Here is a 72,089-nt window from a genome sequence, read left to right as displayed (position 1 = left end):
CTCAGGGATAACAATAAAGAACATATAACAATACATAGGAATCACATTGCACCATATTATCCTAAAGAAAAACATATAAAACTATAGTTCCAGAATTATCTCCTCACGGACGAGATGCCAACACTGAAACAACCAAAAACATCTGATAAACGAAAACAAGAAATACAGACACAAGAAAACTCCAATAACAAAACAAGAGCCAACGAAAGATACAATCTCAGTAAACGGAAGATAACAATGTTCTAAATAAAACTACAAAACAACAAATTAATGTTTATCTATCTACTAATATATTATTACTATTATACAATTGGATTAAAATATAATTAACTATGATCACGATAAAACATCGTTATACTAATAAAACTACACCTGTTAAGTTAAAACTAGTGAACTATTTAGTTAGATGTTTAGTTAATTAACAAAACAACTTGTTTAGTTTAAAGTACGTCACATAATATTATTATAATTTGTATTCTTGGGATAACATGACTCAATAATGACAGCTCATTTTCAGACTCTATCAAACATCAGCTTCAGACACCACTTATTGGTACATCCAGTATTCTACATATTAATACATTCCACTTATTGGTACATCCTTTATTCTACATATTAGTACATTCCACTTATTGTTATATCCAGTATTCTACCTATTAGTACAATTTACTTACTAGTACATCCAGTGTACGACTACTCTATTATATCTAACTATTCCAAAAACCTACTGTGTTTTATTTAGCTATTCTAGTAACTACTACATTCACAAATAATTCCAGCTATACTATTCTTCTATTCATTCTACTATACCGGACTTGGACTACACATACCGGACTACACATTATTATAATTATAACTTTCCTGAATAATTATAACCACCAAATATACCCTAACCCGAAACAAACCACACTACCCCCCCCCCCCTTGACTATTGAAACAGTATGAAAAAACAAATATATTATAAGCAAACATCAATAATATAAAGCAGTGAAAAAAAAACACGAATAAACTAAACAGGGTTAACAATAAAACTAACTACTAACCTTTAAGGAATACACATAATTTAAGAAAAAACAACTCTTTGAAACCTATGCAATAAACCACAATTACAAACATAAACCCAATAACACACCTATTCCTGACACTCTCTTTAATGCACAATTGCATAGCTAATGCAAGACTAGTGTATAACCGTTGATTTATAACTACGACTACTTATAAAACATTCAAACAACTAACCATATTAACACTTTTTAGTACAAACAATAAACAGTACATAACACCAATAAAAAATAGAGCATTGCAAATGTATCACAAACGGTGATCGTATTCATTCATTACACTCTTCTCACCCATTTCATACGCCATCAACAGAATCGTCCCATCAAATTTCTCCTACTCCTGCCTCTTCCCATCCTCGAATTCCTCGTTCTCCATCCCCTCCTCCATCTCCTCCTCTACCATCCTCCTTCTCCATCTCCTCTCCTCATTCACTCATGTCTTCTCTTCCGTCTTCAATCCTCTCTCCAATCTGACGCACAGACGAGTAAAACAAAGCTCAGAACAAATAAAAAACAAGTAACAAGGAATTCAAATAACAAAGGAACGATGAGAGTCGGTACAAGAATAATAACGATAACCCTCACTAGTACTGATACTAGCCCATGAAACATCTCACAATAGAATGTCAAAAAGGGTCGGTCTCATTTACACAAATGATCAAATAACAATGAAAACAAATAAAACAAAAAACCCCAATGGGTATTCAATCAATACACAAAATATTCAAAATGCAAAATTCAACGAATAACGTTCAGAGGATTAAAGGAATGGAATAGACGTTATGAAGTTGTTGAAAATAAAAAACAATAAACAATAAAAACAAAACACAAATCTGACTCGATGTTCAGAAGAATAAATCTTGAATAGACATCATGGAATTTTTGACATTATAGGCACTAATACCACAAATATAAATAAAAAAACAATGTGAGCAAAATAAAACTAATAACCAAATAACGAATAGAAGAAGCAAATAACAAAACGACAAATATGGAATAATTAAACAAACAGTAAACGAAATAACAGAAATGAAATTTCCTGCCAAAACACAACCTGTACGAATACGTACTCTACGGATTCCCATCATACTGTTTTATAACGACCTGGAATAACGTCCATGGATAACTGTAGTACAACACAATAACAAATGTCATTAACGAGTAATAACGAGTAATACATACCAATAAATTACACGTCCGAATAAATTGTACAAATAAAATACATCATTCTGAACGAATAGTCCTGTACAACCAAATCCTGTCACATCCTGTCACAGTAAGATAACATCACGTACGAATATATACACATAACAATGTTGAATACACGTCTAATGTTGACTACACGTTGTACATTAATAAGTCCTCAGTAACAAGTCCCAGTAACACTTTCATTATCGAAAACAAAGATAGAATAATTACGATAACACATTTAGTTGGAATTAACACTTTAACGCGTGTACGTATACATAGATAACCAGATAACCATTTTCTCTATTCATCCTCATCTATAACCATAAATCCATGGTTTTAAATCTATAACCATAAATCTACTATTCATCTAATCTTCTAGTCATCTTTTCAAACACAATCATCTATTCATTATCTATTTACAGTGATCAAAAGAATTTTGGCCAAAAAACCTCTGTGACCAAACAACCTTTAAATATATATTCGGCCAAACAACCTTCGGTCATTTGGACATATGTAATTACAATAAAGCGTCACAACATACGTCACCACCTGAATAAGTCATAAAAACGGATGTTAAAAAAGAGGACGTTTTAAACAAACGTCATAAGCTTCATTGAAGTCAAAAGCCTCACTAACCGTTTTAACTTCCTAAAACAGAGATGTTATAACCCTCATTAGTTGTCACAAATTAACAACGTCATGAAACAACAACTTCATAACTCTCGTTAGTGAAACACACCAATGATGAAAACACTTTTGATAAGACGGGTACAAAGGACCCCATTAGTAGAGAATGACAAAAGACTTAACATTCTCTTCATAACATCATTAGTAGACTTTACCAGAATAATTCAATTACCATAGCCAAAACCGTAAACAAGCTAGAAGTTAATATAAGAGATCTGGCGTGATAGATCTAATAGAATCAATTAGCAGTTGAAGTTACCACTGTGATTGCAGAAATCTATTTGAAAAACCAAGACTCAATAGTACCAATTAACATTTACACGAATTAACTAGGTACACCTTTAACATTTACACCAAATGACTTGGTACCCAATTAACATTTACACCAAAGAACTTGGTAACAAGGGAAGTTGGTCTCACCAAACCAACTACTAAATTGACTCAAATTGAAAAGTAACAAAGACTTACTTGAAACCAATACTTCAAAGGCCCACCGGCACCTTTTTAAGACTGATTATTACCGACGTCATACCAGGAATGACAGAAGTACATTATCATACCAATAATGATATCTAGGTATACCAAACGGGAATACCAATTACAGAGAACATAAAAACAATTACCACCAAGAAAGCTTTGCAATACAAGAGAAAACTAATACTACAAAGGATAAAAAACCAATAATGATCCCAAAAAATTAGCAAAAATGGTCAAAACCAATCAAATGACTAGAAAAATTGGAAGTTATCGAAAATACTACCTAACTCAAGAATATTGACGACAGAACCAAAACTCAACTAGAAATCACAATTCTGAATTTGTCGCTTGCAATTCAACAACCTGAAAAATTTGAAAAATATTCTAAAATTTCTGACTCTAAAAAATTTCTAACTTTGCTCAACATAACTTGAAAATCAAATCTTCTTTTCTGACTTTAACAGAAACTATAACTTCATCCTATTTTTCAGTTCTGAAAATTTTGGAAATAATTTTCAGTCACATAATAAAATCACATTTCAGTTTCTCATTTCTTGAATCTGATTTCAAATTCTCATTTCTATCTGATCAAATCTGATAATCAATCTCAGATCACATGTGTAAACAATACAGTCATAACTCATTCTCATAAAAGTTTTGTTGATAAAATTTTTAAATTTTTGAACACACGACCGTGTCATTTTATCAACCTGACAACAAAACAATTCACCACACAATTACCAGCAGCATCAGGTAAACTGAATTATTCCAATTTTTTCTCAAACTTGTAGAATCAGCACTATAGCCAACACTGCTATGAACCGCTACCTATGCCATCTGTTATCGAATTTATGAAATCGCTAAATAGGAATCAATTTGTTTTTAAAATAATAGTTCAAACAGACAATTTTTAAAAATCAAAATTACCCAGATACCTGTCATATACATTTTGACGACAAAAGTCTAAAAATAACGGATTGTAAAATATCAGCAAAAGATTACTTATTCATAATTGATGGAAAAAGGGATTCTGGACAAAAAATAAAACTTTTTTGGGGAGAACAACATTTTGAATTATTAAAAAACACAGAACCGTGTGAAAAAACCATAAGAGTATTTGAAAAATTGAAACAGAAAATAGACGGTGAAAAGTGTATTAATCTAAACGATTTACAAACAGTTTTTATTGTAGTAGCTAAGAAAACAGCGATTCAACTAACAGAAGACTGAAATGGTTCCATCAATAGTTATAATACTCTAAAAATTCAAACTTTTTTAGCGCGAAAAGTATAGCAAGTGCAGCACAATTAAGTGACAGTTAGACAAGTAGATAACTGTCGTTTTTCAGTGAAGCATTTTAAACTATTACTTTTCAGTAGTACATTGAGTGTATTACATTTCTTGCAGTACATTTATAGTAATAATATATCTTCATTTCCAGTCATTCTCAGTAAGACTTTTTCAACATCTATAACCACTCAGAACTAGTCTTCACTTGCTTTCACTAGCCTTCAGTCGCTAACCTCCATACAACGCATTACACGGATCTATCACTGCCATCTCACTGTTAATTGCACTACCACTTCAATTCACTTTTAAACTGTTGCACTGCATTTAACTTCCACACTTTTACACTACTACTTCGTTTCACTTTCATACTTTCACACCACCACTTCATTTCACTTTCACACTGTTACGATTTCACCTTACGGTTGAGAATAACAGCAAGTTAAAAACACGCACAACAAAGTTAATACTGGAAGTAAGTGACGGAACACCAGTTTCAAAGATTAATATTTCCGGCATACTAATTGCAACTTATATAATACTATCAGATATCATCTTTTATCTAATTAAATTCTTAGTACCCTGTATTGTAGTAATTTCAACATATTTAGCAATAGTAACGATGAAAGAAGCACTTATACATCGTAGAGTATACTACGTAAGCCCACCCTTACAAAAAAAATGATGAACGAAATACGCCCAGACATTTACCATTTTTGCAAAAGTAATATAGATATAATAGAATTGGAAATATTCAAATTTGTTAAAATAACTCTTCTGATATACTTTTTCCTCCGTATGTGTTTACATTTAATTGAATACTTCATTAATCCTTAAATACACATTTATCAATCCATAAATACGACACTATTTACAATAATGAACACAAAACTCAGACATACAATTTGTGAATACAATACTCATAATCTATAACACTAAGTATTCACAATTGATCCAAATCCGGCTATATAGAGCAAACTCTCTATTATACACTCCATTCTCAAAAGTTTTACTTACATATAGTTTTTCAGGAAAACACAAATTATACGGAAACGTAACAATATTTCAATTAAGTTTACGATTAACAAGTAACTAAATTTGGCTATCAAATATAGGCACACAAACACAAGAACCTGAACAAGCATTAACACCGTTAATCATTATCGCACCACCATTTGAACAACTTCCGATACACGGACATAGCTCAGGAGCCTAATAAAAAATCAGAAAAATTGCGTCATCAAATTATAATTCCAACCAGGAACGACCGCATCGTAACAAAGTAACAGATTTAACCATTATACCAACATCACCAGAAGTTGATGATAGTATAAATCAAGGCAACGAAAACCCGTACACCGTACGGCGAGATAACTCTCAAAGGAGAGACTCATTAAGAGCAAGACGTAGATCATTTCTCACCTTCCCAACACAAAGCTCGACATTACTATCATACGGATCAACAGACATAGAATCAAACGTGATAAAACCTATAGAAGCGGGTCATTCCGAACCTCCAAGCAGAACAGAAACACCAACATTACAACAAATTAGTATTAGCTCACCGAGTGACATATCAGTCAACAGTACCATATATACACCAACCTCCTCAGAATTGAGAGGAAACCCATTCCTACCACCAACTTTTCAACAAAGATAAGACTTTAATTTCGTACAAGAACATTTTAGAGTACAACCGTAACAATCACCTAATAGTTCTCTTTGTTCAGCGACATCACCAAATTCAGCTTTAAGCAGCAACGTTACTACACCCCAAAGATCAAACATTACATCAGGGGAATCATCTATTAACACATCACAAAATCAATCAAACGTATCAAAATCTTTAACGCTACCAAGAAATACTGTACTATCACCGACGTTTTTCATCCCAGAAATAAGTTTACAATCCGGTCATCCAGGTAGAATAAGAGCAACACCAGTATACAATCGTAATCCCCCAACTAGAAGTCGAATATCAAAACACACATATATCTTCGCATTAGATCATAAAACGTGGAACCCTCCACCGCCGTTATACGGACCTACTAGTATAGGAGACACAATTAAGAATTGATCACGAAGTTGTTTAGTAATTACATTGAAATTAGCCTCTAGACAACGCAATACAGCACTCAATGTTCTAGCTACACCAAGCTTAGAACTAAATCTCAATGATACAATAAAGTACGATACCATTTTCAACAAATTTTTTCACGCAACAACACCTTCTATAATTACCACAACCACACCAGCACCATTCATTTGTACCAAAATCATTTACAAATTTGACAGATACACTAAACAAACACTAGGCTTTGCATCATTTTATAATCCACGCACCGGATTATCGTACACATGTCGTTCCAATTAAAAGCTATATTATTAATACTAAAATTATTGCTGATACATATTTACGTAAAATAGAAACAAAGGCAAGATTGGAAAATAGACTACATAAAAATGTTAGACAACCTATTAAAGACCGTATAGATGAAAGATTGACCAAACGTATAAAGCATCATCGTAGAAACAAAAACCTTACTACACACCATATGTGGAACGATAATAAAATTACAAATAAACGACCACACATTTATTATGGACCAAAAATAAATGAAATTGAAGAATTCACTAATAGTACAGATCACAAAACAATGTGGAAAAGAACCATAGATAAATGGACACGTAATTCAAATTTTCATAGAGAAATGTTGACCGACAGCCTCTTATCAAATTCAACACAAGGCAAAAAAACAAAAACGATAAACAAATTTAGAATTAAAAGAATTAACAAGTCAAAACGCAAACGGTTCAGCAACAGGACCACAGGATATTTTCATAGAATATTACGACTGTGATGTTGAAGAGATAAGCAACGTCAAATATTACGAATTAACCAAAATCAGCACATGTAAATATAAACCACTAGACGTAGAAATGACAAAAACAGAAGTACAACTATTATCTAAAGCTCGAGCCGCTTACGCCGTAACAGGAACAATAAAAGAAAAAGTTGAATGGTTCACAACACACCGATTACATTAGAGCTAATAAACTCAGCTATTATTATTTTGATGCAAGAAGAACAAAAATACTAGACGCAGATGAATTACGAAATGAACTTTTTAAAAAATACACCATACAAACCAACAAATTTTAGCATTTCATTTAATTACTTAGATAATCCACAACTACAGAAAAGACTAGAAGAAAACCAAGGAAAAATACAATTCAACATAAACAAACCTATGGTACCACCATATCGAAGAATGGTATATGACTATACCAACCCAATGTGGATACCTAACGCAGCCATAAATCCACAGTCACAATGTCCTATAGGACGTAAAAAACAAAGCCAAGTAGACATCATTGACTGCGCTCTCGAAATCAAAGAAGTATCACTTATATTGAACCTAGAAACAGAAGAAATATCATTACAAGGAACAAAACTACCATGTGATCTACAAAAAGAGGAGTGTCAACCAACACCCTTCACGAAAGCAACAATTGTTTCGAATAGTTAAACCAATCATCCTTTACACTTATTCATAGATCTTATTACAGCCGTAATACTTACAGTAATATCTAACAACCAGGAAATAATTTCCAGATGGTTACACATTTATATGCTTTAGCAATTGCTACCAACATGGAATATGAAGCCGACTCACCTCTGAGCTATGACGTGGAAGAAGGCGAGTTGGGCTCCGGACGTTCCAACCCCGGAACGATTCGTGAAAATGCATCCGACTGCAGCACGCAGACGGATGATAACACTGAACCAATGACAACCATGAGAGTGGAAGTAGACAATTCCACCTCGTCACAACAGAGCAAATCAATATCTAAACAACCAACACCACTAGAGATTGCTCGCATCATGGCTGAACGCTCTGTGAGACCAAGAAATTCAGACGTAAGAAAAAACTTATATTCATTCCGTACCAGGAAAAGTAACCAATTGATTCAGACAACTGAATTACAGGATAAAGCTACACCTAGCTACCAAAACGGTAGACCTGTAAAACATAAATCGCATAAAAATGTAACAAATGCGTCACCACCGATGTCTATTCACCCAACTCCAGTTCGACCACCACCACCAATTGAAGATTTCACATATGACCATCATAGAATACAACAACGCGTACAGCAACGCTGGTTTGAGAGAAATTCGGCCGACATAAGACCGAACAAACTCAGGTTTCCCTACGCGGTAACACAACGTAGCAACAATAGGAAATCGTTTTTTCATCAGTCAACACATGAGCAATCGCCAACACAAACGATAAGCGAAACAATTTGGTTCGCTGAATTAGACCCACGTACACTGACCAATCCACACAATAGCGAGTATAACCCACTTTTATCCTACAGGAAATGGGCAGAAATGCAACTTGAATCGAAAATGTACAACTTTGTCATCGCACCAATACACAACCTGAAAGACAGAGTTTCAGAGTTTTTTCCACCCCTCTCATCTGAAAATACTAGTACAGTACATGGGAAGAGATAAATTCCACCAAGCCTCTTACCCGATATTAAAACAGTTCTATAGTTTAACGGAACGTTTCTTGTATGACTACGACAACCAAAATTAAAATCCCGATAGTTTGTAAATTTGATCATCTGATGGCGAAGGCGTCGCAGGATATGTCCGCTTATAGTGTATATGAGCATGAAATAATTTTACTGAGTTTTAACTTTCTGCATCCAACACTGGAGGATGTACAGAACAACAACTACAGAGTACATGAAACAAAGTTAATACACAATCTCATATACTACACCTTCTTCAGAGAAAAAAGTCATTACGCCCAAGAAAGCTATATACACATTATTGAACAGTTAATATCACCTTATTTCCTCAATTATGGACACACACACTCAAACCTGAACTTATGATAGGAACGTTACGCAATTTCGACCCAATTAAAAACTATTGCATATTTCAACCGAAATATGCCCCAGAGAGACCTTTAATAGTACCACTCGAAGCACTCCAACCGTGTGAAGAGTATCACACATTCCACTAAAACGGGAGTTTTACTAACAAAGCAGTACTCAACAGAGAAAAATTCCACGCTTCACGACCGACAACTGATCTCGAAAAGGAAATCCGTAAAACTGCCAGAGCATCGATAACAGAAATCAGTATCGACTGATATGCTAGCTGATTTATTATCAAAAGATGACCATTTCGTAGAAGAGTACAACCATGATAAAAAACGGTCCGAACCATCCAGACCGAGATACTATGAGATAAAACATTTGTTATGCTAATATACACACCCTATAATTTTAACTATATTAATGCTATAAATCATGTTACTTTAGTGACTCCTGTGTACTTTATTATACACAACTAGCTCTGATACCCATTGAGATCAATTTCTTGTGCTATATATTCTTTGTGATAACTATTTCTTATGTTATACATCATCCCATTTCATATTCATCAACTCACATCATATTCATCAAGTCTCTTATGCTAAGCATTATCAAATATAACTGCCATTAATTCAGCTATAATTTCCTAATCATTGACTAATCATACATCCCGTAGTAATTAATGATTAACAAAAACTTTCCTCTTTTCTTAAACCTTATCCTCTAACTGTACATGTATATATGCAAGGATTTTACTTACTAAGATACATGTAATAATTAACATGTAATTTCGTAAATAAAAATTGAAATTAAAAAAAATACCTGATAGTCTTTAGTACATACAACAGGAATCACCGTATGTGATAAAAATTATAAATTAGTAAGTCGACATATGCACTGAACAGTGTAAGACAATGCAAAATACACACTATACTGTGTATAACTTGTACGCCAAGTGTATAACAACTGTATAACAGATGTTCAGCACGTTACCACCGTCACATGCACAGAACAATTTGCATACCACGTACTCACGTAATAAACGAGTCATAACATGACAAAACTACCAAAATTAAGTTAGGATATATCCGTTCTAACAACGTTAGTTGAAAATCAAGACACATAATCGTGTTTAAAAAGTATTTTACAACATAATCTATTCAAAATACAAACGAATAGTAATATAAGATAGCATTCTGTGATATTGATAATAACATCAATTCGAAATTTTCACTTTCGAAATTCAGTTTTAATAACATCTCGTTTCGAATTCACAAGTTAAAGAAACAGAGTAGTTGTTATAACATCACATTGTTATAACATCCCATTGGTTTAACTATCACATAACAGTACATACGTTTACAGTACACACGGTTACGCCATTGCCAGTTCAGGACATAAACCGTCCATAAATGACAACAACAAATACTATTTCTTGATAAGGTAGATTAGTAGATTACTTGGGAGAACATCCCATGACAACTAAACTCATTCATACATATACTACCACAAACGTACAACACCTAAGAACACATGTAAAAATTGTGCTTCTTCTTAGACACGTGACAACTTTTAACAGTAACAACTAAAAATTTCAAACGACGTGAATAACGTCTGGGAAAAAATTTTTTGGAAGATGATAAAGCAGTATGTCGTGTTAAGCGTACCATTTAAAAAAGTTAACGCGTTGGACAGCTCTCTTACAAAATTTACAGATACGCAGCTATCTGAAAAAACTCTATAATTACCGCTAGAACAACTAACAGAATCTACATGTAAACAATATGAAATAACCGTCAATGGGAAACAGGCAATTGCGAACAATATGACTGTAAATGCCTGACTCACGGAAAGAAAGACGTTAACTAAAACATGTTCAGCTTAAATAACAAAATTAACATGGTCAAAGAATCCATGCCACTTAACCTTGATTATTTCATCGAGTAACATAAATTTTTTTCTTTCCAACCGGAAGGGATACTATGTATACGTAACATAAACCTAAGAACAACTAACAACTAACATATTCCAATCAGGTAGGTCAGGTAAGTCACCGTACATCAGGAGCGCCTTCAACATCAACACCAGGACTAACCCGAAAGAATCTTTGGCCACTGGAAGTGGTAATGGAATAGATACTTTAGTGGTTGTTGATGTTCAATCCTTGCTTTGTGGACAAACTGTGTCTGGGAATTGACCTACCGACAAACCGACAAGTCGACAAGCACAACACATTCTACAAAAAGAAAAGAAAATATTTCAGAGAGAATAAAGAGAAATTGACTGACTATATTCATCAGACTCTTTTCAAGATGGAGTCAATATTGGTTGACATCCAAAACTGAGAAAGAATTTATTTATGAAAATAAATAAAGTCCTAAATATTCAATTCTGATTGGTTGAAAAGGAATAAATACTTTCCCTTAATTGTTTAATTATTTCACCTCACTCTTTTAGTTACTTCCCATTAGAGAGTCAGATCTGGTATAATAATAAAGTATGTTTTTCTCTCTCTACTCCACTCTTGTTTAGTATTGGGATATATGTTAGACTTCAGCATTGGAGTCCGTGCATCGTCTACCAAAGCTCAGATAGAAAAGTAACGGACTAGAGATATAGAACTTTAGTTAGTCAGGTATACTTTAAGATTATACTATTTCTTGAGACACCGTAAGACCTCAGTGGAGTAACCTTGTAAAGTAACCCTACTTCGAGACACGTCTTACTGGTTGCGTTTTTGAAATAGGGGATCTAGGCATCTGGGAAATATTGCAATTATTTGTCTTTTCCGAGTATCCCAATAGGAAAATTTACTCTGATTTTGTTTCTCAATTTCTAATGGGATAGTTATTTTGCAATTTAAAAATTTATTTTTTCCTACTGGAAAACTAGCTTCGAACAACATAAAGTTTTAGCAGGCAAATAACCAGTTTCTGCTCAGGATTAGCTAAAACCTAGCAAACAGAAATCTGCAAAACATTTACCTGGACTTTTTGTCGGAATTAAATAACACAACTGGCTTGAAAGACATGTATATTCAATTGAATATTTCGTTTTTTTTCTTCTAACTTCTAGCCTACCTAGATGAGCAAAAAAAATTTTTGGTTGTAGAATTCGCCGGGAAATATTCCCGACAAAAAATAAGGAGCGGTACGACAAGTGCATTGGCTGAAATTTTGATATTTTCACTTTGAGCATAAGAATTCACAATTTCATCCAGGTTCAGGTGTGCGTTACTGATCTTACCAATCCAGACTGTAATCAGCCTTGATTTGAAGCGTCCAGGCGGTAATCAGCCCTAATCAGACTTTAGCTCGTTTTCCATACGTGCAAATTTTTTCCTCATTTTTGTTGTTTCTATGATAACACCCATCCAGGCGATAATCTGCCATGAGCAGATATTAGCTCATCGCAATTTTCTTCTCATTTAATCATTTTTGTTGATCCACCCAGAAGATAAACAGCCAAGATCAGATTTTAACTAGATTTTTATACCTGCTCGTTTTCGCTTCGTTCAAGCTAAAAAAAGACTACCTCATATTAAAAAGTTCAAGATCCAGACTTTGTCTTCGTCGCGTTTTCGAAACAGGAGATTCAGACATCTAGGAAATATTGCAATTACTTGTCTTTCACGAGTATCCCGATAGGAAATTTTTCATTTAATTTTTTTATCAATTTCTGATGGGATAGCTATTTTGTAATTTAGGGCTCGCTTTTTCCTACCGGAAAACTAGCTTCGAACAACATAAAATTTTAGCAGGCGAACATCCAGTTTCTGCTCAAGAATAGCTAAAACTTGGCAAACAGCAATCTGCAAAACACTCAACTGGACTTTTTGTCTGAATTGAATAACACAACTGGCTTGAAAGACATGTATATACAACTGAAAATTTTCGTTTTTTTTCTTATAACTTCTAGCCTACCTAGATGAGCAAAAAAACTTTTGGTTGCAGAATTCGCCGGGAAATATTCCCGACAAAAAATAAGGAGCGGTACGACAAGTGCATTGGTTGAATCTTTGACCTTTTCACTTGGAGCATAAGAATTCACAATTTCACCGAGGTTCAGGTGTGCGTTACTGATCTTGCCTATCCAGACTATAATCAGCCTTGATTTGACGCATTCAGGTGATTATCAGCCATGGTCAGACTTTAGATCGTTTCTAATACGTGCTCATTTTTACCTGGTTTTTGTTATTTCTGTGATCAGACTCATCCAGATCACAATCTGCCATCAGCAGATATTAACTCATTGTTTATGAGTTGTTTATTAGCTCATTGTTTAGCTCATAAGTTTTATTGTTTCATTAGTTTTTGTTGTTGCTATGATCAGATCCATCCAAAAGATAAACAGCCTTGATCAGATTTTAGCTAGTTTTATTATACCTGCTGGTTTTTCGCCATTCAAGCTATAAAAAGACTCCCTCATTTAAAAACTTCAAGAGCCAGACTTTGCCTTGTTTGCGTTTATGAAATAGGAGATCTAGGTATCGAGGAGACCTCGCAATTACTTTTCTTTCCCAAGTTTTCGGATAGGAAATTTTGCTTTAAAAAAGTCTCATTTTCTATTGCTAGTGGGATACTTTTTTGCAAATTAGGGCTCCGTTTTTCCTAGTGGGAAGGTAGCTTCGACCCACATAAAAACACGTAGCAGGTGAAAAACTCGTTTCTGCTCAAGATTTGCTAAAACGTAGCGAATAGCAACCTGCAAACAAAAGCATCTCTGGATGCTTGGAAAACGCGTATATTCCAATGAGTTTTATTATTTTTTGAAGCTCCCTTTGATTACATGCAAAACTCCCACAGAGGTCGAGCGAGTAATGCTTACTTCAGCAACTTTCGGCAGATTTGAAGCTGAAATTTTAAAGTTTAAGGCATAACTCCAGCTATCCAATTTAAATCAAAAAGGCGTCAAACTAACTTCAAAACCTTCAAATCTGCTGGAACTGGCTGATTACATCTTTAGAAAACGATTTAATCTTTGTCCGTAGCGAATAGCAACCTGCAAACAAAAGCATCTCTGGATGCTTGGAAAACGCGTATATTCCAATGAGTTTTATTATTTTTTGAAGCTCGCTTTGATTGCATGCAAAACTCCCACAGAGGTCGAGCGAGTAATGCTTACTTCAGCAACTTTCGGCAGATTTGAAGCTGAAGTTTTAAAGTTTAAGGCATAACTCCAGCTATCCAGTTTAAATCAAAAAGGCGTCAAAACTAACTTCAAAATCTTCAAATCTGCTGGAACTGGCTGATTACATCTTTGGAAAACGATTTAATCTTTGTCCGTAGCGAATAGCAACCTGCAAACAAAAGCATCTCTGGATGCTTGGAAAACGCGTATATTCCAATGAGTTTTATTATTTTTTGAAGCTCCCTTTGATTACATGCAAAACTCCCACAGAGGTCGAGCGAGTAATGCTTACTTCAGCAACTTTCGGCAGATTTGAAGCTGAAATTTTAAAGTTTAAGGCATAACTCCAGCTATCCAGTTTAAATCAAAAAGGCGTCAAAACTAACTTCAAAATCTTCAAATCTGCTGGAACTGGCTGATTACATCTTTGGAAAACGATTTAATCTTTGTCCGTAGCGAATAGCAACCTGCAAACAAAAGCATCTCTGGATGCTTGGAAAACGCGTATATTCCAATGAGTTTTATTATTTTTTGAAGCTCCCTTTGATTGCATGCAAAACTCCCACAGAGGTCGAGCGAGTAATGCTTACTTCAGCAACTTTCGGCAGATTTGAAGCTGAAATTTTAAAGTTTAAGGCATAACTCCAGCTATCCAGTTTAAATCAAAAAGGCGTCAAAACTAACTTCAAAATCTTCAAATCTGCTGGAACTGGCTGATTACATCTTTAGAAAACGATTTAATCTTTGTCCGCTATTTTTTCGAAAAAAAATTTAATTTACAGAAATAATTGTCAAAGAATCTTTGGATCAAAGGCACTTAAGTATTGCCCAAGTGCTGCGAACCACGACGTTTTCAATGATGGCTACCTCACTTTTTTCGCTCTAACGTTACCCTCAGTAATTTTCGTTTCGATTCTCTACTTCAAGATATTTCGAAAGTTACGCTCTACAAGAAGGCAAGAATCGCGAAACACTTCACTGACTATTTGTTTCTTCATTATCTGTGTGTTATGGTTCTTCAGCAATGTTCCAAACATGATTTTTTCAATAGTTGGGGATATTTTCCCTGATTATATAGCCCGCATAGACCGAAATCCGAGAACGAGAAGACAGCTCGGTTTATTGCTTGAATACGGTCAACTAATAGCTCATACGTACCCCTTTGTCAATTCAATAATTCTCATTGTGTGCGTACGGCAATTTTCAGACCCCCTGAAATCACTGATGAGGAAAATTGGGAAGTTGATGGGAAAATAAACTAACAAATACTTGAGATAACAGTCTCACGCTCGATCATCTTTTTCCTTATTTTTCCTTATGTTTCCCGTTAAACTCAAATCTATAAAGTTAACCAAAAAAATAATGATCTTTTCGGAGTTTCTTTTGCATCATTATTGCACACCGATTTGCAATTAATGTTAAACACAGAGCAAAACTTCGGCAGACAGACAAAACGACTGGTGTAAAAAAAAACTAATAAGAAATGAAAGTAGCAGGGGCTAAGCGAAGGTACTAAGGCAGACTGAAGTTGGCTCTTTTCACGGCCTTAAGGGAGGTAGAGTTAGGGCTACCTATTTCTGCGCGCGAAGTAGGCTTACCTAGTTCTCTCTGACTAACCGACTCTATAAAACACCAAAGATGAACTTCTATTATGACGGTGGCAATAATATACAACACAGGAGTCAATGGTATACACATAGTGCGACTATCTATTAGACTGACTAGAGTCAGACGTGCCAGCGCAATGCAAAAGAGAATAGAGTCTTCTCAGTCTCTGATTGGTGGAGAACACACCTTCTGTATTTTCCATCTGCTGCAAAACAACGTAATGAGATTTTAATTTCACAAAACTGGCAGTCACGAGAGTCCGCCATTATATTTTCATACTCAGGGCGAAACTGAAAACATTAAAAGAAGAATTGAAAGAACGTTACGTAAGGTTTTATTTTGTTCTTTTTCCGGAAAACTTGCTATTGAAGTCTCCCGCGCCATAAAACAAGTCTAAATCAGTACGAATCAAATCTATATGCAATTCTATTATGGTTTTCAGAAAAGAGCGAGCCTGGCAAATATAGACCCAGACGTGGTTAACGTCTGCAAAATGAATCCCAAATGAAAACCAACCTTTCAAAAATATCGAGTAAAAATCTGAGTAGGGAAAGTTTTTTTAATGTGCCAAGTTTTTGGTATTAACTTTTAGACACTTTCCCTGGCTGTCTGTAAATCAACTTAAAATTTTAAGTCGTTGCCAGGACTTGATTTTAGACCTTCAAGTACTGGCCCGCACGTGCACAAGACCGATTAGTGTAAAAAGTGACATGCTTATAGTTCTGAATCGGTACTGAAAAAAAACTTGCAATGAGACTCGCCCAGTATTGACATGGCATTAGGTCAAGGCTTACAATCAAACCTATTAATAGGAACGTTATTAAACATCAAAACTACAAAATATATTATTACAAAATTCGGAAGAGAAATAAGTGGAAAAAACAAAGAATAAAGAATATACTTTTAATAAAGAATATAATTGATGACCTCATAATATTAAACCATATATAAATCATAGAACATTCAAAAGTAGTTATAGAATATATGTATATGATAATAGATAACAAAATGATCATAAAGGTCCACAACCAATACAACCCCATTATAAATTTATTGCTGCAGTTGCAGATGTTATATGTCATGCATTAGTATTAATTAGAAAGTTTATTAGTGTTAATAGTGATGGTAATAATATGGCTGATATAGTCTCGTAGAGACTATTGACCGAAAATCTATTATATCTTAGTTATAGTTATCGTCAAAGTTATAGTCAATGTTATGGTCAATGTTATGATATAAACAATGTTATGATATAGTCGATGTTATGTTTTCGTCAATGTTATAGACAATGTCTTAGTCAACGTTATAGACAATACTCTAGTCACTACTCTAGTCAATATCTTAGTCATTATCTTAATCAAACTATTTCCTACTAGTCTTAACAAGAGCTTTAGCATAAATAGTATCTAGTTTCTTTTTATTCTCTAGAGACGAAGGGGCTTCGCCCTTGGTACCCCAACCTCTAGCTTCAAGTTTAGTCTTGGGTTTTGGCTTAGTCTTAGCCTTAGGTAATGGCTTAACAACAAAGGGATTCTACTTTTTAATTTCCATTATTTTCTATATATAAATAATAGTAGCTTTAATAAGTTTAAAACTAACTCTTATTGTGTTGTTGTTAGGCATTATAGTGATACTAATAATATAAGACGGGTTGTCTTAGCCAAAGGAACTAAGATGTTAAAAGGTAATTGTACTAAATGTGAAAGGAATAAATCAATGACAGTATCTGATGCAACAATAGAAGCAGAATGATTGAATGCTTTCTTTAAGAGTGTAGGTAAAGCAACAGTTAACTTTGGAAAAAAGTTGCTAATAACCCAGTAAGGGCTTTAGAGATTGCAAGTAAAATAGGGAGCGCAGCTGCAACTAGAAACCCTAAAGCAGTTCTAGCAGCCACAACTGATTTATTTAAGTTTGCAACTACTGGTGAAGGTATAAAAGTAGTACAGAAAAGTAGAGGGTTATATTTAGGTAGTAAGAAGATGAAGTAATTATACTAGAGTTTAAATATAACTATAACTATAACTATGGGTAATTTTATCTATATATATATATATATATATATATATATATATTAATACTAATATTATTATTACTAAATACATTATTATAACTAAACACTATTAACTTAAGTTTAAAAAAAAACACTCAATTTTTTTTGTTATTCTTTTTTTGTTCCTCATATACCTTAACTAATTCATTCTATTCGTCATTATCTATTTTATTATCATTCACTGATTTAGTAGATAGTTTATTAAACTTATCACTAAACTGTTTACTTAAAATAAACAATTGTGATTACTTTATAATTTTCTTTCTTATTTCAGTATTAATTGTTTTTGATAATGAACCACAAACAGTTGGCGTAGCAAAAGCTGTTGGTATAGAATAAGGTAATCCTATACCTGTTATTGCAACTGATGATGTAGTTGCAGTTGTTGCTATTGATGATAATATTACTTCTGACACCTCAGCTACGTTAATATAATTCTTATATCTACTTAACTTCTTATTATATTTTTTAGTTTCAGTTTCATAATAATTTCTAATATCTTTTATAATGTTAATGTTGCTATTAAAATTTTTATTAGCTTAAATCTTCATTTATCAATCTTTCTGATACAGATGATAGATCTGGATATAATAATCTCTCACTCGGTGCTGTTAGTTGACTCATTTTCAGTAGTAAGATAACTCTCAATATCTTTCATTTTATCATCTTGATCAAAATCATAATGCATCTCTAGTCTTGCTTGTTCTATGTTGTCAAGAAGTTTACTTTCAAGTAATATAGCAATTATATATTTTATAACTAACTTCATCATTAATATATGGTTTTCTCTTAAACCTCTCCATCTATCAACACATGCATCACCCAATTGAATATTAGTAATTGACTGATTCAACTTATTGTTATCAAACTCCACTTTTAATTCATATTTAGAAAAGGTATCAGCGGAAACTTTGTTGCCAAACTGAACAATATTAGTTTTAATTTCAGTCAACTTATTGGCTAATGTGGATATATTAGATGAGTTAAGAGAAACTAGTTCAACTGTATAACTTTCAATCCATACAGTATCTCCATTGGTTGTAGATGATGGCAAACCAATAATGTTTGCATTTAGTTGGCCAATTGTAACTTCTTCAAACTTACCTTTTCTTAGTTAAGTTATGTTTTTACTTAATATATCTATTATATTATTAGGAGATAATAGGTTATTGTCACAATACTCTTTATTAACAACATCTTTTTGATCTATGGGAGGGTGTACATTTGTAATTTTATAGGTGTCTTTCATGTCAATATTATCATTATCTTCTAGCAATATACCATGAGCCTTACTCAGTGTTAAGTTGTTAATTGATGTTGATGTTGATGTTGATTGTTGTTTAGCCTGATTGAATCTATTTCTTGTCATCTTTCTTTTTGTTTACAGTAAGAAACTACACTATCTGCGGAGCAGGTTCCCTGAACTACTTTTTAGCTGACCGGAGGTCGATATTTAATGATTCCAAAACCTTATTATTAGATTCAAAATCAAACTCGGATTTTAATATTTCGTGTTCATAATATTTACCTTCTCTTATCTCTCCATTAATATCTTCTATTTTACATGTTGGTGGTTGGGTTTTTAGAACCTCTATCACTTTAAACAGTTCTCTATTCCAATTAGAAGTGTATCCTTTAGAGAAAATGTTACGTTTGTCAGCATTCCTGACATAATCACCGACTTTAAATTTGGGTTTAATATTCTTACAACTAAAAGTGTAGTTAACCTTATCAGGATTATTAGAAACATCAACGGGTGTCATATTGATTGTTGATTGAATGTCATTGCTATATGTTACAAGAGCATCATTTAATATATTTACCCAATTACCATCACCATTGACGAACATTGGTTTTTGAATAATGTGTAATAATGTTCTATTAAATCTCTCTATAAATACAGCTTTTAAATCACTGTATGTAGAATATAGTTCTGTCTCATATTCTTTAAGTAAAGATTTAAATGATTTATTGTAAACTCACTACCTCTATCTACCCATAAATTTTCTGGTTTTCTATCTTTGAAGCCACACTTTAGATGTTCACCTAATACTATTTTAAAGCCATTAGTTATAGATAAACCAGATTTATTCTTCAATGGAATAGCCCATGCATATTTTGTGAATATATCTATAACTGTTAAATTAAACTTATAATTATTCTGGTATTTACTTAGAGATGACTTTTCAACTAAATCAGCTGACCATGTTTCATCTTTATATAATGGTATTATTCTTTCTCCTCTAAACTTTGTTCTTTGAGGACTGATTACTTCTTCAGCTAGTATTTGTTGTTTAGTTTTAATTGTGTCTTGTTGTTTTTCAAACATTATTTTTTTACCATAATTAAAAACAAAGATATCTAGTTGTTCTTGATTAATAATATTCATTGATAATAGTTGTTTAGATATTTTTAACAATTCTTCATATAATCAATCATGACCAGCTTTTGTTTCTAGTATAAGCAATTCTAATCTCTTTACTAAATTATTTGGGTTGATCGGGGAACCCGCTTGGGGAACCAGAGGCGGAGCCCCTTCGCGGATGTCAATCAGGGAACCTGCATGGCAGATGCTATTTGAACCCCTACCGAATACACCATCTTTTCCCAATAGTAAACTTTTTGTTGTTCTATATATATACTACTTTTCTTATCACATTTTCCTACATCATATCTAATATCAATTAAAAAACTTTTAATTTTGTTTTCATCTTCCTCGATATTATCACCATATGTTACATTTGGGTTAGTAAGAAAGTTTATAAACCCATGTGAAAATTCATATATATTACCTTTAACTATAAATGCACCCTGCTCTAGAGTTATATTAACACCATTCATTTTATATCTCCTGGAAGGTAAATCTACGAGATAATTGAGGATTAGCTTGAGCCCCCATGTCATGAAGAAGTTTGGCTGTTTTTGTATCAACAAAAACTGGTGCTATATCTTGAGTTTCTTTTATGGTTTCATTGGACAAATCGGGCTTCATTAATGCCTGGTTTCTAGTTTGCTCTATCATCTTAGTTTGTTTATCTAACTCTTGATTTTGCCAATCAATTGCTCTTAATGTTTGTTCACCTAATGCTAGATTCCGTTCAGTGTTTACATTTAGTGTTTTAGTCAAAGGATCAAATAACTCTTCTATGTCTCCATAATTTTCTTGTTGTTTTAATTCATCTTCTAATCTATTCTTTCTGTTTTCTTTTTCTATTTTATTTAATTCTATGAGTTATCTAATTTAGTAATTTTTTATATATTGAAAAGTTATAGTAATGGAAAAAATGGATAACGAAAATTATCTTGATGAAAATTACTCTGAGTTAAAAAAAATATTTAGCTTGTGGAAAACAATATCGGGCTATGAAAAATATTATCAAGCATGCTACGGATCCTTGGCAAGATGAATTAATAATTTCAAGTTATTCTAAATATATGGCTGAAAAGGAAACCAGTAAAATAATAAAATTTATAGAATATATCAAAAACAAATTAACTAGTGGAAATAGTGATTCGAAAATATCTTGTGGGAAGTTGATGATCTATGATGTACTAACTACTAAACCAAGGTAAGCAATTGATCATTTTATTTATAGGTGGTTATTGAATATTATTAACCAGATTTTTTTATTAAGATTATATATCATTATATAATCTAATAGCAGCTTCAATTAACTTTCTATCATCATTAATGGTTAGTCCTAGAGTATTATCTATCAGCGAAGCTGTTTGACAGATTAATGATTCTTAACTTGCATCTAACCCTAATTTCATCAATAGCTTCATTGAAGTAGCATTAATCTATTTTATTAAATCTCTTTTGATTAGATATAGATTCTCATCATGAGGATAGCTTTTAATATTATTTACATAGACTCTTTTATCATCAAGTGTGTTCAGACTAATCTTGCTTGTTTTTGTTGTCATGTTATCACCAACTTTTTGTATTCTATATTCATCTACAGTACTCTGTGTGTTATACATTAATGCATTATATACTCTTCATGTTTAGCATTGTTACAATTCTTTATTCTTTTCTCTTTAGTTTTATTTGGGTAATCTTTAAAGCTAAATGTCTTTGGTGACAGGGCTATAAACAATTCTTCTATTCTACTTCCCAATTCATTTTTGAAATTACCTGCAACTTTATTATTAGTTTTCATTGGTTTTTCGAGATTGGACAGATCGATATGTTCTTTGTCAACATTTCCTCGCTAAAGCTTAATTCAAAACCATCAGTATACATATAATGGAGTTGTATATCTTTGAGATATGATTGAAGAATATTATAGAATACATCATACAAGTGTAATTTACTTAATTCTAATATTGTGACACCTACATATACTGGAGAATCATATTCGATTTTTTTCTTTATATATTCAATTTGGCTATAATCATTACATCTAGTTATATTCTTAAACGCGGGTTTACTTATACTTTTCATGATCTTTTCTTCATCATATAAGAACTTACTTTGAAGGAAGTGTAGAGGATTCATGCACATTCTTCCATATAGTGAGTTGTTCTTTAATTTCCTTACGTCCTTTTCCGCTTCAGTTATAGTTGTTGCCCTTTTGTTAGTATTATTTTGAATATAGTCTCTACATATGTAATCTTGACTAAATTTAATCACTCTATGAATTTTAGTTACTGTTACACCCGTCTTTACATAGAACTTTAACATCCTATAATGAACCATATATTTTGTTTTGTTGTTTTGATCTAAGATTAATTTCTCTGATCTTGCCTTGCCTCCAACTCTTATTCTATAGCCTAATTCATTATCTTTCTTTTATTAGGCATTAGTGCAAGCTGCCCTGTTCTTTCTTTACAACTATTAGTATAATTAACATCACAAACTATATAGTAACCATTATCACTATCATCTGGAGTATTTAGTATAACATCTATAGATGTGTCAGATTACTTGAAATCCTTATAAGGTAAATTTTGCATCATTGCATAGCCGTATAGGTTGTTTGCGTCTATGTTGCAGTAGTCTAACATTTCCACATCATTCTGTAAATACACTATACTTAGATCGTTACCAGTTTTATGACTGTTGTCTTTATTAAAGTTATCGACTTCCTTTTGTGTTGGTAATTTATTAGATAGAGAGGACTTGAAGTCTTCTATATTTAGATTACCTATAAGATTATTATACGGTTCTATGCCAAAGTATTCATACGGAAATAATGCTTTAGTTTTACACCCGTATATCTTTGCCATTTGATCTAGAGGCATAGCTAAGAAGTTATAGAAGCTATATTCCATTATGGAATATTACGGGAATGAAGTTTTGTTGTTTGTATCTTAGATTACACATTCTACATGCTTTATATATTTACCAGTTTCAGGATAGTGATCTCTTACTTTATTAATACAAGGTTTATTACAAATATGACAAGTGTTATTGGTTTCATGATAAAATTTATCTTCTTCTGTAGATACCATCTTTTCATTATGCTTGAAATTGTTCTCTGTTTCTGTTTCTAATAGATCTCTAGCAAATCTTTTGATGCAGTCTAGACCAAAGTAGTATTTGAATTTACCTTGCCCGATGTAGCCAACACTTATTGGTATTTGTTCAGCTATTACATATTTATAGCCATTAGATGCGACTTCAACAATGCAACATTCTATATCAGCAGCTATAGTTCTTTTATATTCTGGCGCTTATGTTCATTTATAAAAGTAATATGGTTCTTCTTGGGACAAACAATCTCTGGTTTGAAAAAGTGGCTACATATATGATTGTCTTATTCAATTTGAGAGTTAAACCAATACGAATTTGAGAGTTAAACCAATATTAAACCAATACCATTGTTTGAAGTCTCCATTTTCATATATTGCGTTATTAATAATATAGTCAGTGTTGAAATTTATTTTAGTAGTTTTAACTTCTTCTTTGGTTCTCTTCTTGTACTCACACTCGGCTGTGATCTTACATTTAATACTCTTAACTTTACGAAACTGGTAACAGTTTTTAATTTCATCTAAAGTGTTATTAATAGCTTCATCTATATCTTCAATGTAATTTCCAGCTTTAGCAGTAATATAAAACTCTTTCTTGTTCGGGCTAGAGTTTATATCAAAGTATTCTGTGTTTTCTAGATACTTACGATTATGACTATATGAGTGAGTAGTTAGGGCTATTTTATTTTTAAATTCTGCATGACATTTCTTACATTCATACCTAATTCTGCTGTAGATAATATCTTCAGTTTTCGGTTTAGGTTTAGTGATGGGTTTAGTTTTAATAATATCTTTGATGTTATTTTTAGGTATACTCTCATTTTTAAGCTTACTTTCAGTTTTAGACTTACTCTCAGTTTTGGACTTACTCTCAGTTTTAGGCTTACTCTCAGTTTGGGGCTTAGGTCTGAGGAAGTAATATTCTTCTTCTGGGTCATACAATCTCTCCATGTTTTCAGGTAAGGGTTGGGGTGATGGGGGTATAACATTTTCAGCTTTAGGCCTAGATTTGAAGTCTTCTCTCTTTAGATTACCTATAAGATTATTATATGACTCTAAACCAAAGTATTCATATGGATATAATGTTTTAGTTTTACACACGTATATCTTTGCCATTTGATCTAGAGGCATAGTTAAGAAGTTATAGCTATCTAAGAATTTAAGACAACCAATGCTAAACATCTGAGACTTACCAGTAGCTAGTGGTATGTTATCTACTTTCCTTTTATCATTATTCTGTTTAAAGAGTTCACTATATAGTAGTTCGAAATCATAACCAGAGCCATTATGGAATATTACGGGAAGAAAGTTTTGTTGTTTGTATCTTAGATTGCACATTCTACATGCTGGTCCTCTATATTTACCAGTTTCATGACAGTGATCTCTTACTTTAATAATACATGGTTTATTACAAATATGACAAGTGTTATTGGTTTCATGATAAAATTTATCTTCTTCTGTAGATACCATCTTTTCATTATGCTTGAAATTATTCTCTGTTTCTATTTCTAATAGATCTCTAGCAAACCTTTTGATGCAGTCTAGACCAAAGTAGTATTTGAATTTACCTTGCCAGATGTAGCCAACACTTATTGGTATGTGTTCAGCTATTACATATTTATAGTCATTAGATGCGACTTCAACAATGCAACATACTATATCAGCAGCTATAGTTCTTTTATATTCTGGCGCTTATGTTCATTTATAAAAGTAATATGTTTTTTCTTGGGACAAACAATCTCTGGTTTGAAAGAGTGGCTACATTTATGATTGTAATTTTTAATTTGATTATTAAACCAATATGTACATCTATCGCAAAAAAAATATTTAATGTTATTTTTTTCGACGATCTAACAGGGTTTCTGTGTTTTTAATTAGAGCACAGTGTTCCACTCCGGCTTTGTCCCAAACTAATATTCTAACATCTTTTCTATCTTTATCAAAGTCATCCGCTGGTTTAAGTAATTCTACTTTACCATCACCACAAGGCGTGTTTATCCAAACAATAATATTGTACAATTTTTGTATTCTTAATACATAGCCGACGTCATCTTCATGTTGTTGTCTTGGTGTTATTGTTTATTCTGGTATTTACTTTCACGTGTTGCATGTTGCATGGCAAGATGCAGCCAAGCAGTAGTAGTTAGTTGCAAGTAATTGTATTTGGAATTGCGTATATTTAATATTGATTTAGAGTTTTTGATAATCGGGAGGTAAATCTATATACCTGACAATAGATGTTTTAGTTGGTTCAATTTTTAACTGGATAATTCTTAATCCGAGACACTCAAAGTTGTAGCCATGGCCTTCATATATTTCCTTTTCGAGGTTCAGCCATTGTTTGAAGTCTCCATTTTCATATATTGCGTTATTAATAATATAGTCACTGTTGAAAATTATTTTAGTAGTTTTAACTTCTTCTTTGGTTCTCCTCTTGTAACCGCACTCGGCTGTGATCTTATTTTTAAAACTCTTAACTTTACGAAACTGGTAACAGTTTTTAATTTCCTCTAAAGAGTTATTAATAGCTTCATCTATATCTTCAATGTAATTTCCAGCTTTATCAGTAATATAAAACTCTTTCATGTTCTGGCTAGAGTTTATATCAAAGTATTCTGTGTTTTCTAGATACTGACGATTATGACTACACGAGTGAGTAGTTAGGGCTATTTTATTTTTAAATTCTGCATGACATTTTTTACATTCATACCTAATTCATTCTGCTGTAGATACTATCTTCAGTTTTAGGTTTAGGTTTAGTGATGGGTTTAGTTTTAATATCTTTAATGTTATTTTTAGGTATACTCTCATTTTTAAGCTTACTCTCAGTTTTAGACTTACTCTCAGTTTTGGACTTACTCTCAGTTTTAGGCTTACTCTCAGTTTGGGGCTTAGGTCTGAGGAAGTAATATTCTTCTGGGTCATACAATCTCTCCATGTTTTCAGGTAAGGGTTGGGGTGATGGGGGTATAAAATTTTCAGCATTAGGCCTAGATTTGAAGTCTTCTCTCTTTAGATTACCTATAATATTATTATACGACTCTAAACCAAAGTATTCATATGGATATAATGTTTTAGTTTTACACCCGTATATCTTTGCCATTTGATCTAGAGGCATAGTTAAGAAGTTATAGCTATCTAAGAATTTAAGACAACCAATGCTAAACATCTGAGACTTACCAGTAGCTAGTGGTATGTTATCTACTTTTCTTTTATCATTATTCTGTTTAAAGAGTTCACTATAAAGTAGTTTGAAATCATAACCAGAGCCATTATGGAATATTACGGGAAAAAAGTTTTGTTGTTTGTATCTTAGATTACACATTCTACATGCTGGTCCTCTATATTTACCAGTTTCATGACAGTGATCTCTTATTTTATTAATACATGGTTTATTACAAATATGACAAGTGTTATTGGTTTCATGATAAAATTTATCTTCTTCTGTAGATACCATCTTTTCATTATGCTTGAAATTATTCTCTGTTTCTATTTCTAATAGATCTCTAGCAAACCTTTTGATGCAGTCTAGACCAAAGTAGTATTTGAATTTACCTTGCCAGATGTAGCCAACACTTATTGGTATGTGTTCAGCTATTACATATTTATAGTCATTAGATGCGACTTCAACAATGCAACATACTATATCAGCAGCTATAATTCTTTTATATTCTGGCGCTTATGTTCATTTATAAAAGTAATATGTTTTTTCTTGGGACAAACAATCTCTGGTTTGAAAGAGTGGCTACATTTATGATTCAATTTTTAATTTGATTATTAAACCAATATGTACATCTATCGCAAAAAAAATATTTAATGTTTTTTTTTGGACGATCTAACAGGGTTTCTGTGTTTTTAATTAGAGCACAGTGTTCCACTCCGGCTTTGTCCCAAACTAATATTCTAACATCTTTTCTATCTTTATCAAAGTCATCCGCTGGTTTAAGTAATTCTACTTTTCCATCACCACAAGGCGTGTTTATCCAAACAATAATATTGTACAATTTTTGTATTCTTAATTGTTTGTTGTTGTCTTGGTGTTATTGTTTATTCTGGTATTTACTTTCACGTGTTGCATGTTGCATGGCAAGATGCAGCCAAGCAGTAGTAGTTAGTTGCAAGTAATTGTATTTGGAATTGCGTATATTTAATATTGATTTAGAGTTTTTGATAATCGGGAGGTAAATCTATATAACTGACAATAGATGCTTTAGTTGGTTCAATTTTTAACTGGATAATTCTTAATCCGAGACACTCAAAGTTTTAGCCATGGCCTTCATATATTTCCTTTTCGAGGTTCAGCCATTGTTTGAAGTCTCCATTTTCATATATTGCGTTATTAATAATATAGTCACTGTTGAAAACTATTTTAGTAGTTTTAACTTCTTCTTTGGTTCTCCTCTTGTAATCACACTCGGCTGTGATCTTATTTTTAAAACTCTTAACTTTACGAAACTGGTAACAGTTTTTAATTTCCTCTAAAGAGTTATTAATAGCTTCATCTATATCTTCAATGTAATTTCCAGCTTTATCAGTAATATAAAACTCTTTCATGTTCTGGCTAGACTTTATATCAAAGTATTCTGTGTTTTCTAGATACTGACGATTATGACTACACGGGTGAGTAGTTAGGGCTATTTTATTTTTAAATTCTGCATGACATTCTTTACATTCATACCTAATTCATTCTGCTGTAGATACTATCTTCAGTTTTAGGTTTAGGTTTAGTGATGGGTTTAGTTTTAATAATATCTTTGATGTTATCTTTAGGTATACTCTCATTTTTAAGCTTACTCTCAGTTTTAGACTTAATCTCAGTTTTGGACTTACTCTCAGCTTTATGTTTACTCTCAGTTTGGGGCTTAGATCTGAGGAAGTAATATTCTTCTTCTGGGTCATACAATCTCTCCATGTTTTCAGGTAAGGGTTGGGTTGATGGGGGTATAACCTTTTCAGCTTTATGCTTAGCATTAAAAGGGGCTTCATAATCAGAGCCAAACATTTTCTCTAACGATTCTTTATGTTTAGAACCATATGATTGATGTCTGTATAAACCTTTCTTTGCTCCACAGACGTCGCAGAAATTTACATTGCTGTTAGTTGAGTGAGACATGGTGTATTTTATTAGGGAAAATTTTGGAAAAAATAATTTTTCGAAAGAGAAAAATGAAGTGTGATAAGTGTAAAAATAAGCACTGGAAAGAATGTTGTAATGATTGCAAAGAGTTAGAATATTGTTGTTATACATGCAAAGATATAGTTGAAGTAAAGAAAATTAAATTAAACATTTGGGGGACCATGATGTCAATCCAAATCAATATCTAGAGTGTAATATGTGTAAAGTTTATAAGCATATTTCTTTCTTTAGGTTTAGAAATGGAAGATGCAGATTGTGCATCTACCTTAATAGATATAGATTCACCCATACTAGAAAACAGTTCAGAGAGCATGTTTATAAGTATAATATCAGCGAGGCAGGTTCAACCTGATAGGTCTTCGACCATGTTTCACCATCTGCGAAGCCATTTGGCATGCCACGGAGTCCGTTCACGGATCAGATTTATTTGTTATTTAACTTTCGGTGTTTCACTGGGTATACATTTGTTCATCATAAAATTATGCTTGCTTTTGTAGAAAAGTGAAAGCCAAGATGAATAGTCGAAAAGTGCCGTGGAAAAGAAAGGTCCACTACTGGAGAATTATTTTTCTAGAATTTTTCTAGAATTTTATGACATGATTTTTAACTTAAAATTAGTTATCATTTCCCAAGTAATTACCTGTTTAAAACTAAAATAATAATTAAATCCTTCTATTAAATTGAATGCATTGTATAATCTATTAAAAATTGAATAAAAATTATAATAAATACTCAACTTGCAAGCTAATATTTAAATATGTCTTATTTTCAAAATTTTCACTCGTTTGATATCATTCTGCTAATGGCGATGGTCATTTCTGTTAATGGAGGCGGCCTTTTTAGCACGACGCGCACTTTTCCTTTCCATCAATTATTGCACTGTTTTTAGACTAAGCAAAGTGAGCGCGTTTTGTGCTTGTAGCGGCAGCTATCTTTGTTAAAGATTTTTATTAAGAGTTAAGTCAGCTTAATAGTTGAAATTAAAAGTGTTCGAGCATTCTGTAGTTGCACCCTCCCCCAAAGTTGCCATTAAGAAAGGTCGAGCAGTACTGCCGTAGCGTGGTAAAGGCGAGTCAACCTTTTAACAAGACCTCTCAAGACTCGGTTCAAAAAATGTACTCTGGTACATAGAATCACTCAGTTAAACATCATAGATCTATCGTCTCCAAGGGTAAAGTCAAAATTTTAAAGAAACTTGTTTCTTTTTATCCAATTCTAAGCAAATTTGAGTGATTCTCAGTTCATCCATTTCTATTGAAAAAACTTTGCGGGCCCGTTTAGCCTGATTTGTTTCAGTATAGTTTGATATATTAGATATGAAATTAGGCTTTGAATTAACTTTGAAGACTTTTGGATATTTGCGTATGAATTTCATAAATTATACGGGCTATATGCTTTTTTTGTACACAAAATTGAACGAGTAATTGTGTATATAGTGGTTGATGTAGTACTGGGTAAAACAGGGATTCTAGTTACCAGTACAGTTTGGTCCATTTCTATTTTTTATTTTTAGTTTGTGCTTATAGTAGTGGATAAAACAAGGCTACCAGTTAGCAGACGGCTTGGTCCATATCCCGAGTTTTTACGAGGGAAAATGGACCAAGTTGGCTGGTGGCTGTTAGCCTCGTTTTATCCACTACTCTGGTGAAGCTGCAATTTTTAGGGGAGGACTTTGCAAAACGGTAAAAGCAGGCTTCTTGGGTAATTGAACTTGCACCGCGCAAGCTACTTTCAAACAATTCGACGAAATCCCTCGTTTAATGTTTAAACCGCTGGTCATCTTATTGCTTGCTTGTGAACTCGCTGATGTGAGATTGATTTTCTCTTCGGCGAATTTCTCTAATTTGAAGGCCGCGTCCTTCTGCGTAGTATTTCAATTTGAATTTTTAGTCATCGCCAGTTCCAATTTTTGCAATATAGCTAGATCGGATCGTAAAAACCAACCAGCCTGGTTCTTGAAACTGGGATTTTTGCGTGGATCGCGTTTTTAAATCTTTGAACCAGGGACCAAATTTTTGTACATTTCTTCGAGAATTTTCTGCGAATTTGTTTCCTTGTATTCTTAAGGCAAGTTTTAGAAAATGGAGGGTTTCCAGGAAGGGTAATTGGGCATTGAACGTTTTTCGAGATCAGATATTAAGATCAGATTTTGAGATGGAATGTTAAAATTGGAAACATTTGTTTGGAGTACTTTGCAGAACAATGTCAATGATTTTTCTCTAAATGAGATTGAATGTTAAAGTGGAGTGGATGTTACCGCCAGTGCCCTTGCATTCCTGAGGTTCACCGTTGGTGCTCTTGCAGTCTTTTCAATTCGCATTCCGAGTGGCCCTGGCCATATCTTTTTGGTCCTAAAAATGAAAATGAGATGGAATGTTAGTGGAGTGGAGGTTACCGTTGGCGGTCTTTCACTCTTGAGGTTCGCCTCTAATCGCATCGCGAGCGACCCTGATCTTTCTTTTTTTTGACCAAAAAGTGAAAAAAAAGATTAACTTCACTACAGATTAGACATCGAGCTTGTTCAAGTAGAATTCAACCTTGAACTCTATTATAAAGAATAAATGTGTCTAGAAAAATGGTTACAATAGAACCAATCGTCTTATCAAATGTTTCTGGGGTTGAATATTTGAAAAGTCGGTCTATTGCAACAACCAATATTGTTTCATGTCGTGGTTTTAATCAAAAGTTGGGCCCAAAAAGTCTACTTGGATTTCATGACTTGGTTCATTACATGCTTTATGTGCTGAGAATTGCATGGCGGGTTTAACTGGTTTAAGGTGCCTACCGATAGCGCTGCACGCGAGTGATGGGACAATCAGATCATGGTTCATGTATGGCCACCATCAAACGCGGCCAAACATAGCCTACCCACCTGTCCCTCCTGGTAGTAAGTGTTCAGATCGAAGTACAGGTAACCTGAACAAACGAGGTTTTTTCGGTTTTAGCGGAGGTACGGGATAATGACTTCTAAACGAACCTCGTTTTCGTTTAATACAAAATCGCGCACCTTCTTAGTACGGCGTATTTACACATATGTGACACAATCTAGGATTTGCATTTTTGCCGATGATGTTGTCGCAAGCAGTTACGTGGACCGTCTGTAAGGCTACTGCTTTTGAGTCAGTGGTGCTTCTGGCGAATCAGGGATAAGAATAGATGGTTGTTGTGGAACAGAGGTTGGAGCATTTTCAAATAAGACGCAGTTTGCTGGTTGATTAAAGGTTGTTTCTAAAGAGAGCATGGTAAATTTGTTCAATCAGTTAAAACTGTGATGATTGAGATAGAGTGACTGCTAACAAAAATGAATTCGGGCATCAAGCACTGATTTCATCATCTTTTAGTGATTTTTGGAATGATGATCTGAATAGGATGCGGTTAGCTTGAAATGAAAAAATTTTTGCGAGTACTTTGGGGAGCGATTTCAATGGGTTTTCTCGAGATTGAATGCAAAAGGAAAGCAGAATTAGTAATTGCTACGCAGTTGAGTTGAGTTGAGTGGAGTGGAGTTACTGGTGACTGCGACGGAAAACTTACACGTTTTAAATTTTGTGAAAAGGTGTGGTATTTTAAGATGTTGTTGCTTAGAATACGGTTGAATGCGTTGAATCTGTTGTGCACAGTAAATGCAAACACGCAAACACGATGAGACCAATGCATTGGATTTTGTGCTTTACAGTTAGGCTTTTTTCAAATTTTACAATAGCCACTCGACCTTAGAGCGATTTCTTTCCTGGTAAAGGTTGCATGAGATATAGTCAACTATGCTCATCTTTGCGTCTGTCAAATGTTTAACTGAAAATTGATACGGAAGAAGACGGTCAACCCAGCGAGTGAGATGGCTGTTATACGATTTGCTAGAACGATGTTCTTCAGGAACTGATAGTGCCGCCCTATGGTCAGTGATTACTGTAACTTGATGCCCGTACAAATAATTTATTGAAATATTCACTATTCCGTATTGTGCCAACAACTCTAACTCATTGACACCGTAACGTTCTGCGCAAGAGCTTGAAATATCGAGAGGCGAATCTTTTGTCTTCCAATCACGTACTGTTAGTTGTTCTGAAAACTCTCCAATAGCAATCTAAAAACTCTCCTTGACCGAGAAGCATAGCAATTTGGAGTTGCAGTGACAGTTTACGGTCGCGTTTCAAGTGCTATTTTCAAGATAAATTTCATTTAGCTGTCCAAATATCTTTTTTAGATTTCCGTAGCACGGACAAGGAGGGTGACAAGAGTTGAGCTAAAATCAGTACAAATTTACTTTAGTGTACAGAACAATTGACTGACAATATCATGATTATTTGCCTCGTAGCGAACTATCTACCTTTAAGACATCCTATTTGAAACAGCCAACAACAGAGACAGAAGCGAACTAGCAGTTACAAGGTAGCGCCTGCTTCAACAATTCAGAATTTTTGGTTTTTGTTTCATTATCTTTGCGACAACGTCCCCTCACAAAGAAGCGCAGCAGAAAATGAGAAGACATACAGAACAGGTTCACTCTACTTCAAGCAAGAAAAAACCGAAACCGCATGTCGTATGAATGGCTCTCAAATGGCAGACGGAGGCGATTTAATTTAGACGGGGCGTAACATGTGTTTTATGGGTGCAAAAAACCTATCCAGCTGGGGTTTGAGCCTGAACTTCAATATCGGCAGCCTGAAATCTTACCCACTCATAAACAAAGTCTTCGATTGTCGTTTGCTCACAATCCCTTTAAGCAACGAATTTTATTTCAGAACAAGCGCAACTTAGATTACTCAAAAATGGAGCGCTGAAGTGTGAAAGTTTACCAAGAATTCATTACATATTCGAGATCCAAAAGCGTCAAGCAAAATGGCTTAAACATAACTGCCACATTGCCAAAAGAGCAGCAATAGCTTTGCAGATCTTCAGCCTCGAAAAGATAGATAAATAAACAGAAGAAATGAAATTCTCTCTTAAATGCTGAGAATTATACATTTATTGCCAATCTTCATAACGTAATGCTGCTTCTTTCTATTAGGTGCCTTCAAAAAACTTTCAATTAGAGTGACACAATTTCAGTTTTAGAGAAAAATCAATATTAAAGTGAGGTAAGTCACGTCAGGCTAAAAATTTTAGCAAGCGAATGAACAAAACTTCGCTACACTAAGCGTGAAAAAAGACGTCACTTGCGCACTTCAGTTCAAATTGATTGAACGAGTGAACACCAATTACGAACAAGAATGAACACAACTTTATTGCTCACACAAATTCGAACACGCACAAATAAGCACAAAAACGTCTGAAATTTTGAAATAAAGCGAAAACTGTAAATAAAAACTTTAAAATTGTTGTGCAATTTCTTGTCAAAATTCAAACAAAAAGGTTGGCACCAAAGAACCTGAATTTAATTTGTAATAGAAACTGCCCACCACCATCAAGCTTATTTTTAGTAACAATTTAAAGCAATAAAATAATGGGCCAAAAGGCAGTAAAAGCTCCTCAAAACCGGAGAGTTAGTTGAAAAACCTTCAAATTCGTGCAAAACTTCAATTACCACAAACCTTTGAAACGCTATCAAAACAACCTGAAGATTATAACATTAGTCTTAAATAATAAGACAACATAAGTTTCAAAAAAGAAAAAAATAGTTTGAAAAAGCCTTTTCACTTGGCTCGCTTGGCAAAAATTTTTTCACACCTACATTTCTCGCTCTGTGCCAAAAGAAGGCATGAACAAAAGAATCACTCTTTTTTCTGCGCTGAATTTGTTCATGGAAACAACTTTCAAACTTTATTCACTCCTTGTACCTCCGGTTATCTTGCTTGCTCACTTACGAAAAAAGCGTTTTTTTCAAAGCCTGACTAGTCATTCGCAGCCTGACTACAGTAGTTGGCAAAACTTCTGTAGAGAACTTCAGCAGAGCGAAACCAAAGCAAGATCACAAAGCTCTGCTCAGCTATTGCTATTATCTCAGCCATTAAGAGAAAGCAAATTATTATACTTGTTTCTTTACATTTTGACATATTTACACTGAAAACTCGAAGCAATTTATTTACAAACGTTACAATAAATTTTAAAATACAATTCCTGGTGAAACGGCAGTAAAGCTTAATGGACAAATGAGTTGAATAAACACTTTCCTATTGATAAAGACCCTCGATATCGCATTTTGTTTTAAAACTTTTAAGATAACAATCTATATCTCCAGTGAATTGAATTGAAAGCTGCCACTATAGTACTGCAACGACTCAGCTCATCATAAGTTCATCACGATTTAAGTGTTTGTTCACTACATGGCAAATTGATTCACACACAGTCAGTGAACTCCCGCAAGATCTGTTCGTCTGTTGTGCAGTTCTCGCTGCAGCTGCAGAGCCTGAAATACACCTGAGACACTCCAGAAATGATACAAATGAACTAAAACATGGGGCTCATGCCGCAGCCAAAAACTCAGTTCAAAAACTTATTAAAAAAGAACAAAATACCAAAAGTTGAGACAGGAATCAACTATTCTCAACAGACTTCAAAAGACTCAACGACAGCGGGTGAGAGGGAGCGTGCGGGGCTAGGGGTGAAATGCGGTGAGGGGGTGGGTGAGGTGGGTAAAATGAGGGGCGTTAAGCAGAGTCTAAACCGCCAAAATTGTCCCTCACACCAAAAATTTATGTCTTTTTAGCGGCTTTGGTGCCTTTTACTCTTAGAGACTAGTATGGTTCTAAGATATCTGCTCAGTGACTTAAAGCCCTCGGGACTTCACTGGTTCATCATGCATTTGAGGACAAAAAGTCAAGTGGTCAGAAGAAAAAGTCGGTTTCATATCCTACAACAGGTTTAAACTAAAATTTTACATACCTTGCTGTTGTTGCTCTCGGGCCTTAGTCCTGCATTCCAAGACAACCTCTACTGAATACTTCAATTCTTGAGGTTTCTTAATTTAGAATCTCCAACTGATCGACACTTATACTAATACAATCGCGCCATTTTGGTTACAATTGTGGAACAAGATATTTATCTTGAAAATTTCGCGCAATTAACATACAAACTGTGGTTTGAAACGGCAAAATCTAAGCTATAAATAATATAGGAGCAGCAACGAAGTCAAACATTGGGTGACTTATGAGAACATATTTAGTGACTTCTTGAATGAAATAAAGAAAACATAGATGGCAGATTGCCAGAAAATAGCCGCAAAATCTTCGTAGATCTGAGGTCTCAAAAAGATGGTAAAAGAAACAGACCAAAAAAGAAACTTAAAAACACTGGGCTGCTGTATTTTAAGAACACGTTTAACTTGACGCTGATTATATTAACTGCCCTTAAATACCCTTCAATTCGAGTGGCATACACTCACTCGACCTTATCTCTTTGAATAAAAGTGAAGAAAATTCAATTTCAGGAAAAGTCATTTTTGAGAGTGAGTTAAGTCACGTGTGATCAAAAACTTCATCGCGCGAATGAACAAAACGTGGCGGAAAATGACGTCACGTACGCAATACAGTCGAAACCGCATGAACAAATGCACTAAATGTAAATTTGAAGTGATGTGAGTCATAATTGCCGAAATAAAAAAAACCATGAGAAAGGCAATAATAGCCCCAGCTAACAGCAAAACTCTTAAAAATAATGCGAAACGTGCTCAAAATGACAACCATCAAACAACTTCTGAAAGAACATAGCTGGCAGATTGCCAGAAAATAGCCGCAAAAGCTTCGTAGATCTACAGTCTCAAAAAAACAGTAGAAAACGACAGACCGAAAACTTAAAATTTTCATTAAAGTGTGAAAAGTTATATTTTGATTAAGAACTTACGAAATCTTAACGAATTAAAAAAGAAATCTTAACGAAATAAAAAAACAGCTGGAAGAATTCCGCAAGCGACTCGAAGCGTCAAAGCTTCACAAAAAGCCGCAATTGCAGCTGTTACCATAACTTCTTGAATTAAACCGTCAACTCTTTACCTCACCTGGCTTGATTTAAAAACATTCCTGAAATGTATACCGCAGTCATCACGAGGAAGAAATGCAGCAAATTTTCGTTAAAAACATTTGGCAACGTTAAAAAAAGTCCAATTTTCTTAGGATGGTCAAAATACTGATAGGCGCAAAAAACTGAAAAAAATAATGTTATGAAATGCCTCATAATGCGGGTTTTGAAAAGATAAAACTCCTCAATCAACTGTAATACCCAAAAGCACATTGTGAACGCATAAGGCAGATAAACATCTGAGAAACTAAAGTTTTCAAAAAAAATATTAAAAAAGACTCGAAAAACCACTACAATCAGTTTTCAAATAACTCCAATTAAGACAAAAAAAGATATAATTCTTCCTTTTTGAAGATATGATAGACAAAACGAATTCAACCCATTTCAAAATTGAATTAATCATAGTAAAACAAAAGTAAAATTTTCAGAAGCAAAAAACGTTTACAAAAACTTGCTAATCGTTAAAAGTTGAAAATGCTAATCGTTAAATTTTTTAACAACTGAAAAAAGCAAAACGAATAAAACATAGGTGTTAGGAGACTGCTAGAAGGATAGATGCTAGAATGTACAGAAAATAGACACAATGTAAGAAACACAGAAACAAAAAGACTACTTGATTCTCCTTGAAGAAAAACAAATACATTACATTTATAGGTTAAAAAATTTTTAAAACTGCTTTTATGAAAACACTTTTTACTGTATTTCAAAAACTCAATGCCAAAAAACGGTTGAATTATTAGTAAAACGGAATTAAAATCCTTGGTGTTGCAAAAATCTAGTAATTTAAATCAAAATATAGAAAAAAAAGAAAAATTGGAACAAAAAATTAGCTAAATGGGATTAGCATGTGAGATATTTTGGCAGAGATAATGGCTTGCACTGCCTGATAAGAATCAGTTCTAGTCATAACAGTTAACACTACGCAAAAATCTTATTTATAGATGCGTATTCCAAAACTCTATCTACCATTTCGTTTGCAATCAACAATCTACGGACAAAACATGAACTCACCGTTTCGAGATCCTGTCTGGCCTGATCCAGTGTTAATGGTTTGGACGCCATGACAGACGTGCCTCCCATGTTATTGGATGCTGAATTGGGTCGAGTGAGGGGTGCCACAGCTGCGGAGTGGGGTGGGGGATGAATAGTGGCTTGAGGTGCAGGGCGATTATGTTGCATGTTGAGTGCATGCAATTTGATCCTTTTCTCCAGATCTCTGTCTTTATTAGCTCTGGCCTTTTCGATCTGCTTTTTGGACTCTTCAGATATTATGTTGCGCAAAGCTGCACTTCTATTAGACTCATCTTCCTATTGAAAAGAAAAAAGGACAAAAAATGAAAACAGTTTAAAATTAACAATACTTTGTTAACTTTTCGCATAGCAATTGAAATCACAATTTAATTTGATATATGTTATCTTAAACGTACAAGTTGAAGCATTGATGCGTTATCTTGGACAAATAAAGGAGAACTTGAAAAGGTCAACTTAAGTTATTGTTCTAAAAATTTCCCGTAGAGATTGCTCATAGTTGCAAGACTATTATTATTTGCAAGGCTTGATTTATCATAGTTGCTAATTCATCAAAAAATCAGATCCGAATAAGTTACTGCACAGTTAGATAATGTTTCTGCATTCACTTCAAACTGACATACAAACCTTCATCATATTTTGCCTGTTCTTCAATCCCAAGTGTCTCTTGTCAACTGCATACGGCGACTTCTCTGTCCTCGCCAACACTAAACAAGTCGTAAAATACTTCTCTGATACTCCTACTCGAGTGGTAAAAAGACAGTGCCCGAATACAACTCAAATTCTGTCAATTATAAATAAGCACGAGAAGGCCAATAACGGCTCGCTATAGCTGCTATTAATAACCAATCTTTTTAAAAAAAAAAAGGTCAATTAAGAGAAAGTCCCTCCCCTAAAAGAGTAGTCGGACAACTGGGGGACAGCAAGTCAACTCCTATGTGTATTTATAAATCCTGACAGTAGTAAAAAATTGAAGCATCAGATGCAAAAGATGGAAAAAATCTTTTGTACTTCTCTAATAGATATATTTTAACCAGATAAAATAAAATTAGTAACTTCAATAATGTCTTTTCTCTGTTTCAGGTCTCCAAATGCTTAGAATTCTTTGTGTGGTCTATCCCTATTCTCTTACAAAACAATTCTGCAATTCAACTTTCAATTTCTTTGCATCTACTTTCTATCAGTTAACATTCGACAATCGTCTCTACTCATTTTTTTGGTAAATTCAATAAGTTTTTAAACATTGCAAGTAACCAATCAGATTTACAAAGAGATTTGTCTTCATTAGCAAAACATGACTTTAATACATTTAGTAGCCAATCCGATTTATGAAAGTCAAGGGATTTAAAGAGAACTGCTTTTATTGGCAAGACATAAATATTGCAGATAAACTAACTAAGCTTGTGATAATATTTCATGTATGAAGTATATCAAGAAGTTCATACATGACACTGCGCCTCTTTAATTAAATTTTGTCATTGTTAATGAGAAAATTTTCAAAGCACTGAAAGCAATTGATGAAGCAATAATGACCACAGCCTTGTGTAAGGAAGTTATTTATGATTTTTGAGTTCGCATTGCAATTTGTTCACAAAGTTCGTTCATTGATGAACTGCTTGAATAACTGGGCACTACTGGCATTACTCTCTCTCGTATGTTACTTTCTTTCAGAATGAAATTCTTCATGACTTCTGCATGTGGTTTTGTTTGGAGAAAACTGTATTCAGCATCGTTCACAACCGCAAGCGGTCTCACTTTGATCTGCTGATGTCCAATTAGCATGTCTGTCCAGTTGTAGCGATTTCTGTATTTGCTGCAGAAGTAGCCAAATAAAATTTGAAGAATTGAGGATATCACGAACGATATCAGACCAAAGAAAATAGTCATTTTCGATGTTGAACTCTCCGTAAACCTGCTACTCAAACTTGGACGAATAATTTTCAAATCCTCCAATATTGGTGTTGTCAATTCATTCAGTCGGTCGAATGATTTCCATTAGTAGTCCGAGTTCGTTGTCATTTTCAGTTGAACTTTTTCAATAATCTGCTGCCTGGCTTGTGACTCCGTTGCTATATGAGGCATCTCATTAAGAGATGGGATTTTTGAAAATAGATAACGAAGGGGTTCTGTTAAGTTTACATCTACTCGCATTACCGAGTCGTTCCTACAAGACACCATATCTGCACGAATTTCCATAAATCGAGTTTCGATTTTTTTTCCACATTCTAATTCAATGACGCAAGCCTTACAACCATCAAGTCTTTCTATTGAGAGGATTGGTATCTCACTCAAATACATATCAAACTGCTCAGTTGCAGATATGATAAGCCACTTTCCATTCTCTAAGTTTTTTGCTTTGTCCTCCACGGGCAATTTGACTGTATTGATGTTACAGTTTTGAAGAGCAGCAAAATGGTTTCCAAGTATGAGTGCTCCCAAACACGTGTCTTCTGCAGTTTCCAAGGAAAATCCGTTTGTGCAGACTGAAAAGCTACTTGAACCGATACAAAGATCAATTTCGTGCTGTGATAACACTGCAATCCTTCGAGTTGATTCGGCAACAGCTATATAGTCAGCCTCGGTTTCATACTGTGATGCATAACCATCTGAGTCGTTAGTAGGCATCGGAATAGTAATTGCGCGATATAAATTCAATGCTGTTGACCCCGATGCAAATGGTATTGCCAATCGAAACAACATTCCGTATTCTTCCACAGAAACACTTGTCAACAACTTAGTTTCGGAGTATGTTAGAATTTGAGCTGGCGGGATTGCAAGAGTAAGTCTATCATTTGATTTAACTTGTTGGCTAGCAATTTTGTCAAGTATTTTCTCTAAGACGTTTTTGGGTAACAATGTCATTGGGATTAATTTTTCGACCATCGTCATTACAGCATTTAAAATTGTTAGTCCATAAGCGTAGGTTGCAATTCGATAGCTTTTCATTTCATTATTCAGAGCCAGTAACGAACTTGCTAAGTTTGGAGTTTAAGTTTTTGATCTCGAGCATAGAAATACTGAGAGCATGCCATCAAGCTGCGAGAGTTCGACTCGATAACTGAGATTGCGTTGCTGAGAATTCGGGCATGGTTTTCCTGCGTTGCAATTATTTGTTTCTCATTCAATCGTATATCTTTTAATTGCGAAGCAACGACAAAAAATTTCTCTTCCAGATTATCTTTGACTTCTGTCCAAATCTGGTCATTGTTTTGTAATTTTTCCAAAGAGAAGTCGATGTTTTTAAACATTGCAAGTAACCAATCAGATTTACAAAGAGATTTGTCTTCATTAGCAAAACATGACTTTAATACATTTAGTAGCCAATCCGATTTATGAAAGTCAAGGGATTTAAAGAGAACTGCTTTTATTGGCAAGACATAAATATTGCAGATAAACTAACTAAGCTTGTGATAATATTTCATGTATGAAGTATATCAAGAAGTTCATACATGACACTGCGCCTCTTTAATTAAATTTTGTCATTGTTAATGAGAAAAATTTCAAAGCACTGAAAGCAATTGATGAAGCAATAATGACCACAGCCTTGTGTAAGGAAGTTATTTATGATTTTTGAATTCGCATTGCAATTTGTTCACAAAGTTCGTTCATTGATGAACTGCTTGAATAACTGGGCACTACTGGCATTGCTCTCTCTCGTATATTACTTTCTTTCAAAATGAAATTCTTCCTCATGACTTCTGCATGTGGTTTTGTTTGAAGAAAACTGTATTCAGCATCGTTCACAACCGCAAGCGGTCTCACTTTGATCTGCTGATGTCCAATTAGCATGTCTGTCCAGTTGTAGCGATTTCTGTATTTGCTGCAGAAGTAGCCAAATAAAATTTGAAGAATTGAGGATATCACGAATGATATCAGACCAAAGAAAATAGTCATTTTCGATGTTGAACTCTCCGTAAACCTGCTACTCAAACTTGGACGAATAATTTTCAAATCCTCCACTATTGGTGTTGTCAATTCATTCAGTCGGTCGAATGATTTCCAATAGTAGTCCGAGTTCGTTGTCATTTTCAGTTGAACTTTTTCAATAATCTGCTGCCTGGCTTGTGACTCCGTTGCTATATGAGGCATCTCATTAAGAGATGGGATTTTTGAAAATAGATAATGAAGGGGTTCTTTTAAGTTTACATCTACTCGCATTACCGAGTCGTTCCTACAAGACACCATATCTGCACGAATTTCCATAAATCGAGTTTCGATTTTTGTTCCACATTCTAATTCAATGACGCAAGCCTTACAACCATCAAGTCTTTCTATTGAGAGGATTGGTATCTCTCATCTCACTCAAATACATATCAAACTGCTCAGTTGCAGATATGATCAGCCACTTTCCATTCTCTAAGTTTTTTGCTTTCTCCTTCACGGGCAATTTGACTGTATTGATGTTACAGTTTTGAAGAGCAGCAAAATGGTTTCCAAGTATGAGTGCTCCCAAACACGTGTCTTCTACAGTTTCCAAGGAAAATCCGTTTGTGCAGACTGAAAAGCTACTTGAACCGATACAAAGATCAATTTCGTGCTGTGATAACACTGCAATCCTTCGAGTTGATTCGGCAACAGCTATATAGTCAGCCTCGGTTTCATACTGTGATGCATAACCATCTGAGTCGTTAGTAGGCATCGGAATAGTAATTGCGCGATATAAATTCAATGCTGTTGACCCCGATGCAAATGGTATTGCCAATCGAAACAACATTCCGTATTCTTCCACAGAAACACTTGTCAACAACTTAGTTTCGGAGTATGTTAGAATTTGAGCTGGCGGGATTGCAAGAGTAAGTCTATCATTTGATTTAACTTGTTGGCTAGCAATTTTGTCAAGTATTTTCTCTAAGACGTTTTTGGGTAACAATGTCATTGGGATTAATTTTTCGACCATCGTCATTACAGCATTTAAAATTGTTAGTCCATAAGCGTAGGTTGCAATTCGATAGCTTTTAATTTCATTATTCAGAGCCAGTAACGAACTTGCTAAGTTAATTTGGAGTTTAAGTTTTTGATCTCGAGCATAGAAATACTGAGAGCATGCCATCAAGCTCCGAGAGTCCGACTCGATAACTGAGATTGCGTTATTGAGAATTCGGGCATGGTTTTCCTGCGTTGCAATTATTTGTTTCTCATTCAATCGTATATCTTTTAATTGCGAAGCTACGACAAAAAATTTCTCTTCCAGATTATCTTTGACTTCTGTCCAAATCTGGTCATTGTTTTGTAATTTTTCCAGAGCAAAGTCGATGTCTTCGACTTTGCTTTGGAAAGTCGATGTTCGACTTGCTCCTCCGCAACTACCGAAAATACTTCCGACTGTGCATGCTATACCAGCGCCCGCTGTCAAAGCAGTTAACGCTCCAAATGCCACTAAAGGTGCTCCTCTTTTCTCCCTATTATTAAATTTATTAGCGATAAGGGATTGAGAAATTTCATCCTTCAAGTTTCTGATGTCAAGGTCAGCTGCTTGTAATTGATTTTGAACATATTCAGCGAAGTAGTCATAGTTAAGAGTCGATTCGCTTGTGTTCATATACGTGAGATTGCAGCAAAAATTGTAAGAGAACCACAATTTTTCTAGTTGGTCCGAGATGTTCTTAAGAGTTATATGCAGTCCAGATGGCAATCTGGGAAAAGTAACCAGAAATTCTACGTTAAAGAATTGTTCGGCCAATAACAGTTTCTGCTGGTAAACAAATTCGATTCCGCTGTTTGTGATTTGATTTTCATCACTTTTACTGTATAATACAAATATCAAAGCGCTGTAACTTATTAAATTGATCTGTGATAACATGTTTGCTGCTATCATTTGAGGAATCTTATGAGAAGATTGAACATTTAAAGGCGGGATTTAATTGCACGCTACAGTTGGCCAGACAGTAACATAGACATTACCCGCAGAAAATTAATAGCTTTAATATAGCAGTCAGAAAATGAAAACAAAGCTTGCCAGTTTATCCCATTTAAGGGTGGCTTCCTCTTAAGCATAATTAGGGAGTTCCTTGGAACTCGGGAAGAAATAAAAATGTGCCAAAGGAGGTTTATAGCGGCTGATTTGATTTTCAATTGAGTTGTAAAATTTGCTTATTTTTGTTTAGGAAACCCAAGGGTAAATTTGCTGACGTAAAAATAAGATGTCACCGCCAAGTGCAAAGAGTTTAAGGGGCGCAGTGATAATATTTTTAAAATTAGTTCAAAAGTAACTTCTGTTGTAATTTCAGTTCTTCAAACAGCGTAATGTATAAAATCAATATTGAAACACCAACAGGTAAGGTAATTTTTCAGTTTTGGTAATGTTTGCTCTTCTGTTTCTTCATCTTTCTGTTGTGAACATGTTGAGTTGGACGAAAGGTCCTATATTCTATGCTGCAACACCTATATGGCGTTTGTAGAGGACAGTAAAATTGTTCATTATTCTACAAGTGTGGATTATCCCTGCCCAGTTCAGCTGCAAATGGAAAGCACAACGCATCTTCAATATGTTATAATTTTTCTATTAACTGTAGTTTGTTGTGTTTGCTGCTGGCCTTGGGGCGTTGCCTTTCTGGTAATGTATTGCAAATAAATTGAGTTGCTTTCTCTGCCTTTTGATTTGCAATATAGGTATTTTGGGTGGCCTTTTTTAATTAAGAGGGCAATTTTTTTTAAATGGCGTAAAATTATTCCAGATGTAATGCCTCTCACTCGCTTCAAAAGTAATTTGAAGTTGTTAAATGAACGAATAGTTGATTTCAACAGCACATATAGAAATTTCGATAAATTGAAAAGTCTCGGTTGGAATGTTGTACCTATTATTGATGTTGAACAATAATCTACTTGGCTGGAAGCAACAAGTATAATAACAGCTGGCTATGCGAATTACATATCAAATGACTGGGTACAGAAGCCAATTGCAATCAGCAACCATAATTTGTTTCAATTTGATCAAAACTTCTTAAATTTTTAAAAATGGTATTTCGAATGAACAACAGTTTTTGTCAGATGTTGATTGTTACTTCAATTTGCCATCAACTGTAAACAATCTGGGACGTGAATCTCGGATTTATTCCAAGCTTGCGTGTGCTGACGTTGAACTTAATCAACATTCTTGGTGCTACAGCATGTCATTAAAGAATATAGTTTCGACAAATATTCCAACGTGCTTGAAATTAACGAAATTAGATGCGATTGTACAGTTCAATTCGTGGTTTACTGATGGCCACATCGAAACAGGTGGTGACGATTCAGTGTCTATTACGTTATTAGGAGAAAAACTTTATTTTATTTGTACTCCAGGGAAGCATTCCATTAATTTTGAGAAAATTATTCGTAATTCTGACGATTTTATGAATTTCGTAATGAAAGGTCCCGTTAATTCTTTCACGAAAGAAAATGTTAAACGTTACATTCCACAGCCAGGATATATTTTATGCCAACCAGGTTTAGCTTCTCATGCTGTTTTAACGTCTACTGCAGGAGTGTCATTTGTGTGGGGCTGGGAGGCGTGTAATATGAAAGATTCAAATAGGGTTGAGCGTGTTTTGAGGGATTATGGATCCGGAACTAGACATGAAGGTTTCAAAGCTTTACTTGATTATGCGGGCATGGAGGGCGCTTTGCAAATTAGCAAAGAGCTTGATAAGAGCCACGAAGTTGAAGTTAGCGGGTTATCAGAGCATTTGTATGCCTTTAATCGGAGTGGAGTTAAACATACACTTGATAGTAGTAAACCTGGGAATAATTCGCCCTTGCGCACTGCCAAAAAAAGAATGAAACGTAGTTTCAGGTTACCTGGTAGAAAGGAACTATATCTAGCAAGGAAATCCAGAGAGCAAGGTTAATGTTATTATTTGTAGAATGCAACATATCATATTTAAAGTGCATATATTTAGATACATGGCAAAAGCATGTCAAGAAATTTAGTTGGAGAGAATGTGAACCTGTGTCGACCTTGGGTTTACTGGATTTAGTAAGAGCGTGTTGTACTGAAGGAACAAGTGGACTGGTGAATTCAGCATGCTCGGAAGTTGCAATTTCAAAATGGCAACAGTGTGTGGCGTTCAAATTGTGATAAAAAAATTGAGTTTGTTTGCGCTGCCGTCCGTATTTTGAAGCTGTATTGGCTACTTCTGGCCCCGATTGTTGATTTACTACGGCTTTGGGTTTTGGTATTTGACTAGATTTCGCTTGGATTTCAACTTATTTTGTGATGATGGTATTAAGGGTATTTGAGTTGAGCCTGATGCCTCTTGCTGTTGAGCTCTCTCGTTTTTTTCGCGCTAAGATTTTTGCTAAGTTTGAAGTGGGAGTGCTGCTGGGTCTCGGCTCATTAAAATTTTATCTTGTCGGGCTACTTTGAATGTCAGGCCTAACCGGCAAATCGTCAGGTGGAGTTTTGAACGTCGGTGATGGGCTGTGTGACTGCGTTGACTCTGGGGGGGGGGGGGGGGGGGGTTATTTGTAATATATTCTCTGGAGTATTTGTAGGTGTTTTTGGCCTTTGTTGAAGAGAAATTTCAGACGTTTTTGGGAGTTGCGTTTTTATTGCCGTTCTGACTGAAGGAGTACTTCGGTTGTCAATAGGTCTGTATACTATCTGTTCTATTTGAGAATCAAATAGTTGAGGTTCTTTTAATATGTCTGGAATAAGTGGATCTTCACAAAATATTTTGTCGTCTATCACTTCTGTATCTTCAACTTTATACTGCGGTTTAATAGGCTTCAGGCGGACTCTATGAACTATTTGTGTAAAGTTCGTGTTGACTCTTCGAATTAAGTAATTACTGCGTGTTAAGACTTTTTCAATTCGATAAAATCCCGTCCATTTACATTCCAATTTTCCTATTTTTCATGCTGGTTAGAAATTTGTGAATTCAAAAGAATGCAATACTCGTGGACTTTCAGTGGGAAAGCTTTTGCTTTTTTGTCGTAATAATCTCGGTATTGATTAAATGACAAAACTAATGATTCTTTCGTTTCACCGAATAGTGTTGACATCTTGGATTGAAGGTCACTAATGTAGTCGAAGCTGCTTTCAAATCTTGGTAGTGTTTTGTTATTAAACCTTCAGTCGATTGGGTTAAACGGAATTCTACCATGAAATATCAATGAGGGTGGACATCCCAAAACAGTATGATAGCTTGTGTTATGTTGAAATACTGCTAAGTCAACATACTTGTGCCAATCGTGTTTCGTTTGATTTTCGTAAATCTTGAGATACCTTTTAACGGTCCATGTGATCGTTCCAATAATCCAATAGTTTGTGCATGTTTTACAGTAGCATGACTTAATTGAATTTCGAGCATCTCTGCTAACTCTCGAATGAGAGAAGATGTAAAGGCAGAGCCTTTGTCTGTGAGAATTCCCAGTGGTATGTAAGAGTGTCTCATGAACCATTGCATTAAGGTTTTTGCTACTACCTCTGCTGATGGGGACGTTACTGCTTGTGCAAACAAATATTTTGAAAATACATCCATTGCCGTAACTATATAAGAGTAACCTCCTGATTTTGGTAGTTGGCCCACGATATCAACTTCTAGTAAGTCTGCTGGGATGCTAGTGTTTGAACTAACTAGATTTAATGGCGGTGTCACTGTTTCTTGATTTACCATTTACTTTGCAAGCATGATAGACAATTATTTATATATGTTATCAGAAATTCAGTAAATCCTGGGAAATAATACTTTCGTCGGATTTCCTTGATTGTTTTTCTGATGCCTAGGTGTCCTTTCAGTTTTGAGTTGTGAATTCGAAATAAGAGTTCTTTTCTAAGGTGTTTCGGGACTACGAGTTGTTTGGTAAAATTTTTTCCTGTATGATCATAATACTTTCGATACAATGTCTGATTTTCTAAAACTAGTCTTCCAAACTGTTTGGAATATTTTTGCTGATCATATGAGTTGTAAGTTGTGTCTGGTTTTTCCTTCGCTCTAAACCAGTTTATGACTTCCTTTATATCTGGATCATTTCTTTGTTCAAAAGCAATGTTTAAAGCTCTTGTAGATTTGTTCAGATCTAATTTATCTAGAGGATTTTCTTCGGACATTGCATTAATTGTTCTATTTTTGAACGTCGAGTAAAGCTGTTAATTCAACGTCAAATATTTTTTCGTCATCGTGAACTTGTATTGTTAGAATATTTTGAATCGTTTCATTTGTGTAAAAATTGTTTTGTATGGAATTTAGACTATTGTCTGACAAGATTTGTATATCAATGTTTTTGATAGGTAATTTGTTGTCAATTTTCAATTTAAATTTTGTTGCAGGATTGACATGAATTCTAGATAAATAATCAGCTGCAGCATTAGCTTTCCCTTGTATGTGTCTTAACACAAAGCGAAAAGAAAGTACATAGTCAACTGCATTCCAGATATTAGTTGGCAGTCTTTTTGCTTGGAAGAATCGGCTGACACTCTTATTGTCTGTTAAAACAATTATTGGGTTTGAGGTAACTCCCCAAATATAGTGTTCGAAAGCTTCGAATGCAAAATAAACGCTTAAAAATTCCTTCACAAAAATGGAATGCTTTAGATGAGCCGGCGAGAATAAATGTGATCCGAATGCCACTGGTGCATATGTTTTTTCGTTTGGATTCAGAGAGTGGTCGTGATAGTCTTCAATGAGCAAAATATAGCCTGCTACATAACTTGCACCACTGACTATAATGAATTGGCATCCTGGTTTGTCCATTTTAAAAGATAAATTACATGCTTCCTTCAGGCTATTCTTCAAAATTTCAAGGCTGGTTTGGTGTTCTTGAGTTGTTATTAAGTCATTTTCTTTTCTCAACAGTTTAAAAAATGGTTGGAGTTTCACATATGAGTTGAGAAAAAATTTGGCAAAATATTGGATAAATCCAATTAGTCTGCGCACTTGTTTTAATGTTTTAGGCATTCGGGCTGTTTTCAAAAATTGTTCAATTTTTTCTTTGTTTGGAGCGATCCCATGTTGTTATTGTGTGTCCCAGGAAATGAATTTTTTCAATGCAACCGAAAATGTGTTCCAAGTTTTGTTTTAAGGAATCTCCATTAATAGCACCACTGCCTAGATCATCAAAGTAAACGAAGCATTGATCATTGGCAACACATGATTGTAAATGCTTGCTTACACATGAGCTGAATGCAGTTGGTGATCTGCTAAGTCCTTGTGCAAGTCGTTTAAATGCGAATGTTCGGCCACCAAAATTGAATGCAAGTAGTTGTATGCTCAGCTCGTCAGCCATTTGCATGGAAAAATACGCTTGACTGCAATCCATTTTTGCAAAAATTTTCTTGCCTGCTAAATGAGCAGTTGCATCTGCCATTGTAGGAATGGGAAAGTTATTGTTTTTGTAATCATGTCTGAGCAAATGATTTATTCTTCGCAGGTCAAATAAGATTCGAAGTTTGCCTGATGATTTTCTTTGAGCAAAAATTGGTGAAGAATATTTAGAGAAAGGCAGTGTTGTTATAATGTCATAATATTGCATCAGGGCTAATTCGATAAGAAGTTCGTCGCGTAAGTGAATAGCTGTTGTTGGATTCGGAGTATAAATTGGTTTTTCATGCTCTGGTGTGAGTTTAACTAGGCAATCTGTGTTTTTTCCAAGTCTAGTGGATGTCTTGCAAATATTTTGTGATGTTTAATTAAAAGGTTTTCCATTTTTTTGCGTTCGATTTTCGTGAACTCAGAGTTTTTCCAATTGAATTTGTTAATTAATTTCTGTTTTTTGCGTCCTTTGTTGGATCAAGTAATTCTAATTTTTTGAAATTAACTATAGTGTCATATATTTTCCTCTGTACGCCAGAAAGCATTGTAGCATTCGGGCAGTTTTCTGGTGTGGCGAACCAAAATCCATCATTATAGTAAGGGCAATAGTTTGAATTGTTGTTCGTGGTTTTATTTTCTATTGAATGTATGGAGTCTGTTGTGTTTAGGAGAGACAGGTGAATAGGCACTATGAATGATTCTTGTTTTGGTGTGAGAATTGTGAATTTTGCTATTCTTGTGTTTGGAGGTATAGTTACATTGTGGGGAAGAAGATTAATAACTCCCACCTTTGTTTTTAGGTTACTATCGACTTTACTAATTGATGACATAAGGCAGAGTCCTGTTTTTTGCTCAAATTTTGTTGAAGGTTCAATTATTCCTATTGCATTTCCCAGATGTCCTATAGCGTTTTCATTGTGTAATTTGCACTCTAAGATTTCCTGTTGATTTGCTGCAATAGACATTCGTGAAACATTCTCAAGATATATTTTTTTGTTATTGTCTTCGTGTATTTCTGAGGTATAGTAAAAGTATAGTCAGGCAGGTAAAGAAGTCCTTTACTTGGATGAAATACAATTTCGTGGTTCTTGAAAAAAGGCATTCCAAGTAGTGTCGAGTTTAATTGTGGCAGAACTAAAAAAATTTTCTTGAAATGTTTGTCCACCGATTGATATTATGAGAGAACATCTGAGAGCTATAGAAATCGAAGTCCCATCTGCCATCTTTACTGTTTTTGTAATACTTTGGTGTTGTGATTTCATCAAAGGAGGACATTGTAATTTGATTTTTTCAAAATTTATTAGAGACATTGCACTAGAGAATGCGCCAGTATCAAGCAAAGCTTCAAGGTAAAAGCTCTCGAAATCTAAGTATACGTAAAAGTTTTTCACCATGCGTGTGTATAAACGTTCTGTTAGTTGAGTGAGCTAGTGTAGATAGAAAAATTTCAGGCTGTGGCTTACTTAGTTTTTTGTTGGTCCCGTATAAAGATCATACGGCAGATGTCCGCCTCTTTCCGGTGGCTTTCTGTAGAAGCAGTCACGAACAATGTGACCCGGCTGTCCACGGTTTCTACAGATGATCGGATTAAATCTTGAACTGTATCCTTGTTGTCCTCGAAAATTGTTGTTGTTGTTGTTGTATCCGTATCCTCGGCGATTTTGACCTTGGTTTCTTGGAGCCCAATTTTGTTGAAATCGACCATTCCAGAGCAGTGGTCTGCTGTGAGGATTACCTCTGTTTTGAGTATATCCACGAGAGTAGTTTCCTCGGTTATATCTGATGTTGTTGTCCAACTTTGTCATTTGTTTTCCCATTTCTTTTTGGTTTTTTACAAGATCTTTTTGTGTTTCAATTACTGAATTGATTGGTGTAAATAGTGATGATGAAGTTTCTGGTTGTGTGACGGCATTAAATGCTGTAGCATTAATTTCGTCGTCTGGCAGAATACTTTTAAGCACTAGTCGTATGGATAGTTGCGAGCACAAATCATCGACTGTGTCTGTGTCTGGGCGCAACAAGAGTTTGAGCCTGATTTGCGTTGGCATTCCAGCAATGAATGCATCTCTAATTCTAGGAAACGCCAGCTCCCAGTGTGCTAGGTAACGCTATGTTTGCTAGTTTCATTAAGTCAGTCAAATAATCTTCCGGTGTTTCCTTCGTCGAATTGAATTTGCGTTCTTGAATCTTTAGTTTATAGAGTTCAAGCTGATTTTAACTAGCAAATCGAGTCCCAAGTGATGTAAGAGCAGTTGTAATGTCAACTTTGCTTGCTGCGGGTAGTTCTAAGAAAAAAACTAAGTGCTCCTCCGCTTAAATGTAGTTTGAGATAGTCAACTTTTCCGGCGTTAGGAACTTGTGATAGTGTAATTGAGCTTTGAAATTGTTCTTCAAATACGCGGAAGTCTTCTGTTGGACCGCCTGAGAAAGGCGTGAGCCGTACTGTAGGAGCAGGTTGTGCAGATGCTGTTGCAGTACCGATGCTTGTTGTAATACCAGTTGCAATTGCATTTGCTGCTGCTGCCACATCTGTCATCTTTTCAAATAAGTGAAGTTCAAATTCGAAAAAATCAAGTTCAATCGTTTTTGAAATAAGAATATATTCTTTCAGATACAAGTAAGCGTGTTTGTCGAGTGTGAGAATTATTAATTCTTCTTTTTCATGATCTTCAGTGACCACAAGAAATATGATTCCTTTTTCTTCATTTGTAATGATACACAGGACTTCTAAATGACGGTCTTGAAAATTCAGTTTTGTATTTAATAAGTAGGAGATTTCAAGTGAATTTTCCGTATGAGCAGAATCAATAAGTGCAGTAACAATGCTAGGCAAAATTTTGGTTTGTTTAGCAAGATAAAGTGTTATCAGATAATAGGTAAATTTTTGTGTCTGCAGAATCTAAAAGAGCGGCAACTTTAATATATTGGTGATTTGATTTATCAATTATGAAGAGGCCACAAAAATTAGAATTGATTGTTTCATAGAGTATAAAAATCTTCGAATTTTCGGTATCAATAGAATAAGAAAGAATTTCTGATTGAATAAGATCTATTTGAATGTAAAGATTTTTTGATTGGATATTATTTAAGAAAAAGCACGACACTTTTTTAAAGAGTCATTGACCACGTTTATCTGTCACCATCTTATGTACTTCTCTAATATATATTTTAATCAGATAAAATAAAATTAGTAAATTCAATAATGTCTTTTCTCTGTTTCAGGTCTCCGAATGCTAAGAGTTCTTTGTGTGGTCTATCCCTTTCTCTTACAAAACAATTCTGCAATTCAACTTTCTATTTCTTTGCATCTACTTTCTATCAGTTAATATTCGACAATCGTCTCTACTCATTTTTTTGGTAAGTTCAATAAGTTTTTAAACATTGCAAGTAACCAATCAGATTTACAAAGAGATTTGTCTTCATTAGCAAAACATGAATTTAATACATTTAGTAGCCAATCCGATTTATGAAAGTCAAGAGATTTAAAGAGAACTGCTTTTATTGGCAAGACATAAATATTGCAGATAAACTAAAATGCTTGTAATAATATTTCATGTATGAAGTATATCAAGAAGTTCATACATGACAAGAAATTAAAGCATCATAATTATAAACATGACCGCCAGATTGCGGGAAAATAGCCGCGATAGACGCTTGTGGCCTTCCATGAGTTGAAACAACTAAAGAAATAAGATAGACAGATCGACCGCCTTTAATAGACCACCTAGACAGTCCTTTAATAGACCACTAGACTTTTTTTGTGTTATACTCGGCCTGTCAATTTTATGACACATACGGTCCTTCAGGAAAAAGCCCTAAAAGAGCTTTTTCAAAATTGATATTCAAAATCAAAAAGCCAAAACTAATACTCAAGAATAAGGGCATTTAAGTTTGGCACTACTTAGATGTACACTATTGATCTTTAACTAGTTCATGTTCATAAAATTCAACGTTCCATAAGTGAGTTCAGAAGTCATTTTTTTAGTGAGGTAAGTCACGCAATTGACGTAAAAGCAGAAATGACGTCACCTACACAAATTTTAACGGCAAAGCAGTATAAGTCTCTGAAGTCATTGAAAAAGTCTATTCCAAGAAGTCAAGTCGTAAGAATCATCGAAGGAGACGACGAATTAAAAAAAATACGATGTTTCCAATAATAGCCGCTATCGCTTCGCTGCTATTAATCAAAATAGATATCGTAAATAGAAATTAATGTGGTGATTTTGAATCTACATTAGAAAAAATATAAAGCATTTAGCGCAACAGCCTCCCCTCCTCTAGAACGGTTCGTAATGAAGCTAATACTGCAGGGCGCCGGCTCATGGAGCGCGCACCACGGAGGCACAGTATGGAGCTACGCAAAAGAGCCCAACTTAATTTTGTCCTTATGTACGTGATCACGTCTGAATATGAATCTTCTTTCTTATCGCTCCTGGAAGCCAACCTCTGTATGGCTTTTGATGCTGACGGACCAGCTCCTCCTGTACACGAGAAGATTAACGAACAGAAGGTGGCTTTCTCGACTTCGATTATCCTTTGCTCGTATTTCAGCTTCTTGATTGACTCGTGATAATTGTAGGAATCCGGTAAGCTTCTTGGGCAACTAATCGCAAACGGATTAAATACTTTCACATCAAAGAACGTTCTGCTGAAACCTGAATCGAAGAAACCATTTGCTGTGATATCTAGTCGAGCGTCGTCATCAATAGTGGTAGTTCTATTTGCGAAGGTTTCCCCTTGCAAAGTCTGAAGACAGGGCTCTACTTCGATATCATCGCAGACCTCATTGAGCAGGTTGGCAAGAGTCACGGATGACATTGTGTCTTATGTGCGTATGGCAATTTTACGGGATCCCATCCATATCTAAGAGCAATTCCATCTGAACTCTCCCTTGGTTAAATCAAAATCATATCTTTTCAATGGAAGTGCGTTTAGCCAGCATGATGCTCCTTTTTCCATAGCCAAATCTAGAGAATACGTCTCTTTATCATTGATGAGATCTTTGATTGCCAACTTTTTCGCTCGAGCTTGTTCCTGTATTTCTTTTCTGATTTTCTGAAGGATTTTTTCCTGAGGAAATTCTGCATCTATAGCGTTATGATTCTGTAACGGCTCACAAATCCGAATAGATCTTTCATATTCGTTTGCCATGTCTTCAGGAAGAAGAATGCTTAGGCCACCCTCTTTAACCGGAAGAGCGAAAAGTGCATGTTTACTTTACAATTGTTGAAGGAAAGCCATTAACTGCTAAAAACTGCTTGAAGTTTTCTAGATTTTAAAATATACATATATAACATAGCCGGCAGATTGCCGGAATAGCTGCGAAATAGACTTGCGTGCCGTAAAATACAGATGGAAAAAGATACAGAAGTGAGTTGATAATAGTTATCGCCGCCGCCTATAAAACTTACAAGTTTATTTCAAAGGAGGTTGTTTTTGGGTGCTAAAAAATTTTCCCTGTCGCGTCTCGAACCGGCGATCTCCGGATTAACAGCCAGTCGCCTTAACCACTCGGCTGTCGGACCATACAATCTGTTTTCCTACAATCAACTTTGTTTTAGGAGCAGATTCTGTTTCTGAATAACCGCAATTTAGGTCACGCAGAAAGCGTGAAATCAAGCGCGAAAAAGCCATTTAAGCAGTGACGAGACAGAATGTTCTAGAACAAATGTAAAACGAAAATGAAGCGTCAGACGACGAAACAAAAAAAAACCAAGAGCACCGCAATATAGCTACGCTCAGCTTACAGCTTCGCAGCTATAAAAAGTTTTCCTTCACTCTCTAATTTCAATCAAATGTTTTGCATTTATAGAACTATCAACAGACTCTGAAACATGCAATTGATTGGTTGATTTATTAATTTCGCGCTCAGTTTTTCTGTCGTCTTGTGGCGGGGTGTCTTACTTTGCGAAGGGTGTTCTGTTGGTCTGAGATGGTAATTGTGTCTCTGCATCTGTCTCAACTCCTGTCTCCAATTGTCCAACTGTGTTTTGTCTCTAAACATTGGGACGCATAAGTAATATAAACAACTGTGCTGTACGTATATCACTATGTCAGATTGACTATTCGTCTAGTTGCTCATCAATTCTCAGTAATTCAGATACAATTTCATTAGATTAGCAGAAATAAATTTAAAATTGAACCACCGAATTGGAAACGAGACAAAAAACCTATTTTGCTCAAAAAGAAACTAACAATGTGGCTTTGGCTACTTCAACGCAGTCGTCTGTTATACAATTGCAAAACATAGCTGGCAGATTGCCAGAAAATAGCCGCAATAGATTCGTAGATTGGCAGTCTAAAAAAAACAGTAAAAAAGACAGACCAAAAAATTTCGTCTTTTCATTGAAGGCTGATCTGTTATATTTTGATTAAAAATCTGTATAAGTTATTGCTGCTTCTATTAGCTGATCTCAAATAGCCTTCATTTAGAGTGACACACACCCATTTGACCTTATCTCTTTGAATTAAAGTAAATAAAAGTCAATTTCAAATTGAGGAAGTCATTTTTGAGAGTGAGGTAAGTCAAGTGTGACCAAAAATTTAATCACGCGCATGAACAAAAAACTCGCTCCACTAAGAGCGAAAAATGACGTCACACATGCAATTCAGTTGAAGTTGCATGAACGAATGAACAAAAAGTGGCTGTGACGTCATATGGTCGTAACAAAAATCATGACGACGAAATAAAAAAACATAGCAGGACAAGTCCTGACGAACAATTCAAAGAATTTTCATTGACTAAACAAACATCTAGACCTAAAAAGGACTATGAGCGAAATGGAAAAACCATTTTTAAAAAAATCAGTAACAAAAATTTAAAAAAAAAAAACAGAAAATCAATGTCAAAACGTCGCATGTCAAGAAAAAAAATCATTAGCGAGAAATGGAAATTTGGTTCATACAAAAAGCTAGGCCTAGAATGAACTATGAATGGATTGGAAAACCCATTTAAAAAAAATCCGATCCAAAAAATCGAAAAAACAGTAAAAATCAAAGTGAAATTGCCGCATGTGAACAAAAAACCACAAGCGAGAAAGCTAATTTTTGTTCAAACACCATTTTCTCACTCTACTTTAAAATTAGAGCGAAAAAAATTCACGCCGCAAAACCACTCGCTTTTTCGCTCCATTTCCTGTTTCGGCGTGACCAAAATCACTACTCCAATTTGACTTCAAAAATCATAAAAATATGTGAACAGATCTTAAAAAAAAGACAGCGCCCCAATACAATTCAAATTCTTTGAATTGTAAAAAACCAAGAGAAGGCCAATAATAGCCCCAGCTATCGCTGTGCGGCTATTAATATTTAGTTGAAAACATTTAAATAAATGTTTTCGACCAGCGCACAGACTGTTTATTTTTCAGTTACTGACGACTTTCTCAGCTATTCGGTGCCCACAAAAACTAATCAACTTTTCTAAGGAATGTATCGGAGATAATAGTGGGAGCTTAGACTGACTTCATTTTCTGCTGTTCGATGGCAACTTGTGTGTTGAATTGTCTTCTCTTTGCATCTTCAATCTCTTTTGCCACTCTCACTCTCTCCCTCTCACCCTCACTCAGTCTACCTGAGGCACCCGCCCTCTCTATCCTGTTCAGCGAAACAGAAGAAACATGAACACTTAAGGTTCTTGGTTCAATTTTAATCAGAGAACTTATACAAGGCTAATAAAGCATGAACAAAAACTTCAAAATTCTTTTTACACTAAAGATATTTGAGCTTTTCTAATAACTTGCTGATTACGCGAGAACTTCACAGGCAGAAGTTTGTTCAGACAGGTAAAAGATGTTTAGTTACTTGAACTGTGTTCACTACCAGGTGAGACATTTTTCAAAATACAACCATATTAATGCCAATAGTTAAACTTTAAAAATGCAAGGCTCTTTTCCATCTTTGCACGGTTACCTGTTGTTTCTCTCTCTCTTGAGCTGTGCGTAGTCCTGTCTCTTTTGAAGAGAGGCTGATCGCGGTCTCAGTAATTCTGCCTCCGCCCACTCATCACTCCGTCTTCTAACCCTGAAATCGCCAAATTTTATACTAACGCAAAAACTGGGACTTAGATCAGTCGAAAACGGGGTTGATCTATCTTGGGTACTATATCCAAGGGCATTTTTAGACCCTCACGTGTATCTTGGTCGTTTATGGTGAATAGAGTGTTGGCTTTCCGCTCTTTTTAAATATTTAAAAAAAAACAATTTCCAAGGAAAATTTATGAAAATGCTGCGATTATTACAATTAAATCACCCTCAAGAGCTGCGAATAATAAATCGTTTAAAAATCACTTAAATTGCCAGAAACTAGCAGTGAAAGCTTCAAAGACTGCAGTCTCAAAATGACAATGAAAAAAATCAAGACCGAAAAAGAAATCCAATTCTCAATTGCTTACTTATTGCTGAGACATGCAGTTCATTGACAAAACTAAACGCGCAAATGCAATTTTACATGGTAAAATGTCCGTTTTTGAAGCCAATTTTAATCAACTTAAGATTGGTGGTTTCTTTTGATTTCGATATGAATCGACTTATTCATCAGAATTTTAGTAGATATTAATTCAGAAAAAATGACCTACTTACAGGAATAATCCAGATAGACGTCGGTCACTTTTCTGTAATCTTTAAGAGTTGAGTTCCACGTGAAATCTGTTCAACTTGATCATTCCTCCATCAGTTCGATCAAAATTGGCATTGTAAAATCAAAACTTAATGATGACGTTGAACTCAACTCACTGCTGCTTACAGACAATTGGCCAACTTCTATTTACTAAGACCTACTATACTTCTGATGAATATGCGTCAATTGATAGAAAAATCAAACGAAACCACCAATATTCTGTTGACATAAATTGGCTTCAAAAACAGACAGTCTACCGATAAACTTGCGTTTTGTGCGTTTTCTTTTGTCAGTGAGTGTATACTCGGTAATCGATTCTTCCTTAAATTAAAGTAAGCAGAAGTCATTTTTGAGAAAGAGGTAATTCACTAGTGGCCACAAACGCTCACGCAAATGAACAACACTTGCTCCAATAAGGATAAAAAATGACGTCAAAAAATGACGTCACAAACACACTTCAGTCAAAATTGCATGAAAGAACAAAAAGAAGATTTGAAGTGAGCCTGACGTAACACGGTCGTAAAAACACCTTGAAGACGAAACAAAAACCAAGAGAAGGCCTATAATCAGCTATCGCTTTCGCAGCTATTAATCAAGTAGAATTAAAAAACTGCTACGGATATTCCCATGTCTGAGCTGCTATGTTATTTCAACGTTTTTGGAAGCTTCGCTAATGAAAATCCCTTTGGTTCCTTTTCTCAACCCTCATGGACTCAGCAGGCAGATTGACAGATGAAATTAACGAAAATAGGATCGACAAAAAGCTGAGTATCATCAATTGTACCGTTCCAGAGAAAAATTATCTTCTCCAGAATTTTTTAAATGATTATCAGTACACGCAACCGTTAAAAATATTATACAATAAATTAGAACGTTGGCTGGTCTTATTCGTTAACCTTCAAAGAAATCAGCATTGCTCGGAAACTCCAGTGAGTTGATTTCACTGGCGCACACAAAAAAGTCCTTCATGGAAATTTATACATCAAAACGGCCTGAATAATTACACCCATCTTTACAACAAACTACACCGAAAGCTGGAGAACGAGTTTGTCGAAACATAAGACTAACACAGGACGAATTACTCTCAAAATAGAATAAGAAGGTTCCTAGTAGCCAGGTTAAGCATACGACTAGCATCTATATGTCAGAGATACATTAAAGCACAAGGAAACCCGAACCCTCAAATTTGTATCTACATGATATGGTGCATTTTTACCTTTCTATACCTCACCTGAATTTCTCTGAACTTTACCGGTTCACTCCATTTTGATGCAAAAAAATGAATCGCCAGAAAACAAATTGTCGTGAACAAAGAAATTGCATAAAGACCAACATGGCCCAAATTATAGTTAACACTCATTTATTAGAACAATTAATTGCTGCATCTAGCAATTCATCATTGTTTCACAAGTTTTTAATTATGTAGCATCATAAATTTCACTCTTCGTAATTATTCCCAACCAACTTGAGGCTAAAAAATTCAATTTTCAAGTCTAATATAACTAACTTCCTCCCTACTCGCATGTATACATTTTTGGTTTCCTCTTCGGCGCAAAATTACCTTCAATCAGCATTTAATATTCTTCACGTTTATAGGCAGAAACAAAAACTAGGCAAAATGTATTTACATTGTCACCAGCAATTTACCACAATTATTTTTTCTGAGACATTTTTTAACTGCAAATATCTCAATATTAACATTAAAATCTGAAAACCTGCTTCGTATAAAAAATTCTTGGCAACTTTTTGTACAAACTTTTGTTAAATTGTAATATAATCCAGTGCGAAGTTGTTTATGATTTTTCTATTGAAAAGCTGTTCTCATCAAGAGGAAGCCTCATCGGGAAAATGGGTGTAGAGTTTGTAACGATATTCAACGTTTCCATTTTTGGTGTGAAACGAATTGACCCTTACCCATTGCTCTTTAATTATTTGTTCAGCAAATTGATTTCAGCTATTCCACATGAACGGATTTATTCCAAAAACAGATCTCTATAAATGAGATGCTCGTTTCGTTGAAATTTGTCCACACCTTGAAGACGTTAAACCCCGGCAAACTTAAAATTGCAAAGCTCCTAAAATTTCATAACGACCCAATTTGTGTATGTCTCAATTCGGCTCACATTAATATTCTGTCTCATACCAGTAAAAATGTAAAGAAAATCAAGCACCAACCTCTGTTTCAAACTGTGACTCCGGTTAAACATATCGGCAGTTGAGACTCCTGGAACTCTGCTTCCGTACTTCGTACGAGACATTCCGCCAGTCCCTCGATTGTACTCATTACCCGAGTTGTTCTGGCTCCAACTGGGTGAGGGTCCTCTATACTGAGTATCCTGTACATCCCATTCGTCATAAGGATCATTGTTCTCTTCAAATTCTTCATCTCCGTTGTTTTCATTTGAGGACCAGTCGCCTGCGCCATTAAGGTTACCTAAAATTACGACAAAGATGAATGTTTCTTCAAAACAAAATTTGGCGATTAGACTCAGAGCTACAGATCAATTGTAGCGTCCAATTACAAAAATCGATGTGAGAACGAACCAATGTTTGTTTTTGCACTGCTAATGGTTTGTTCAGCTTAAAAAGAGGGGGCGACTATCCGTCACTATTAAGAAGGAGCAAAAATATCAATTATTTCATCTCTTTTAATCTCATTATTTATGTTAATTCCGTCTTATTTGACGTCACTTCTTAACCCAGTAAATTTCAAAATCACTACCTTTTTCGTCGTCTGTTGAGCTTATTTGATGCAGTTGGCAAAGCATCAAAGATTGCTGTCCATTCGCTGAAATTGAGCTGTTCTTGATTCTGTCATTTGCCCCAATTGCACTGCCATTCTGACTCTGTTCCAAAAGGGTAGCTTGTGTCTGTCGGAGACACTTTTTAATAGCTCCCAATCCCCTCTCAAGGACATGAGTGGGTGGGAATTGAAGAGGGTTTGGATATACGTTTAAACTGCACAGGTTTTTCAGACCACCTACAGAACAGAAAATTCGGAACAGCTTCAATTTCTTCTTCCCCAGTGAACAATTTTTCTGATCCCATTACTATCATTAATGCTAATAAAAGTGCCCAATCGATAGCTCATAACTCTCAGGACAATGTTCTACTGTATGATTTTACATACAGAATATAGTGTTGTAACATTCGTTTACGTTTTAGTCCATGTCTCGTTTGCCAACTTATGCGATGCGAGCATGCCTCCAACCCCTCGGGGGTTAACATGCATGCCCATCATTGTTATACGCCCAAAGGGACAACATTTTTTGGTTTTCGAAAGTAGATGAAACTTGTAGTAAAAAAGTTCCAATTTTTTTTCAATTCTTTTACGACTTCTTGCCATATGGAACAGCCACCTGGTTTGTACAACTATGTAAACCTCTCCAATACGTTGAACTAATATCCTTGCTGCTAATATATGTTAAACTTACTTCATAAAATTATAGTACCATTTGAAATAACACAGTCAAATTCTATTATTTTTTGTAATTCTTATGTTATTTTGCGTCTCAAGAGTGATGCATTGGAACATGGGTGTCATTCAAAGAGTGCAAATGTGATCGCGTGTCATCATTTTCTGCATTGCTCTTATCAATGCTACCAAAAATGTTGATACAAATTTTAATTCAATTAGTGGAAAAAGTTTTTAAAATCTATGGTTCAATTGGTAATTAACCATTGGTACTTTCCCATAAAAATTTCTGAAAGCTTCAATGTAAAGAGCCCACAACCAATTATTATTCCCACTAATTGACTGAAAAAAACTAACCAATTTCTAATGGAAGAGACTGTAATTTGTTGTGGCCCAGCAGAAGAGTCACCAACTTTCTAAAACAAAATTGAATATCAGTTATTAACTAACTACCTTTCACGCACATTCGTTTGAAACTAGCTATCAAATCCTTCCTACGGTTAAAATATTTCAATTGAAATAAAAAAAAATTTTAACACCACCTTGAGAAAGTTTATCTCCATTTTAAAAAAATAATTTTAGAAGCAGGTTCGAAGAAGCCCCATGTCAGCTATAGCCATAAACCGCTCATATACAGCCGGCTTCTAATAAAAATATTGAGACCTTTTTAAAAATTGAATGGTGCACTGAAAGCCTTTTGTATCCTGCTTTGCTTCTTTCAGTCGAGTATGTCTTTGGGTTTTGCCATTACAATCCAAAGCGCACACTGCGCTGCATTGAGATTAATCCTGTGACCGATTTATAAAGTAATTTTACGTAGCCTAATTGTAGTTTATAAAGTAATTTTTAGCTTAATTGTTGTGATAAATTTAATATATAGTTGCAGACAACGATTTGAAATATGATGACAGAGTGAACTGGAAACATTGACAGTGAAACAACAAAAGCGAACGGCCCCCTCTCCCACATCCCCCGCGAAAATTTTTCAAGTACGATGACGCTCCACCACCATCTTTCGGAAGCAAGAAAGCCTGTACCGTGCTGAGCCTAACTGTAGGAAACAACGATGCAATGTGGAGGGCACTCGATGACAGTGTGCGAAAGGCAACTGAGGGCCGAATTCCCTACATAACACAGAAAAAAACCAAAGAGTTACGGAGTATTATCAGGGAGATGAAAAGGAATTGGCATGCGTCAGAGATGAGCTTAGAAGTGATCTCAAGAGTGAGATCAGGAACGAGACCGGATTTTCTTATACAAGAAATTAGCTCCGCGCTCTATGCGAGAGTGAAGTCTTGGAGACATATAACCGAAGGGACAACATCAAAAATTTCGGGCTGCAAAAAATAAAAACGAATAAAGGACGCATGATAGGTGAATCGATGGATGACACTGCAAATCGCGTACTGAAAAAGGCCGTAGACATTGATGCAGATGTAGAGAGCCAGGACATCTCAATTGCGCATCGGATACCAGGGAGCTCCTAAACCAGTGATGGTGAAATTCACCAGACGTGGCACAAAAGTAGAGATAATGAGAAAAAAGAAAGAAGTCACCAGTCATCAGCATCGTAAAAAGATATAAGGCCAGCCCAAGGCCTCGTAGTAAAATGCAAGCGGAGAAAACATTGGATTCCGAGTGGACCCGAGAAAGAGTAATTTATTTCAAAGCCAAGAATGACCGAGCACTGTATAAAATCAATAACTTGTATCAAGGTGCAATGGAAATGAACTATAATTTCGAAGATATCATTTCTCATTGCCTTCGGCCTTAACTCTTCCTCCCAGGGCTATATCACTTCCAATGAAACAATAAAAAATTATCTATTCTCTGTGTTAATGTTAGATCACTAAAAGCACATTTTAGTTATCTAGAAGCCTGGAGTCACCACCAAATACATTTCGCATAACTCTAACATGGCTGAACAGGGATGACAATCCTGAAATGTATTTACTCACGGGATTCTCCAGTTTTTGGTCGAATATCGAGATAAAGTAGGAGGGGGCGTAAGAGTACAGCTTCTCAGAGACTAAATATAGTAAAAAGAACTTCAGACAGAAATACCAAATGCCGTAGGAGCAGATATTGAACAAAACGGTTGTCGAATTTAACTGTTTAATGAATATAACCCCCCTCAGTTCAACAAAAAACAGTTCATTGGTCTGCTTGATAAAATCTTCAGTGAAAATTGTTCTTCAAATACGCCGACTAAATAACTGGTGATTTCAACAATAATCTTTCGGAAATGGAAAGAACTATAAAAAAAATATGAAAATAATTTTGTCTAATGGTTAAGAAATTAAAACTTTACCAACATGTTTATTCGAGAAACTCTTCCAGTTGCCTGGATTATTTTATCACACAAAATTTGAACCAACCCTGTACAAGTATCGGTGCACCAAAAATTTTCCGATTATTGCCCAATCACACTAGAATGGTAAATTGGTTCAGAGTACGAAGATAATTGCTATTCTTTTTGCAACACCTGAATTCCTGAAAATTACAAAATCCGCTAATGGTTTTGTTCTTTCTCAAACGGAACTGAAAAATTGAATAATTGACTGAAAATTAAAAATTTCTAACAGACAATCCCTCAGTGGACAAAAATTTAAAAATTTTAGCCTTTTTAATGCATCTTTTTAAAAACTTCTGGATAAGGTTGCTCCCACTATCTCAACCAACACTAAATTGAAATCAACCCCAAATAGTTTTGACAACACATAAAAAACCTAAAATATAAGAGAAATGCAGCTCACAAGTGGAAACCAAAATGAAAAAGGATTTGGAATTGCTAGGTCAATTTAAGAAGATAAGGAATAGGTTTGAGAAACAAGTAAAGACAACTAAACGGAAATTTAATTTCGCGAAATTCAAATCTTTTACTTAAGGACTTAAGGAAAACTTATAAACTAATAAACGATCTTTGCGGTAAAAACTGCGTTAGTCGAACTGAGCCAATGTGTGATTCTTGCTTGAGACCTGTGTCTGAGCCCATGGATGCCCATATGGCTGGAAACTTCAATGAGTATTTCAGTTCAATTGGGGCAAATGACCAGAATATCTTTTCATTGTAAATGCAACCAAACTACTAAGTTTTCCACACTCGAAATACTTGCGCCCTTTAGATGAAAAAGCTGTTGCCAGCATCATTGGATAATAAACATTCTTCAGGGGCAGATCATATATCTAATGCAATTGTTAAAGTTTCTGAAGAGGCTATCGTACCAATATTAACAATGTTAGTCAACCAATTAATTCAGCGCCGAGTCTTCCCTACTTATCTGAGATATGCCAAAGTCATTCGGCTCCACAAAGGCGGAACAAATACAGAAGAAGGCAATTATCGTCCTATATCTCTTTTCAGCATGTATAGCAAAAAGTTTTTTTTGAGAGGGCAATGTTTAAGCTGATATAAAACTACTTCGGAGGATTTGATATGTTTTATTGTTAACAATATTGATTCCGTGAAAAACATTCCACAGTTGATGCAAAGGTACAATATACTGAAAATTTGCAATTGACATGAAATAATCCTTTTTCCTGGACCTTCGTAAGGCATTCGATACCATAGACCATAGTATTCTACTAAGTAAACTTGAGAGCTATGGAATTGGAGGAATTGAACACTAGAGTGGTACAAATCATATTTATTCGATCGGAAACAATTTGTAACAGACAACGGCAGCTCATCGTCATGGGAGACTGTCGGCTTTGGTGTTCCTCGAGGCACCAAGCTATATCTATTGCAATTCATCCATTGCATATATCCCAGGTCCATTGCATATATGTTAACGACTTACCGCGTGCCTGTCCCAACCTATATGTTAATCTGTTGGCTGACGAAACAACTGTTACTGCAACAGGACTTGATGAAAACCTGATTTAGGATGAGCTTAATGCACTCAGCCTCTGGTTAGCCGCGGATAAGCTAGTCAATGTAGATAAAACTATTCGACCAAACTTAAATACAGGTGCTTCTAATTCTATTTTTTTCATCCGTATTGATGATTCCATTTTGAACAACAAAATGTGCTGGAAATACCATATCTCGGTGTACATTTGCCTCCGTAAAAACGACTCAGACGCAAGCCATCCATCAACTCTTGTTTGCTAAGATTGAAATCGAAATTGTATTTTGAGAGCGGAAGAGCGTTTAACCAATTCGTTGAACCTATTTCAGAAAATAGCGTGAAAAATTTGCTTCTGAGATTCAGAAGGATTTAAATAGGTTCTCTTTGGCTTTTTAGATAACTATTTTTTATTGAAATTTCTAAGATTTCTTGCTACTTGATTTGATTGCGCTCAGATCCTCATTGTCATTCTGTTTAAATTACCAATAATGACTAACGGCAAAAAATCTGGGCAGTTGAACATTCAAACCACTCTAGGACAGCGGTAATTAAATAAGTTATACCCCCTCTCTTCGTGGATCAGATGAATTTCCGAAACGGATAGAAAAAACGTTCGCTATCAGTTTTCCCGAAACGGATACCGATCATTTAATTTTAACTCCATAGGCAAAACAGCAAAATGCATTCTGAGCGGATAGTTTTGCAAAACTTGTCAGCTATTAGGTAGTTTGGAGATGCTTTGTTTTGCAATTGATCGATAAAATTTGAGCATGCTTCAGCTGAGCCAAGGCCGAAGCGTAAAACACGGTTGCCATCTGTGAGTTCAATCTTAGATACCTGAAATCGTTCACTTGCTCGTTCTTTTAGATGTGGTTTTGTAATGAGCTGGCATTTCAGAGCAGTTACAAGGTATCCAAACAAGGGACCGTGTTTATTATGACTAGAAGACAATGCACGCAGCGATTAGAGGGAGCCTGCGGCAATACCATCATCTACATACCATTTTTGCATAACTCCTTGCGATAACGAAAATATTAATGACAAGGTGTTAATTCCATACAGCGCCATTGCCAACGGATCCCCCAGAGTAGTGACCTTTGGCAGCAAGTCTGTTCTGTTTATTTACATGGAACTGGGTTGCGCATAGGATATATGAACAGCGTTGAAAATGGAGTCGCAAGTTCAGTGGATGTTCCGAAGAGCTAAATTTCTATTCAGCTCGTTGAATGAATCTCTCAACTTATGCATTTTTATCTAAACTGAAGGCATTTGTAATCATATTAACCAATGGTCCCTAATAAATCTCTTTCATTCCATCGCACATACATTAACGAGCTCGGCGTTTTACAGATATCATTTCATTAAACATCAGTTTTTGTCCAGATTCATAAGTTTCTGATTAATGTTGCAGTATCCACACTTGCATACAAGGCGCCAAGTGCATTTGTTTTCCTCTGTGTACTGATTGCAGAAACAATGCACAAAAATTTTTGACACTGTAGTTTTATTTAAGCTTCTACCATAATCTGAATAAACTTTGAGCACTAAATTGTAGAGAATTTTTGTCCGGTGAAAAAAACTTTCGTCGCTTCTTACTAATCGATTTTTGTTTATTTGTAGTTCTCCTCGGCTATTTTGACGAGTGGTACTTTCCTGAATACTGTCTAAGTTCGATAGTTCAACGTCGTATTTACCTTGTTTTAAAGCAATAAGGTATAATAAGTCGTGCATTTCAATATAAAGGCTGAGAGGCAACAAATTCAAGGTAACAAGTCGCTGTTTATAGGCTCTGCTTTTCGCTCAAAATCCATTTTGTGGCAATTTTTTGTAATTTTTCAATTTCTTTCATTTGCGACTTATTCGGAAACCATGCCTGTGAGCAATAAGTAACTATCGGTACAACGTAATCTAAATAAGCGTTCAGTTTAGATTTTTGTTCACACTTTTGAGAAATATTTCTTTTAAGCTCGAAAAAAGCACAAACCTTTTCGTTTTGTAAAGGAGCAGTTTTCATTCCAATTTAGGTTTTCTGAAACTTGGAGCCCAAGGTCTCGCCGATTTTTTACTTGATCTAGCTGATGGTTGTTACGTCCGCACTCCTGGGTTGGTAGCGAATACCTAGATTGAGACACCGAAGAGTCGAAGAACGAAGGTAGGACGTGCGTTCTTAATGCCATTAATGGTTAAACTATCATTAGATTTGTTTGGGTTCAATACCCAATGTTCAATCACTAAAACATGCACTTCAACTAAATAATATACCTAGATTGTCCAATAGAGCTTGGGAGATTCTTCAGTTGGTTGAATCTGATATCCAGCCATTTGAGATTGGAGAGAGCTGTAAAAAATTCCGAAGGTAATTCGATAAATTCACAATTGCAGAGATAAAGAAACTCTATATGACTAAGAGCTAAAACTTGAGTCCACAAATTTTGCGATATCTGGTTGTTTGACAGATCTAACAGAGGAGCAGATTCAGGCGCTTGAGCCAAATATTTGGAAATATCGTCTGTTTCGTCAACAGTTTCTTCGTTTTCAACATTATCAACTCCATTCTGAGCGGAAGCATCCATTTGATTATCCAACGATGAAGGCGTTCCAAACAACTGCTCGCGACTTAATCAACTCATGTCTGAAAATAAAAGCAATAGAATAAATTACATTGTAAATCATGCAATTCAAATGCAAAATTAAGAAATGCCCCTTCCCAACATTGGGTGAATATTGGCTGGTCCGGGGCTCTCCCAACACTGCGTCTCCATAAAGCATTTGGGATCTTTTCCGTTTGTACCCCCAGCTTAGTGGGCGCATCTTATTTGCACCCCCCCCCCCCCCGAGCCATATTTTTACATGAGGATTGACTATCTAATGAAATGTGCTCTTTAACTGGGGGGGGGGGGGGGGCATAACATACTGCGGCGCACTAACGGAATAGATCTAGCATTTCGTATTGTTCAAAAATCTATGAACAAAATGATATTATACACAAACCTCAGCTGAGAAAAATTGGGTCTTTCCCTTTATACCCCCAATCATGGTAATTATACCATAATGGGGGGCTATATCTTCATGTGGTGGACTATAATGTGAAATACCCGAAAAATGCAAAACAAAGAGGCACAGTATTAGCAAAAAATGAATAATGGTCAAACTAAGTAGATGAGTCAAATTAACAGCCTCCCTTCTTCAACCACAGCTCCCATTGAAGCATCAATAAATTCGCGCCGCCTAAGTTTCCTTGAGCCTCGAATGCAGAGTATGGAACTCCCTAGGAAAGCAAAGCTAATTTTTGTCCTTCGATATGATATCATGTCAGCGTAGCTGTCTTCTTTTTGCCCACAGAGCTTTGATGACAGTTGTTTCAGTGCTTTTGAAGCTGATGGGCCACCTCCACCAATGCATGCGAAGACAAGTGCAATTGTTCTTATTTAATAGATTCGTGATACTTGTAGGCTTCGCGACTGCTTTCAGGGCAGCCTTTTGCCACAGGTTGAAAAATTTCGAAGCAAATTGTTTCTTGAACCCGGATTCCCAAAGTCCGTTAGCATTGATATCTTGTCTTGGATCATCATCATTTGTCGTTCATTTGAAAGCAAAGGTTTCTCCTTTCAGTAGCTGAAGATGAGGTTCGATCTCAACATCATGACAGACATCACAAAACCAGTTCGCAAAAGAATCGCAAACTTAATTATGTCTCATAAGGGCGTATCCTCCTTTCGTAGAGTGGAGGGCATGTCTCACAGTGATTTTTTCAAGGTTTAAAAAAGGATTGTTCCAAGTTAATCTAACTAAAATGACATATAAAACACAACTTGTCATTTCCTGGGCTTCGAATTGTTGAATTGACAGATTTGATCAAATTTTTAGAAGATTGTCCATTTAAAAATTTCTTACGAACGTTTTCGAACTCTGAGTTCATCATCAGGTTATAAACAATACAAAATGCTAAATGAAAAGCCAGAAAATAAAATGCAAATCACTAAAATCACTTATTCATGGAAACTTAAATCGAATTTTTACATATCTAAAATTGTTTCTTCAAAATTTTTTATCTGAATAAATATACCTTTTCGATTTGATGTAGCAGATGCATATCAACATGTTTTATGTTAAAAAACCAACGTAAATTACCTTAAACTTACTCTGCTTTTGTTCAACTTTAAAGTTGAAATTTTCGTTTCATAACGTGTCTTTCTTTCAAGTTGGAATTTCATCTCCCAAAACTAAGCTTTCAGTGATTTTTTTATTGCATGCGCATAGTTATAACATCTTTACAGGGTCCCGATCATAGCGAAGGTCAACAATATCACGATACTCACTTTTCGTTAGGTCAACGTGATTTCGATTCAATAGTATAGCGTTCAGCCAGCTTGATGCTCCCTTTTTGATGAGCGAATCCCGTTCCTATTCAGTTCGCTTGTAATTCCCCACCTTTTTTATTTGACATCAAGCTCTTTTTCCTTTAACTCTTTTATGATTTTTTGTTGCTTTAGTTCGACTTCAGTCACAGATAGGAATGTCGATTGACAACTGAACTGATTTTTCATATTATTCACAGAGTATTCAGTTTTAAGCATGTTCAGGCCGCCCTCCCTTATAGGCAACGAAAAGATATTCCAGTATTTTTGATCGTAAGTGGGAATCATTAAAAAATTTTGCAATAGCTCATCGTTGATTGATATCTGACATTCTTTCATTGTCATTAACTTAGATTGGTTGCCGCACTGGTCTAATATCTTCCACTGGAAAGCTGTTTTATCACCGTTGCACTCAATTGCATGTAATCCCACCGGTGAGTCCGCCTTGGCATGCTCTGCAACCCTTGTGGTAATATGTCGGCATGTCTGCCCTACATAGATGGAATTGCATCCATTACAAGTGAGTTCATAAACCACGTGGGATTTGAGGTCTTTATCAAAGCTGGACTTAAGGCTAGGTAAACAGCTTTTAAAATTTCGAGTGGTGAAAATTTTCTGTATAGGGTGAATTTTGTTCAATTTTTAAACATATTCATTAGAGATGTTGCCTCTGTACTGTAATACAAATTGTTGTTTCTCAGTATTTTTCTGCTGCTTTACGGCCACGTTATGTCTTTTCTTTTCTTTCATTCGCAGCTGGTTAATTGTATCCTTGATAATATTCCCTACCCAATGCCTAGGATATTGATTATGTACCCAAATTTCTTCATTTTTTGTCAATGTTTCATGGAACGCTTCCGAATTGCTGGTGGCTCGGAACTGGCCGTATATTGTTCCCTGTATTATGCTTTTCTTATGTTGATGGCATGCACAGCTACGATAGATCAGAATTGTTCCTGTATCTGATGATTTTTGATACCATGTGCAAAAAATTGTCACCTCGGTTTTACGTTAATTGACATGTCCAGAAATGGTAAAATGTGTTTGCCATCCGTTGTTTCTAATGTAAATTGAAGATTAGGATGGAGGTTTTTGACTGCATTTAACAGCTCTTTTGTGTCACCTCTAACTGTTCTCACAATATGATTGACATATCTTAGAAAAAGTTTGGTTCCGGACGAGTGGTTAATGTGAGTTTTATCATTTTCCCGGCAGAATGAGCACATCCAGAACTGGTTTTCCATGCTATCATATTCTGTGTTACTTATTTGCTGACATTTTTTGTGGAACCATCTATTGCAAATTTCACACTCATCGCCCCTGGATCGTGCTGTCACTAGGTGTTCGCAATTGCAACAAGTGCTAAATTGAGTGTTGCGTTTACGTTTAGGTGTCTGTAATTTCAATTGTGGTTCCCACAATTTCATCCAAAGGTTAGCCAAAATCCCTGCCAAGGATGCACCCATTGCCAACCCGTCTTTCTGACAGTAACAACTTCCATTGCATTTGAAACGGACGTTTGTGACGGCTAATTCGAGCAGACGTTTCATCGTTAATCTAGGTATGTCTGGTTTGTCGTCCCTAGCATAAAGTGATCGCAGGGCAATGTCAATGGCTTCTTTTACGGGAACGTTGGTGTATAAGCTTTTTAAATCTAATGATAGGATTTGTTCGTCTTTTTCAAGTTTTATTTGCTCCAGAGTTTTTCGTGCGCCATTTGTGTTAGTTTCTATGTTTGCTCCTTCAATCTTTTGCAAAAAGGGCGTTAGGAGCTTGTTAAGTTTATGGTAACAACTTCCCGGGATAGAAAGAACAAATCTCAGAGGGTTTTCTTTTTTGTGTACTTTAGCTAATCCATACAACCCTGCCGGTTGTGCTCCAGTGGACCCTAAAGCTTTGTAAACTTTAACCGGCATCTTTCTTATTTTCCTCATATCCAAAAGTTCTTTGTTTAGTTCTTTTTCATTTGTCATTACGATATCATCACAACTCTTTTCAAGTTTTCTGAAGTGTTCGTAGTCTAAAACTTTTTTTAGTTTTTTTGCTTACGTGCTCTTTTTCATAACACAAAACACTTATCAAAAGGAACAGCAATCAGGGCGTTGTCAGGCAGATTTTTTCGCACTTTTGCCAATGCTATGTCTAAAAGATCTCTCTGATGTTTTTCGAGTACCATTTTGCTGCCGCTTCAATCTCGAACAGTTTTTCCACTGGTACATTGTTCTCACGCAGATTCCATACCAAACTGTCTATGTCCGCCAAGAAATGCAACTCTTTAAACTTGTCAATTATTGGACGCTTTGGACCAAAAACGAGCAAATCCTTGACGAATCCCGGCAAAATGATATTACCAAGAACTACTACAATCTTCTCATTGGATGATCTTAGCCGCTTCTCTTGCATTTCCAAAAGTTTGTCAAGTTTTCCCTGCAGTCTTTGTTCAGAATTAACAATGTGGTTGCGAACTCGGTTGCGCAAAATCGAAAATCACGGAGGGCAGTAGGTGGTTATCTAAATTCTTAAGGAGAACTTTCCGACTAGCAGCTCGCTTTTGATCACATTTTTGATGCGTGTCAGCTGCCGTGGAAATTTCCGAACTTAACAATTTTAACTGAAAACTATGCACTACTTTAT

General features: G+C 35.1%; 1 protein-coding gene across 1 annotated transcript; it reads right to left on the bottom strand.

The window, feature by feature from the left end:
- Positions 1-34,967: 34,967 nt before the first annotated feature.
- LOC142350317 (uncharacterized) lies at positions 34,968-67,746 on the bottom strand. Its single transcript, XM_075402141.1, has 10 exons — positions 67,360-67,746; positions 61,604-61,662; positions 60,554-60,811; positions 60,007-60,265; positions 57,127-57,237; positions 56,680-56,811; positions 55,123-55,214; positions 38,615-38,694; positions 37,970-38,266; positions 34,968-35,351 (listed from the first exon to the last, which is right to left on the bottom strand). The coding sequence occupies exons 1-10, from the start codon at positions 67,668-67,670 to the stop codon at positions 35,292-35,294; spliced, it is 1,659 nt and encodes a 552-aa protein (XP_075258256.1). The 5' UTR covers positions 67,671-67,746; the 3' UTR covers positions 34,968-35,291.
- Between the last annotated feature and the right edge of the window lie 4,343 nt (positions 67,747-72,089).

This window comes from Convolutriloba macropyga, chromosome 12 (assembly GCF_964194025.1).
Source record: "Convolutriloba macropyga chromosome 12, txConMacr16.3, whole genome shotgun sequence".
Taxonomy (NCBI): domain Eukaryota; kingdom Metazoa; phylum Xenacoelomorpha; order Acoela; family Convolutidae; genus Convolutriloba; species Convolutriloba macropyga.
The sequence above is the reverse complement of the archived record's forward strand: the minus strand, read 5'-3'. Positions and strand labels throughout refer to the sequence as shown.

Excerpts from the sequence above, each read along its gene's own strand:
- LOC142350317 (XM_075402141.1), bottom strand. The coding sequence starts at position 67,670 with ATGGATGCTTCCGCTCAGAATGGAGTTGATAATGTTGAAAACGAAGAA. Across the intron at positions 57,238-60,006 it reads AGTCACAGTTTGAAACAGAG|GGTTAGAAGACGGAGTGATG; the intron begins GTTGGTGCTTGA and ends TGGCGATTTCAG. Across the intron at positions 56,812-57,126 it reads AAGAGAGAGAGAAACAACAG|GATAGAGAGGGCGGGTGCCT; the intron begins GTAACCGTGCAA and ends TTCGCTGAACAG.